Here is a 72089-nt window from a genome sequence, read left to right as displayed (position 1 = left end):
TTGGACCGATGCAGCTTCCGCTGCCAGTCGCAGCGACTGTAGCGGTGGGAGTATTGGAATCACACGACGGGGAGCCGGGATGGCTGGAAAATTCACCTCGTTGATTACAGGAACACGGTTCTTTTTCGGAAGGCTCCTGGTGGAAGCCTTCTTCCGGATTTCCAGGAACTCGGCTCGCTTTGGGCAGCCCTTTGTGGTGGCCCGATGTTTGTCGCCACAGTTGGCGCACTTGGGATCGGCCACCACCATTTTGTCGCACTCGTCAGTCGGATGGAGTTCGCCACACTTGTTGCAGTGCGGCTTCATGCGGCAGTTCCTGGTGCCGTGCCCGAAATTGAAGCAGTTGGTGCACTGCGTGACGTCGCGGTGCACTGACCAATATCGCTCCCAGTCAACGACGGTGTATTTTATAACGCCAACCAGCTTCAGATCCTTACAGGTAGTGGAGCCGTGCTTCAGATGGATCAGGTAATGCTGGTCGCGATATCTCCTCGCCTTGTCGTGACGAGCGATCTTGTGCACGGCTACTGGCTTCAGTCCGTAACTTTCAAGCTCTGCTTTGAGCTCTTCCTCTTTCATGTTATGGAGCCCTCGCTGCAAAGCCTTGAGCGGCTTCGTGCTGGGTCATGAGTGTAGTACTCATACTTGTGGACCTCGAGGAACTCCACGACGGATTAATGATGGTCCTTGTTTGCCGGCATCACTTTCAAACCTTCGCTGCTGAGCCGAAAAGTACATTTCAGCCCTTGAGCGATCAACTGGCGAATTTTTGGGCGATCTACCGGCGTCATTAAGCGGTAACGGCGAGAACACGTTGCTCTGCAAAAGCTGCTTGGAGGGGTTACCCGCGCCTCCAAGAGCAGTGCGCGTAGGCACTTTTCCCTATACGATTTTTGGAGCGTAAGCACGTTCCCGTTCCGATCCCGACTTTTTGGCACAATTCCTGGTATACCGAGTAGCTTCACGTATGTCTTGGGCGGTCACGTTGATAGCGGTCATGTCTCCAATTCCACCACAATATTGCTCTTCTTCTGCCATCCACACCCCATCGCCGTTATGTATGACGGGGTTCTCCCATAGATTGGACCAAAACTGCGTGACTTCTCCAATCTCCGGAAGGTCCTCGCCAAAGTCGGCTTTGTCGTTTCGGATGTGGTTGTAGAACTCCCTTTCGTTGATGTTGAACATTCGATTTTGCTCCTTCCTCTTCGAACATTCTCCATAACGTCGCAGTCGTTTAGCAAGAGCACCGCTGTACATGGGTGTCGAGGATCTCAGTTATGTTCGCCTCGGTGAGATCACGGAGTTCTGTGGGTTTCACAATTTCAGCAACATTCCGAACTAGCCTGGTTGATCGATTCCCCTGCTTGTACTGTGTTAATCGACCAACCTTTGACCGCAGTGTGGCGATGCGGTTCTCCAGACGTCGCATCCACGCGGGTTTTCGTGCTTTGGGGCGTGCGCGTCCATCACTCTCACCTTGTGGGCGCGTGCGCAATCCCAACGTTCTTACAACAGCCACTGCAGCCGAATACACGATAAATTGCAGCTCCTCAAGGTTCTCCACGGTTTCCAAGTACTGTGGCAAAATATCCTGGTTAAGGATGCTTACTGTACTCGTCAACCGATAGGAGTACTGCAACTTGGGTATCCGGTGTCAGGACATGGGGTCTGTCCCACGGAACTGTGTAACTGCTGTGCCCATATGATTAGCTAGTTCGTCCTTCAATTGCTGTCGTTGCAATTCCACTGTTGGTCCTGGAGCGGCGGGTGCAATCGAATCGCGACGGTTACTTGCGATTGATGCATCCAACCCAACTGAACTCCTTCTCGCCGTATCGCTCGATCTTGCCTCCTCCTCCTCTCCTAATTCCCTCTGCACTTCCCGCTTGATGTACTCTACGTCTTCTGGAGTCAGCATATTATGTGACATAATAGCTCTCTGGCGTGTGTACAACTTGTTCTGGTCAAGCTGGGGTGCAAACCGAGGGAACCTCTCATTGAACATCTCCAGCATCGCCGGTCTGCCGGACATATCCGTCTCCATCCTGGTGCAAACGTAGTAGCAACGGATCACGTACTGATTCATCTCCCTTGTCCACATGATCCGTTGCCGTCGGCGGCCCGCTAACGTGAGTGATTGACGTCGATCAACCACAGCAACATCAGCAGGTGTAGCATTGCCTTGGTGATTTCTTCTGCGGCCGTTTCTGTTTTGCCTTGTCGGCACGGGCTGAGCCCGATGACTAGAGGGTCGCTGTTGCACCTCTCCTTCCTCTAGCCGCTGGCCACTCGCTCTGTCCCCCGTTCCAGGACCAGCTCCAGTAGGGGCTCCCTCCTCGGGTAATCGCATGAGTGGTATTGTTCTTGAGCGTAACTCCATATTTGGGTGTGCTTTCATTCCCGGAAGCTACGGGTTCTGTAAAGTTATTTAATTCTTTACAGTGCTAAATAGCTAGGTTCAAGCGCCAGTGCCCGCCCGAGGGTGGTTTTTCATTGGTGCTTAGGAATTGGGCCTTCAGCTCCCACCTACTCGAAATGATGGTTTTTCATGGACGCCCAGGGTATTTCACCTGAGCTCCCACCTTATATTATTATTATATTATATTATATTATATTATTATATATTATAGAGTTTTGGCACTTCCTCAGCAAGCGTGCTGGGAATTTTCACCTACCCCGGGCAATCTGAATGCCAAAGGGGATTAGGCTCTGTGGATCTCATTCGCCGGTTGACTTAAAATCCTATAATAAACGTTTGCACCGGATGTATTAGTTATGGTGATTCAGGAATCTTCTTACGATGCTGCAAGTTCCAAGAACCACTGTCTTTTGGATGCTATGGAGGCTATGAGATAGTTCCAGCTCTCCTAAGGATCTCAGAAGAGATTTCGGGACGATTCTGGTTGCTGAGATAACAACCGGAATTATACGCACGTCCTCCAGGTGCCACATCTGCTTCAACTCCTCCGCCAAGTCGTGGTACTTCGTTATCTTGTTGGAGAATGTTGTTTGGACATTATGGTCTAGCGGTACAGCAATGTCGATGAGGGTTACCCGCTTCATCCTTTTGTCGTAGACCACAATATCGGGCCGATTGGCACGAATGAGGACATCCGTTATGATCTCGCGATCCCAGTACAGCTTCACGAAACTATTTTCCAGAACCGGGACAGGCACATATTTGTAGTAGGCGACAAACTGGTTAACCAAGTTGTGCTTTAAAGCAAGCTGTTGGTGCACAATTTTGGCTACTTCGTTATGACGACCGAGATAGGCTGAATCAGCTAAGGCTGAACACCCGGACACGATATGTTCGATCGTCTCTCCTACTGAATTGCACTTCCTGCAGCGGTCCTCCACGTTTTCGTGCAATATATAGTGCCGATAGTTCTTCGTCGCAATTACCCGGTCCTGGATGGCTACCATGAATCCTTCTGTTTCCGAGAAGAGTTCACCCTGCCCCAGCCACGTATTCGACGCCGCTTTGTCGATATATTCCAGCTCCAGTTGATGGGGGTGCGTCCCATGCAACTCCTTCTGCTTCCACGATACGATCATCTCGTCGACAGATTTGATGTCGCAATTCAGCTGATAGTCCTCCTGCGCCAGATGCAGGGCACTGAATCCGTGGTCAGCTTCACACACAGCGCGATAGATTTCGTGGCGGTTCTGGCTTTCCACGAAGTATCTTCGCAACTGCTGGATCTGGGAAACACATAGTGTTTGTATATCGGTGACGCCTCTTCCTCCTACTGTACGTGGCAGGGTGACTCTCTCAATGGACGATTTTGGATGGCGCATGCGATGCTTAGTGAACGCCACTCGTACTGCTCGTTCTAACGCCTCCAAGTCAGTCTTGGTCCACTTCACCACCCCGAAACTGTATGTCAACAAGGGCACAGCAAACGTGTTTATCGCCTTCACCTTGTTGCCGGCCGACAAGAGGCTCTTCAAAATACCGTTGACACGATGCAAGAACTTTTCCTGCAGCTCTTTCTTGATCGTCGTATGGCGAATTCCTTTCAGTTGCAGGAAACCTAGGAACTTGTACGTTTCGCCTTCAACCATGTTTCGAATCTCCTCCTGTTCGTTGACGCGGAATATTATTATTATTATTATTATTATTATAGAGTTTTGGCACTTCCTCAGCAAGCGTGCTGGGAATTTTCACCTACCCCGGGCAATCTGAATGCCAAAGGGGATTAGGCTCTGTGGATCTCATTCGCCGGTTGACTTAAAATCCTATAATAAACGTTTGCACCGGATGTATTAGTTATGGTGGTTCAGGAATCTTCTTACGATGCTGCAAGTTCCAAGAACCACTGTCTTTTGGATGCTATGGAGGTTATGAGATAGTTCCAGCTCTCCTAAGGATCTCAGAAGAGATTTCGGGACGATTCCGGTAGCTGAGATAACAACCGGAATTATACGCACGTCCTCCAGGTGCCACATCTGCTTCAACTCCTCCGCCAAGTCGTGGTACTTCGTTATCTTGTTGGAGAATGTTGTTTGGACATTATGGTCTAGCGGTACAGCAATGTCGATGAGGGTTACCCGCTTCATCCTTTTGTCGTAGACCACAATATCGGGCCGATTGGCACGAATGAGGACATCCGTTATGATCTCGCGATCCCAGTACAGCTTCACGAAACTATTTTCCAGAACCGGGACAGGCACATATTTGTAGTAGGCGACAAACTGGTTAACCAAGTTGTCTTTATTATTATTATTATTATTATTATTATTATTATTTTCCATCCTGGTGCAAACGTAGTAGCAACGGATCACGTACTGATTCATCTCCCTTGTCCACATGATCCGTTGCCGTCGGCGGCCCGCTAACGTGAGTGATTGACGTCGATCAACCACAGCAACATCAGCAGGTGCAGCATTGCCTTGGTGATTTCTTCTGCTGCCGTTTCTGTTTTGCCTTGTCGGCACGGGCTGAGCCCGATGACTAGAGGGTCGCTGTTGCACCTCTCCTTCCTCTAGCCGCTGGCCGCTCGCTCTGTCCCCCGTTCCAGGACCAGCTCCAGTAGGGGCTCCCTCCTCGGGCAATCGCATGGGTGGTATTATTATTATTATTATTATTATAGAGTTTTGGCACTTCCTCAGCAAGCGTGCTGGGAATTTTCACCTACCCCGGGCAATCTGAATGCCAAAGGGGATTAGGCTCTGTGGATCTCATTCGCCGGTTGACTTAAAATCCTATAATAAACGTTTGCACCGGATGTATTAGTTATGGTGGTTCAGGAATCTTCTTACGATGCTGCAAGTTCCAAGAACCACTGTCTTTTGGATGCTATGGAGGTTATGAGATAGTTCCAGCTCTCCTAAGGATCTCAGAAGAGATTTCGGGACGATTCCGGTTGCTGAGATAACAACCGGAATTATACGCACGTCCTCCAGGTGCCACATCTGCTTCAACTCCTCCGCCAAGTCATGGTACTTCGTTATCTTGTTAGAGAATGTTGTTTGGACATTATGGTCTAGCGGTACAGCAATGTCGATGAGGGTTACCCGCTTCATCCTTTTGTCGTAGACCACAATATCGGGCCGATTGGCACGAATGAGGACATCCGTTATGATCTCGCGATCCCAGTACAGCTTCACGAAACTATTTTCCAGAACCGGGACAGGCACATATTTGTAGTAGGCGACAAACTGGTTAACCAAGTTGTGCTTTAAAGCAAGCTGTTGGTGCACAATCTTGGCTACTTCGTTATGACGACCGAGATAGGCTGAATCAGCTAAGGCTGAACACCCGGACACGATATGTTCGATCGTCTCTCCTACTGAATTGCACTTCCTGCAGCGGTCCTCCACGTTTTCGTGCAATATATAGTGCCGATAGTTCTTCGTCGCAATTACCCGGTCCTGGATGGCTACCATGAATCCTTCTGTTTCCGAGAAGAGTTCACCCCGCACCAGCCACGTATTCGACGCCGCTTTGTCGATATATTCCAGCTCCAGTTGATGGGGTGCGTCCCATGCAACTCCTTCTGCTTCCACGATGCGATCATCTCGTCGACAGATTTGATGTCGCAATTCAGCTGATAGTCCTCCTGCGCCAGATGCAGGGCACTGAATCCGTGGTCAGCTTCACACACAGCGCGATAGATTTCGTGGCGGTTCTGGCTTTCCACGAAGTATCTTCGCAACTGCTGGATCTGGGAAACACATAGTGTTTGTATATCGGTGACGCCTCTTCCTCCTACTGTACGTGGCAGGGTGACTCTCTCAATGGACGATTTTGGATGGCGCATGCGATGCTTAGTGAACGCCACTCGTACTGCTCGTTCTAACGCCTCCAAGTCAGTCTTGGTCCACTTCACCACCCCGAAACTGTATGTCAACAAGGGCACAGCAAACGTGTTTATCGCCTTCACCTTGTTGCCGGCCGACAAGAGGCTCTTCAAAATACCGTTGACACGATGCAAGAACTTTTCCTGCAGCTCTTTCTTGATCGTCGTATGGCGAATTCCTTTCAGTTGCAGGAAACCTAGGAACTTGTACGTTTCGCCTTCAACCATGTTTCGAATCTCCTCCTGTTCGTTGACGCGGAAACTGTCGGCATCCACCAGGTGACCCCGGTGTAGATGTATGGATCGACATTTATCGATACCAAACTCCATCCGGATGTCGTTGCTGAATACCGTTACAAGCCGCAGAAATTGGTGCAGCTTCTCCACAGATTCCGCAAACAGCTTCAAGTCGTCCATAAAGAAGGTGTGGGTAATATTTGTACTCCTTTCCCCACTCTTCAAATGATAGCCATAGTTGTGTTGGTTGAGTGCTCTGCTAAGGCAAAGGCAAAACCATAGAGGACTAAAGGTATCGCCTTGGAATATGCCCCTCCTGATGCTGAGAGTCCTGGACCATAACACCTTTTCTCCGTCGGTAATGTGTAGGGATGTGCTCCACATCCCCATAGCGTCTTTCATTAGCCTGATGACGTTACCGTCTATCTTATACAACTGCAGTACCTTAAGAAGGTACGAGTGAGGTACTGAGTCGTATGCCTTTTTATAGTCGATATACGCCATGCTCAGGTTTCTTTGCTTGTGGGTGGCCTGCCCAACAACGACTGCATCAATGATGACCTGATCCTTGCAGCCTCGTGTGTTACGTCGACAACCTTTTGTTCCTCGGTCATCAGGTTGTTGACGTCGCAATGGTTCTGCACCCTCCTCGCTATTACCGATGACAGCACTTTGTACAGACTCGAAAGGCACGTTATTGGTCTGTACTTGGCTGGGTTCAAAGTGTTCCGATCCTTCGGCAGAAGATAAGTGACACCCCTAGTGATGAATTCCGGTAGCTGCCCGGGGTTATCTAGTACCGTGTTGAAGCATTCCGCCATCCGCCCGTGGACCGTTGTGAGTTTTTATACCAGAAATTATGCACAAAATCGGGTCCTGGTGCAGCCCAATTCCTGGTATACCGAGTAGCCTCACGTATGTCTTGGGCGGTCACGTTGATAGCGGTCATGTCTCCAATTCCACCACAATATTGCTCTTCTTCTGCCATCCACACACCGTCGCCGTTGTGTATGACGGGGTTCTCCCATAGATTGGACCAAAACTGCGTGACTTCTCCAATCTCCGGAAGGCCCTCGCCAAAGTCGGCTTTGTCGTTTCGGATGTGGTTGTAGAACTCCCTTTCGTTGATGTTGAACATTCGATTTTGCTCCTTCCTCTTCGAACATTCTCCATAACGTCGCAGTCGCTTAGCAAGAGCACTCAACCGCTGTACATGGGTGTCGAGGATCTCAGTTATGTTCGCCTCGGTGAGATCACGGAGTTCTGTGGGTTTCACAATTTCAGCAACATTCCGAACTAGCCTGGTTGATCGATTCCCCTGCTTGTACTGTGTTAATCGACCAACCTTTGACCGCAGTGTGGCGATGCGGGTTTCCAGACGTCGCATCCACGCGGGTTTTCGTGCTTTGGGGCGTGCGCGTCCATCACTCTCACCTTGTGGGCGCGTTCGCAATCCCAACGTTCTTACAGCAGCCACTGCAGCCGAATACACTATAAATTGCAGCTCCTCAAGGTTCTCCACGGTTTCCAAGTACTGTGGCAAAATATCCTGGTTAAGGATGCTTACTGTACTCGTCAACCGATAGGAGTACTGCAACTTGGGTATCCGGTGTCGGGACATGGGGTCTGTCCCACGGAACTGTGTAACTGCTGTGCCCATATGATTAGCTAGTTCGTCCTTCAATTGCTGTCGTTGCAATTCCACTGTTGGTCCTGGAGCGGCGGGTGCAATAGAATCGCGACGGTTACTTGCGATTGATGCATCCAACCCAACAGAACTCCTTCTCGACGTATCGCTCGATCTTGCCTCCTCCTCCTCTCCTAATTCCCTCTGCACTTCCCGCTTGATGTACTCTACGTCTTCTGGAGTCAGCATATTATGTGACATAATAGCTCTCTGGCGTGTGTACAACTTGTTCTGGTCAAGCTGGGGTGCAAACCGAGGAACCTCTCATTGAACATCTCCAGCATCGCCGGTCTGCCGGACATATCCGTCTCCATCCTGGTGCAAACGTAGTAGCAACGGATCACGTACTGATTCATCTCCCTTGTCCACATGATCCGTTGCCGTCGGCGGCCCGCTAACGTGAGTGATTGACGTCGATCAACCACAGCAACATCAGCAGGTGCAGCATTGCCTTGGTGATTTCTTCTGCTGCCGTTTCTGTTTTGCCTTGTCGGCACGGGCTGAGCCCGATGACTAGAGGGTCGCTGTTGCACCTCTCCTTCCTCTAGCCGCTGGCCGCTCGCTCTGTCCCCCGTTCCAGGACCAGCTCCAGTAGGGCCTCCCTCCTCGGGCAATCGAATGGGTGGTATTCTTCTTGAGCGTAACTCCATATTTGGGTGTGCTTTCATTCCCGGAAGCTACGGGTTCTGTAAAGTTATTTAATTCTTTACAGTGCTAAATAGCTAGGTTCAAGCGCCAGTGCTCGCCCGAGGGTGGTTTTTCATTGGTGCTTAGGAATTGGGCCTTCAGCTCCCACCTACTCGAAATGGTGGTTTTTCATGGACGCCCAGGGTATTTCACCTGAGCTCCCACCTATTTATTATTATTATTATAGAGTTTTGGCACTTCCTCAGCAAGCGTGCTGGGAATTTTCACCTACCCCGGGCAATCTGAATGCCAAAGGGGATTAGGCTCTGTGGATCTCATTCGCCGGTTGACTTAAAATCCTATAATAAACGTTTGCACCGGATGTATTAGTTATGGTGATTCAGGAATCTTCTTACGATGCTGCAAGTTCCAAGAACCACTGTCTTTTGGATGCTATGGAGGTTATGAGATAATTCAAGCTCTCCTAAGGATCTCAGAAGAGTTTCTGGACGATTCCGGTTGCTGAGATAACAACCGGAATTATACGCACGTCCTCCAGGTGCCACATCTGCTTCAACTCCTCCGCCAAGTCGTGGTACTTCGTTATCTTGTTGGAGAATGTTGTTTGGACATTATGGTCTAGCGGTACAGCAATGTCGATGAGGGTTACCCGCTTCATCCTTTTGTCGTAGACCACAATATCGGGCCGATTGGCACGAATGAGGACATCCGTTATGATCTCGCGATCCCAGTACAGCTTCACGAAACTATTTTCCAGAACCGGGACAGGCACATATTTGTAGTAGGCGACAAACTGGTTAACCAAGTTGTGCTTTAAAGCAAGCTGTTGGTGCACAATCTTGGCTACTTCGTTATGACGACCGAGATAGGCTGAATCAGCTAAGGCTGAACACCCGGACACGATATGTTCGATCGTCTCTCCTACTGAATTGCACTTCCTGCAGCGGTCCTCCACGTTTTCGTGCAATATATAGTGCCGATAGTTCTTCGTCGCAATTACCCGGTCCTGGATGGCTACCATGAATCCTTCTGTTTCCGAGAAGAGTTCACCCCGCACCAGCCACGTATTCGACGCCGCTTTGTCGATATATTCCAGCTCCAGTTGATGGGGGTGCGTCCCATGTAACTCCTTCTGCTTCCACGATGCGATCATCTCGTCGACAGATTTGATGTCGCAATTCAGCTGATAGTCCTCCTGCGCCAGATGCAGGGCACTGAATCCGTGGTCAGCTTCACACACAGCGCGATAGATTTCGTGGCGGTTCTGGCTTTCCACGAAGTATCTTCGCAACTGCTGGATCTGGGAAACACATAGTGTTTGTATATCGGTGACACCTCTTCCTCCTACTGTACGTGGCAGGGTGACTCTCTCAATGGACGATTTTGGATGGCGCATGCGATGCTTAGTGAACGCCACTCGTACTGCTCGTTCTAACGCCTCCAAGTCAGTCTTGGTCCACTTCACCACCCCGAAACTGTATGTCAACAAGGGCACAGCAAACGTGTTTATCGCCTTCACCTTGTTGCCGGCCGACAAGAGGCTCTTCAAAATACCGTTGACACGATGCAAGAACTTTTCCTGCAGCTCTTTCTTGATCGTTGTATGGCGAATTCCTTTCAGTTGCAGGAAACCTAGGAACTTGTACGTTTCGCCTTCAACCATGTTTCGAATCTCCTCCTGTTCGTTGACGCGGAAACTGTCGGCATCCACCAGGTGACCCCGGTGTAGATGTATGGATCGACATTTATCGATACCAAACTCCATCCGGATGTCGTTGCTGAATACCGTTACAAGTTATTATTATTATTATTATTATTATTATTATTATTATTATTATTATTGTTTATTTAGTTTACATCTAAACAGATAACACTGAATCAACAATTTGACGTCACAATACACGGTTCCTCCTCGAGCATTGTCCATGATTCATATCCGTAGAGGACAACCGGTCTTATTAGCGTCTTGTACATGACACATTTGGTGCGGTAGCGAATCTTTTTTGACCGCAGTTTCTTCAGGAGCCCGTAGTAGGCCCGACTTCCACAGATGATGCGCCTTCGTATTTCACGACTAACATTGTTGTCAGCCGTTAGCAATGATCCAAGATAGACGAATACCTCGACCACCTCGAAGGTATCCCCGTCTATCGTGATACTGCTTCCCAGGCGGGCCCTGTCGCACTCGGTTCAGCCCACAAGCATGTACTTTGTCTTTGACGCTTTCACCACCAGTCCAACTTTTGTTGCTTCGCGTTTCCGGCGGGTGTACAGTTCTGCCACCTTTGCAAATGTTCGGCCGACAATGTCCATGTCATCCACGAAACAAATAAATTGACTGAATCTGTTGAAAATCGTACCTCGGCTGTTACACCCGGCTCTCCGCATGACACCTTCTAGCACAATGTTGAACAACAGGCACGAAAGTCCATCACCTTGTCTTAATCCCCAGCGCGACCCGAACAAACTGCAGTGTTCGCCCGAAATCTTCTCACAGTTATGCACACCTTCCACCGTTGCTTTGATCAGTCTAGTAAGCTTCCCAAGGAAGCTGTTCTCGTCCATTATCATAGCTCTACGCGGTCTATACTGTCGTATGCCGCCTTGAAACTAACGAACAGATGGTGCGTTGGGACCTGGTATTCACGGCATTGTTGAAGGATTTGCCGTACAGTAAAGATCTGGTCCGTTGATAGCCGGCTTGTTAACTTCCCACGAACTCATTCACTAATGGTGACAGACGACGGAAGATGATCTGGGATATCAGTTTGCAGGCGGCATTAAGGATGGTGATCGCTCGAAAGTTCTCACACTTCAGCTTGTCGCCTTTCTTGTAGATGGGGCATAAAACCCCTTCCTTCCACTCCTCCAGTAGCTGTTCGGTTTCCTAGATTCTAACTATCAGTTTGTGCAGGTAAGTGGCTAGCTTCTCCGGGCCCATCTTGATGAGTTCAGCTCCGATGCCATCCTTATCAGCTGCTTTATTGTTCTTTAGCTGTTGGATAGCATCTTTAACTTCCCTCAAGGTGCGGGCTGGTTGGCTTCCTTCGTTCGCTGAACTGACGTAGTCATCTCCTCCGCTGCCTTGACTTTCACTGCCTGTACTCTCAGCACCATTCAGATGTTCCTCGTAGTGCTGCTTCCACCCTTCGATCACCACACGTTCGTCCGTCAAGATGCTCCCATCCTTATCCCGGCACATTTCGGCTCGCGGCACGAAGCTTGAGCTTCTGATAGAACTTGCGTGATTCTTGAGAACGGCACAGCTGTTCCATCTCCTCACACTCCGCTTCTTCCAGGCGGCGTTTCTTCTCCTGAAAAAGGCGGGTCTGCCGTCTCCGCTTCCGTCTATAACGTTCCACGTTCTGCTGGGTATCTTGCAGTAGCGCGACCACCCGCGATGCACCCTTCTCCTCCATAATCTGTCTGCACTCTTCGTCGAACCAATCGTTCCGTCGACTTCGTTCCACATACCCGATGTTGTTTCCGCTGCGTCGTTAATGGCTGCTTTAACCGTATTCCAGCAATCCTCAAGAGGGGACCCATCGAGCTCACCCTCTTCTGGCAACGCTGCCTCGAGATGCTGCGCATATGCAGTGGCGATTTCAGGTTGCTTCAGCCGCTCTAGGTCGTACTGCGGCGGTCATCGGTACCGAACATTGTTGATGACGGATAGTCTTGGGCGCAGTTTAACCATCACTAAATAGTTTTCAGAGTCGTTGTTAGCGCCACGACATGTCCTGACGTCGATAATGTCGGAAAAGTGCCGTCCATCAATCAGAACGTGGTCGATTTGTGATTCTGTCTGCAGTGGTGATCTCCAGGTGTACCGATACGGGAGGCTGTGTTGGAAGTAGGTGATGCGAATGGCCATATTTTTGGAGGCGGCGAAATCAATTAGTCGTAGGCCATTTTCGTTCGTCAGCCGGTGAGCGCTGAACTTTCCAATAGTCGGTCTAAACTCCTCCTCTTGGCCAACCTGAGCGTTCAAATCTCCTATGATGATTTTGACGTCGTGGCTTGCGCAGCTGTCGTACTGTCGTTCCAGCTGCGCGTAGAATGCGTCCTTATCATCATCAGTGCTTCCGGAGTGTGGGCTATGGACGTTGATTATGCTGAAGTTGAAGAACCGGCCTTTGATCCTCAACCTGCACAATGTGCAGTGCACATTCTTTTATTGATCGGCCTCCACCCGATCACGCGCCTTTGCATATCGCCCATCACTATGAAAGCTGTTCCCAGCTCGTGTGTGTTGCCGCAGCTCTGGTAGATGGTATGATTACCTCTAAACGTTCGCACCATTGATCCCTTCCAACAAACCTCCTGCAGTACTACGATGCCGAATCCATGGTCCTTGAGCACATCGGCGAGTATGCGTGTGCTCCCGATGAAGTTGAGAGACTTGCAGTTCCACTAACCGAGTTTCCAATCGCTAGTCCCTTTTCATCGCAATGGTCTTCGCCGATGGTTCCGGTCCGTACTCTCTTGTTGATTGTTCGTTGCTTATGTTTTTTTAAAGGCTGGCTTGCAGGACCTGACACCAAACCCCATAAATTTCCGGAGGACCATTCATCCTTATTCCCGGTGGACCATGGTGCACAGTTTCACTTAGAGTCCCTCGCTGGCACTCGGACGATGATCAGCCGCCCCTAACATGGAGAACAGACGCTGTTGTGAGCCGATCCTGACATGGAGAACAGACGCTCAGTAAGATTTGCACCTTCGGAGAGGAGCAAACCCCCGCCCCCCCCTTCCCTGTCAGTATACGACCATAGTTCCCACCGGGGTTGGTTACCCGATCTACCCTAAGGTTGCTCGTATCCCGGCCAACACCACGGGGAGGTAGGGATAGGAGTAGCTGGGTAACCCGAGCAGCACCAGTTAGACAAAAGTGGTTGCAGCAACTTGATTGGGACTGAATCTGGTCACATATAAGTTGCAGTGGCTCATGCGGAACATGTGTGCTGCAAGGGAAGAGACTAAGGACCGTGAGATGGGGTCTATTTTACTCCTTCAGGTTCGCGAAGTACCAATGGTACGCTTTACCCAGCATTTGCCGTGCCACACTTTTACGCGGTGTGATTACCAAATGATTCAAATGAAGACCAATTTATGGAATTTCGGATGAATTTTTCGCATTGGCTTAATTGAGTTTTAGTTATTTCTTTGTGGATTCCTTTTATTTTATTTTTCTGTTCATGAGTAATTTTATACCCTAGTTTAAGTGTAAGTTGTTTTCGTTCATTCACTTCTTTCAGTTCTCACATTTATTTCCAAGAATATCAGTCCGAAATGAAGTCAATAATTAATATTTAGATCTATTACAATGCTTCTTATTTCTTGTAAAAAAAACTTTCAATACAAGCTGAGAGAAACAAATAACAGAGACAAACCACCGCCTCCCCCCATAATTTATTAAAACTTCAATCAGCTGTCATAATAAATTTTTACGATAGATTTATCTTCTCATGCCAAAGAAAACTCGTTCTCCTCGACTTCTTTTCATCATAACTTTCCAACTAACTACACTTTGACACAAAAGATGATCCCAGAAGAAGCTCTGCCCGAGACGTGTCAGGAACACATTGTAACGGATGAACTTTAACCAGCGTTTGAAAGGGCAAAGATGATGTTCTTTTATTATTCGAAACTGCTACCGGTTGCTATAAGCCACGACGCGGCCCTAAGCAGTTCACCGAAATATAATCAGCGCGAAAAAAAGCGAATAAAATCTGGAATGAACTCTGCACAACATGACAACCTTTTGCAGTTCAGTAAATGTAGCCACCGCTCGTTCCACGAGACGAATAAGGTAATAGTCATTGCTGCCATCATACCAGTCATAATAGTGCGCACAGAAGAACAGGCCAATAAAAACCCCACGGAAAAGGCAACTGATCAGTGCAGTGCAACAACATTTGCCACTGACTGCGCATTTCACGGTTGCTACCGTTGTTGAAGAGATTATCTTCCTTTACTGTTATTGACAAAGTTACACGTACCTTCTTATGGGGAAAAATAAGACTTCCAGGCCCGGGTGCAATCATTCTCGCAACTGAATCGAAATTGCACACTCAGCTACCCAGCTTTCTGCGTTAGGATGGCACCATTTCGATATTTTCAGTATTTCACATTGTATCGTTATTTTTTTAATTTCCAGTGCAAGAAAATATTCCACACAAATTTCCAATGGAATTCGTTTCATGTTACAACCTAATAAGAAACTTTGTCTTTGCCTTAGAGTTCTGTATTTTACAAAACTAGCCATTTTCAGAATAATCAATTGTATCCTAACAGAATCCTGTTATTTTTATTATTTCATTTTTATAAAGTTGTGGCTCTTGCAACAAGTTTTTGATTTTTGGGCTCAATGAACATCAGTGCCGGTAGAACAACTTCATCTGCCAGATTACCAGACCAAATTCGAGTCAAACCAAATGGCATACAATCATAATCTCCTAACCAAATCGCCACACCCTAATCCAAAGTAAACCAATCTGTGGAATTCCGGGAGCTTGAGTTTAAAAAAAACTTTCTGCACTAAGCTGACAAGCTGATGGCTGTTATGATCGTAAATCACCGCACGGGCGGGAGTCATCTCCGTCGCCGCTCTTTTGTGCAACACTGTCCCTGCGTGTCGTAAGCGTTTCCATATTTTGAATAGAATTTCTTTCGCTGACTGCGAAACTAATTCTCCGAACTTCTGGGTGAAAGCCCTCGTTCATCATTCCTCGAACCAATTGGTATAGAGAGGAGACCAATCGACACGGTTTGGTGAACCCCGAATGAAGGCACGTAAATCAGCGGAATGAAAAAGTGTAGATCCTGACCCACCAGATAGCAAATGCTCCAAATTAGCTGACAATTTTTTAATAACCCTTTTTTGTCAATGGGCGAGCTTCGTCACAGTCAATTTCAATTTTAATTACCAGCATATGACGACCCAGTCGGTTTTAAAGTGAGCAATCTGCCAATGAGTAAGCACAAATTGTCCCGAATTGAGCCGAACGGGTAATTATCACATGATCGAACATGGGAGAAATTATGCGCATTTTCCATTTATTCAAATTAATCGAAGGAGTGTGCTCGAACAGTAGTTCGGTTCCGCAGGCCGGGAGGTAGTGTGGGGTGCATAAATTAAGATCGCTTTTTTGTGTGAGATCCAGATTGGATGATAAGATTTTTTTTATTCCGCTGTCAAGCAGTCGAACAGGCGAGGGTGAGTACCTGATATGTTTTTTTTTTGCGAACGATGAATTGTTTCAATCATGAATGCATATTTTTATGATGCATAACATAAACGCACTCGTAAGCGCACAAAAAAATAACACGCGGGCGGGTGTCAAGATGCGGGTTTGACGCATCGTAAAAAGGGAGTCGTTCACGTGCTAATGAGCAATGTTGTGCGGTACTCGAAGTGCATTGTAAAGAGTCATCTTCAGCGAGATCACACCATCATCAATGGGTTCGTAAACATAAGGGCCTAAAGTGGTGGGAGATTTTACACGCCATCAAACGCGAGTGGGTGATTGTGATTGTGAGAAGCTCTCTTGCGGGAATTGTGCGGTAGAGGTTTATCCACTCCGACAGTAAAGCATTCATATTGAATTGATGTTATTCGACATTTGGAGAAAAACAAAAGTAAATTACCGTGGATAATCAAATTTCGGACACACTCAAACTTCGGACGCTTCAATTCGTATGGGAAATTTTCTGAAATATTTCATCGAAATGTTTCGTCAAGCTGGATCGGAAGGACTAATAGTTTTAGCTTGTTTTAGTATAGTTACGTTCTATTAAGACATATTAAAACAATCCGACGAAATGAATGAAATACAGTCTGAGCTGTGCAGGGATAATTGTTTTAATTTTTTTTCCTGGTACTGTGTAATCAGATGTCCGAAGTTTGAATTTTTGTGTCCGAAATATGAATCTAACCCCGCCGGTGTCCGAGCTTTGAATCAAACCGAAGTCGGACATTTTCATAAATTTCAAACATTCTGCGCAATATCTTACACATATTAAATACGTAGTTCAAAGATGAATACTATACTTAGTGATAGCAATGGTGATTTAAACGGTGTGATTTAAAATGTGAGTAAACAGGATGATTGTATGTCAGAAAGTGCTTAAGCGTCCGAAGTTTGAGTTTGCACGGTATGTATGTTTTGTTATCTTAATATGATTGATAAACTAGAATGATGTAGTCAAAAAAACAAATAAGGAAACAGATATGGAATTGGGATTTTCATTGATTAACACTGTAAGTACCAACCCCTGCAAAAAGCGTGGAACGGCAACTTTGCCCCGATATATCTCAGGTGCTTTTAGTCCAATTGTTATGATTCTTTCCAGTTACAATCTGTAGGATATCAGGATTTCGTTAGCGACTACAGATTGTAAATCCGTACATTGGCCGCTAAAAACCAGCCGGAATATTCCGTTCCATGCTTTTTGCAGCACTTACAAGTCGCAATATGTTGTTTGCAAGTCGAACCTCACTGCTTGCATGAAAGACGTTCGAATTGAAATCATCAACAACATTTTATACCAAATGAAAATTAACATTATGTTTCATAAATACCATCATAAATAGTTAGTTTTCTCTGTGTTTTTGAAAATTATTTATTTTTCTTCCTTTTACACAAACTGGATTTTAACAGTTTGTGGGAAAACAAGAAAAATAAATAATTTTCTTATACCGAGAAAATGGGATTATTTTTTTTAATTCCTTTCTATTAGGCACACTGTGTTTGTTAACCGCTACTGTGCCGTGATCAACTGTGGTATTCTGCTGTACAGAATCCACACAGAATCTATTTTTAGATTTCCATTATTCATTATTATTCTCGTTGCCAGTCCATCTCATCGTGAGTCCATTGTGTCCGACTGTCCATGTCGTGTATCAAATGATCGTTGCATTTTTCGGTTGCCATTTATCCGGGTAACGTTGGAGGAATGCCTCCGAGAAGAACAAGTTGTCAGTCGTCATCAGGCAGCCATGACGGTAAGGCGCGTACCGCGTACCCCAAAACTCGACCGTATGGGCTGCGGATCCGGCGACTGACGAGAATTTGGTGGAGGGGCTGGGAATCGAACCCATGACCATCCGCTTGTAAGACGAACGCGTAGCCAACTACGTTACGGGACCCCCAGAAAACGGGATTAGAATTTGGATGATTCGCTCAATTTTTCGAAAGGACCTAAGTAACATTTTTTTTCATGATTTAATTTGAGTACTGCAATCAAAAGATTTCATATTGGTCTGTTGTTTGCGCTATTCAAACTAATTCATGAAAAAAAAATGATACTTAGGACCTTTTGAAAAGTTAAGCGAGATTTGTGCAGTTGACAAGATTATGATCACTGGGGGAAACGAAGTTGGATCGCAGCGCAAGTGCGCTGGCCAAGCTGAAAACTGCCATCTGAGCTGGTAAAGTAATGATGATTTATCAAATTTTGGAATTAAGGAATTTAAAATCGAATCGAATAACTTTTGTTTATAAGTTTTTATTTGGAAATCAGCAGATTGAAAGCCGTTCGCTAGGGTACGAACAAGTATGAAGCGACAGAATGTGAATGGGAGGTAGAGATACCATCTATTGAATAGCACACAATCGAGGCGTGAATCTTCTTGGCTAACGTCCTGGTTGTGGGCGGCGACAAATTTAGGAACTAAAAAACTTCGAGGTTTAAGAATTTGGAAATTTAGGAATCTAGAAACTTGAGAATTCACGATTTTAGAAATTTAGAAATTTAGCATTTTATGAAATTTTGAATTCGAGAAATTAGGAATTTATAGAATTAATAGAATATATAGATTTATAGAGAGGAATTCGGGAATTCACGAATTTGTTAGTTTAGGAGTTTGGTAATTGGGGAATTCAGGAATCCTCGTTGAATATTTTCTAAAGTTTTCCCAGAAACCCATCGTGGAGATCCTCCAGGATTACATTCAGGAGAATCCCACAGATAGTACTCCTGCAGCTCTTATATGAATTCTTCCTAGAGTTCAACCAGGAATTCCTGGATTTTTTGAAGGAGTTATACAAAGAGATCTCAAAGAGAGTTCCCAAGCAACCAAAAGTACAGATTAGACTTGAGGATTGAACTAAGAAGTTCACATTTAGTTCGATTATAGCTCCATTGTTCATAAACCGAACTTAACTCTCAAATAATACTATTAATGAACTTGAAAGCTCAAGAAAGTTGCTTATTCCTCTTCATCTGAACTTTAAAGTTCACGTTATGATACTTAAATTATTGTTCCGAACTTCTAACAAGAAGTTCGGTTCAAGTACTAACCGTACTTCTAATCAGCTTGAAAATCAATATTATTCCGAACTATAAAGTTCACACCACGCTACTTTGGAACTTGTTCCGAACTTCTCATATCAAGTTCCACGGTAGCACAAACCGAACTTGTTGTCAGCACAAAAGTGCACAAATTTTTTTTTTCACTTCACAAATACAAAAAAAGTTCTGAATAATACCTTGTAGGAACTTGAGCATAGGCACACTGCTACAAAAACAAAACAAAGTCAAACTGTTCAAAGCCGCCTATCAGGTCCACATGGACTTTTTATAAACTTTAAAGTTCAGAATCAAGCTCCATACGAACTTTTTGTGAACTTTCAAATTCAGAATCAGTTCGGTATGAACTTTTTGTGGCATAAAGTTCACATTTATTGCATTATACGAACTTTCTAGTTCACATTTTATCCTAATTGAACTTATGGTGAACTTTGAGACAAGTGTCATATATGAAATCAACTCATGAAGTAAAATTTTATCACTTTACATGTCGATCGTATGGAGCAGTGGTACCCATCTCGGATTATAAGAGGAGGACTGGAGTTCAATACTTGTGGTAGGCGCATCATCACATGGTGTCTCGCATCCTAAATAAGAACAGCATCTACATTCTTGTGAACAATCATTGAAAAAAAAATTAAAAAAGTTCTTCCAGTACATCGCCTTGTGGTTTTTATTTTATTTTGTAAAATACACTTTTAAGTTCATTGTCTAGCTGAATAGCATGCTATACAGGACTCTCACCGAACTTTTTGTGAACTTTGATGTCCACTTTAGAAGCTTGAAAATAACTCAATGTGAACTTGATAGTTCGGTTAACTACTTAAAAAGTGAGCTCAATAGAATTCTATTCAGGATCCCTCTTGGAGCTGATTAAGCCAGAATGTATTGTTATCCGAAATTTTGGTTTCTTGGGTTCTGAAATTCCGAAAACCTCAATTCCTTCTGAAGATCCTCCACGAATATCTCCTGAAGTTCAGCCAGAAACTCCACCTGAGGAGCCCATAGCAATTTCTCTTGCAGTTCCTGCACAATTCCACTCTGAATTTCATGACACAACTATAACTCCACCCAGATATTTTAGAGAGTTTCTTCAGAAAATCTTTCTGGAACTTCTCCATTGATTCCTATTTTGGTTCGATCAGAAATTTCTCCTAGAGACCCTTCAGGAGTGTGTCCTGATGCTCTTTTAGGAATCCGTCCTGAAGTTTCACAAGCATATCCTTTTTGATTTCCTCCTGAAATTCCTCCGAGAATTTACCGAATTTAAAATATCGCTGCCAAATGAATTTTTTTCTTACCTTTGTCACTAAGAGTTGTAAATGACGTAAGTTATTGGAAGAATTCCTGAAAGAAAACCAGGTAGAATCCCTGAAGGAACTCCAAGAAAAAAAATCCTGAAAGAACTTATCAAAGAAACCCTCGACAAGCTCCTGAAAAATCCCCCAGGAATTCATTCTGAATTCCCCCAGGAATTCATTCTGAATTCTCCCAGGAATTCATTCTGAATTCTCCCAGGAATTCATTCTGAATTCTCCCAGGAATTCATTCTGAATTCTCCCAGGAATTCATTCTGAATTCTTCCTGGAATTTATTCTGAACTAGTCGACCCGGCAGACGTTGTCCTGCATAGTAGGCGAGAATGTGCGTTCCGAATTACCCATGCAAAGTTCGCATAGAAATCACAATTTTAGTTTTTCACGATTTGCTCAACTTTACTCGTAATTTTTGCATTAGGAAATATCATATAAACCCGTCGGAAACTATAACGAATGTTTCTGCTGAAGAAATGAAACAAATCCATCCAGCCGTTTTCGAGTTATGCGGATACGAACACAGACCATTTCATTTTTATATATAAGATTCCCCCAGGAAATCATTCTGAATTTCCCCAGGAATTCATTCTGAATTCTTCCAGGAATTCATTCTGAATTCCCCCAGGAATTCATTCTGAATTTCCCCAGGAATTCATTCTGAATTTCCCCAGGAATTCATACTGAATTCACCCAGGAATTCATTCTGAGTTCCCCCAGGAATTCATTGTGAATTCCCTTAGGAATTCATTGTGAATTCCCCCAGGAATTCATTGTGAATTCCCCCAGGAATTCACTTTGAATTCCCCCAGGAATTCATTCTGAATTCCCTCAGGAAATCATTCTGAATTCCCTTAGGAAATCTTTCTGAATTCCCTCAGGAAATCATTCTGAATTCCCTCAGGAAATCATTCTGAATTCCCCTAGGAATTCATTCTGAGTTCCCCCAGAAATTCATTCTGAATTCCCCTAGGAATTCCCCCAGGAATTCATTTTGAATTCCACCAGGAATTAATTCTGAGTTCCATCAGGAATTCATTCTGAGTTCCCCCAGGAATTCATTCTGAATTCTCCCAGGAATTCATTCTGAATTCCCCCAGGAATTCATTCTGAATTCCACCAGGAATTCATTTTGAATTCCCCCAGAAATTCATTCTGAATTCCCCCAGGAATTCATTCAGAATTCGCCTAGGAATTCATTCTGAATTCCCTAGGAATTCATTCTGAGTTCCCCCAGGAAATCATTCTGAATTCCCCCAGGAGATTCTGAACTCCTCCAGGAAATCATTCTGAATTCCCCTTGGAATTTCGAATTCCCACAGGAATTCATTCCGAATTCCCACAGGAATTCATTCCGAATTCCCCCAGGAATTTATTCTGAATCACCCCAGGAATTCTTTCTGAATGGAATTCATTCTGAATTCCCCTAGGAATTCACTCTGAATTCTCCAAGGAATTCACTCTGAATTCCCCTAGGAATTCACTCTGAATTCCCCTGGAATTCATTCTGAATTCCCCTAGGAATTCAATGTGAATTCCCCCAGGAATTCATTCTGTACTTCTCAAGGAATTCATTCTGAATTCCCCAAGGAATTCATCCTGGGGTAATTCAGAATGAATTCCTTGGGGAATTCAGAATGAATTCCTTAGGGAATTCAGAATGAATTCCTTGAGAAGTACAGAATGAATTCCTGGGGTGATTCAGAATAAATTCCTGGGGGAATTCTGAATGAATTCCTGGGGGAATTCGGAATGAATTCCTGTGGGAATTCGAAATTCCAAGGGGAATTCAGAATGATTTCCTGGAGGAGTTCAGAATCTCCTGGGGGAATTCAGAATGATTTCCTGGGGGAACTCAGAATGATTTCCTGGGGGAACTCAGAATGAATTCCTAGGGAATTCAGAATGAATTCCTAGGCGAATTCTGAATAAATTCCTGGGGGAATTCAGAATGAATTTCTAGGGGAATTCAAAATGAATTCCTGGTGGAATTCAGAATGATTTCCTGCGGGAATTCAGAATTAATTCCTGGGGGAATTCAGAATGAATTCCTTGGGGAATTCAGAATGATTTCCTGGAGGAGTTCAGAATCTCCTGGGGGAATTCAGAACGAATTCCTGGGCGAATTTTGAATGAATTCCTGAGGGAATTCAGAATGAATTTCTGGGGGAATTCAGAATGATTTCCTGGGGGAATTCAGAATGAATTCCTAGGCGAATTCTGAATGATTTCCTGGGGGAATTCAGAATGAATTCCTGGGGGAATTCAGAATGAATTCCTGGGAGAATTCAGAATTAATTCCTGGGGGAACTCAGAATGAATTCCTGATGGAACTCAGAATGAATTCCTGGGGGAATTCAGAATGATTTCCTGGGGTAATTCAGAATGAATTCCTGGTGGAATTCAAAATGAATTCCTGGGCGAATTTTGAATGAATTCCTGAGGGAATTCAGAATGAATTTCTGGGGGAATTCAGAATGATTTCCTGGGGGAATTCAGAATGAATTCCTAGGCGAATTCTGAATGAATTCCTGGGAGAATTCAGAATTAATTCCTGGGGGAACTCAGAATGAATTCCTGATGGAACTCAGAATGAATTCCTGGGGGAATTCAGAATGATTTCCTGAGGGAATTCAGAATGATTTCCTGAGGGAATTCAGAATGAATTCCTGGGGGAATTCAAAGTGAGTTCCTGGGGGAATTCAAAGTGAATTCCTGAGGGAATTCACAATGAATTCCTGGGGGAACTCAGAATGAATTCCTGGGGGAATTCACAATGAATTCCTGGGGGAATTCACAATGAATTCCTAAGGGAATTCACAATGAATTCCTTGGGGAACTCAGAATGAATTCCTGGGTGAATTCAGTATGAATTCCCCTAGGAATTCACTCTGAATTCCCCTGGAATTCATTCAGAATTCCCCAGGAATTCATTCCGAATTCCCCCAGGAATTTATTCTGAATCACCCCAGGAATTTATTCTGAATCACCCCAGGAATTCATTCTGAATGGAATTCATTCTGAATGGAATTCATTCTGAATGGAATTCATTCTGAATTCCCCTAGGAATTCACTCTGAATTCCCCTGGAATTCATTCTAAATTCCCCTAGGAATTCAATGTGAATTCCCCCAGGAATTCATTCTGTACTTCTCAAGGAATTCATTCTGAATTCCTCAAGGAATTCATCCTGGGATAATTCAGAATGAATTCATTCTGAATTCCACAGGAATTCATTCTAAATTCTTGTAGGAATTCATTCTGAATTCTTGCAGGAATTCATTCTGAATTCTTGCAGCAATTCATTCTGAATTCTTTCAGGAATTCATTCTGAATTCTTTCAGGAATTTATTCTGAATTCTTCCAGGAATTCATTCTGAATTCTTCCAGGAATTCATTCTGAATTCTTCCATGAATTCAGTCTGCATTCTTCCAGGAATTCATTATAAAATCTTCCAGGAATTCATTCTGAATTCCTCCAGGAATTCATTCTAAATTCTTCCATTCAAAACTCCCCCAGGAATTCATTCTGATTTCCCCCAGGAATTCATTCTAAATTCCCCCAGGAATTCATTCTGAATTTCTCCACGAATTCATTCTGAATTTTCACACGAATTCATTCTGAATTCCCAAAGGAAGTCATTCTGAATTCTCCCAGGAATTCGTTCTGAATTCTCCCAGGAATTCGTTTTGAATTCTCCCAGGAATTCGTTCTGAATTCCCCCAGGAATTCGTTCTGAGTTCCCCCAGGAATTCATTTTCAATTCACCAAGGAAATAATTCAGAAGTCCCCCAGGAATACATTTTGAATTCCTTCTCAGTTAAATACTGAAGAAGACATTCGCGATCCTCTGAGGATCCCGGCAGTCATCCTTCCTGGTAATCTGAAGTGAAACCTTGATTCCCTGAAGGTTATTCAAAATCTCATTGCTAAAACAGATATCACAGATACCATAATTGGCGGAATCCTTTGCTTTTTCGCATGAATCAAATCTCCTGGGCTGGAGGTAGATTTAACTACCTGCCCTGAAGTCTCCAGCTCCCTTCTATTTTTCCGCACTTTGGTAGGACGGACTTGAAACTTGGTTGGCAATGAGCATGATTGCTGGGGAGCATGGAGACGTGACCAATTAAAAAGGTTTTTTCCCAGAACGGTGTCCTTGCAGGTCGAACGTAAAACGAAGGCACGGGTCCAAGCAAAGATCGTAACGGGATCAGCAGGTTCAAATAGCGTTGAGAAGCACTGTTCGAATTAAAATAGCTTCGGGTAGTATTGAAAACTTCCTTCAGCAAAGAGATAAGACAACCGCACAGTACAAGAGCACTCGCAGAAAAATATAGCTTAAAAGAAATTAAAATTACAATGAGTAGAAACAGCAAACTGTTTGTGCATAAAAATAATAAAAATATTTCTTCTCATTTATTTACTAAATTTGTTGAATCTACAATTTCACTCAGTCTCTGAGTGATTTGAAACGGGCGTGTACGTCTTATTCATAACAAACATTAACAAGAAAAAATAATAGTAAAACAAAGGTGTTTAAATTTTCAAGGCAAGATGACTTTTTTTTTATTTTCAACTTCCTACCGTTCCATAATCTTCCAAATTTTATTCTAATATTTTTATCAGATTTTTGCTCAGGTGAAACGTACAAAAAATCATCGAATGGATGAAGATAATGAGGGTAATTTTTTTTTCGTGTGGCAAAATATTGTTCTCTTTTTCTAAAATCAGATTGCTTGAGAATGAAGGATGTAGGCAAAAATACTGTAATAGAAGTGTGACATAAAAATCATATCATTGATTCAGGCCAAAATAAAAAATATAGTAGAACAATCCACGTATTTTAATACCAAAACAATAACAATTAAAGTAAGCAAGAAAAAATCCAAGGTTTTTAATAAAAAATTCAATATTTTTGAAACAACAATTGGAATTTTTGTGCCGACAAAAAAAATTGTTTCTATAAAATTTAATTTTTATTACTGGCGTGTAGCTGAGTTAAATAATGTTTAGATCATTTTTTTTTCAAATCAGTTAAAATTACTGTGATATGGAAATGCTAATATCATCTTCCAAACTTTTTTCCCCTGTTGGGTATTTTAATCACTGCGACCATTTGTTAGATCTATTGTGATATATGCCCCATTTCATATAGCTTTGTCAAGTTGACGCATCATTGCTATGTAGAGCAATTGCATCACCTTGACTACCAGCGTCTTCCCAATACGGTATTATGGTTCTGATGAATCGCACTACCAAATTGGGACTTGTTCTCCAAACTTCAGAGGGTTCTATTAGCCCCCTGTTGAAGAACTGTAATCTTTTTCTAAAAATTGCCGGACAATGGCATAACAGATGTTCCGAGTCTTCCACATGTATACCGCAGAAGCGACATACATCATCTTGAAGTTTTCCTAGCAGCTTCAAGTGATAACGGCTCGGGCAATGGCCTGTTACAAGACCTGTATATGTGTTAAGATCTTTTTTTGAAAGATCTAAGATTTTGCGAGTGATAAATACGTTTGGTGTGATGAAACGTTTAGACTGCCTCGCAATCAAGGTGTTCTTCCAAATGTCCTCTATTTTTGAATGTTCCCAAGATTTCAGTTCCATTCTAAGAGAACACGCAGATACACCACAAAAAGGTTCTGGACCTATGAATTGTCGAGATGAACCAAGTCTTGCCAGCATATCAGCTTGTTCATTGCCTTCAATGCCACAATGACCAGGAACCCAATATAGGTTCACTTTGTTACGACTACCCAAGGTTTGGAGTGACTGAACACATTCCCAAACGAGTTTAGAAGTGCATCTTGCTGATTTCAGAGCATTCAATGCTGCTTGACTATCAGACATTATGCAAATATTTGAATGCCTGTAATTTCGACGTATGCATAAATTAGAGCATTCAAGAATAGCCTGAACTTCAGCTTGGAAAACAGATGGCCACTTTCCCATGGGAATCGAAATATTCGTCCCTGGGCCAGTCACGCCTGCTCCAACTTGATTGTTCAGTTTTGAACCATCGGTGTAAAACACAATCGATCCTGAACGAAGATTTGGTCCACCATTTGTCCATGTGCTTCGCTCAAGATTAATTACATCAAAACATCGATAAAAGTTGTATCTTCTTCTCATCCAATCATCGTTGTTTGTGATCAGTGAGTTGATACTTATTTTGTTTAGAATACTAAGATGTCCTGTTAGGTCACCTTCGAAGAGGTTTGAATCTCTTTTGATCTTCAAAGCACTTTTCTCTGCTTCTAATTGAATAAATTGATCCAATGGTAGCACGTGGAGCAAAGCGTCTAGTGCTGTGTTCGGCGTGCTTCTTATCGCACCAGTTATTGAAAGAGTAGCTAATCTTTGAAGTTTTCCCAACTTCTTCTGTACCACCCTTTCTTTTGTTTTTGGCCACCATACTAATGCGGCATATGATATTCTGGGTTTCACAATCGCCGTATAAATCCATTGAATCATTTTTGGCTTAAGTCCCCACTTTTTACCGAACGTCGCCTTACTTATCCATAAAGCATTTGTAGCTTTGCTTAATGCTTCTTCAAGATGTAAGTTCCAATTCAGCTTACTGTCAAGTCGAACGCCAAGATGCTTGACTGAGTTTGAAAGTTTCAAATCTGCTCCTTTCAGTTTTAATGTAGGTAAAGAATAATTTGTTCTCCTTGTAAACGCCACTAGTGTGGCCTTTGAAGGGTTTATGTTTAATCCTTCGTTTTCACACCATAATGTGATGAAATTTAGGGCAATTTGCATTCTATTAGAAATAACACAGTCATATTTTCCTCTCACCAATATAATTATATCATCTGCGAAGCCAATTATCTCGAAGCCTCGAGCCTCCAGTTGTTTGAGAAGATCTTCCAAACTTAGACGTACATGTTCATGATAGAATTAGAGGCGAAGGTATAGAATTGATAGTTCCGTTAGGATACGGCAGGCATGAAGAATGTTTTTTATAGAAGTCGATTTGAAAGCGAGCGGAGGGCAATAAATATTTGTGATGGCACATATCACACGACCTCCTTCTGCCAAGCTCCCGTATGAAGGGGGAGAGAAGAATATCAGTGTGGAAGCTGATATATCTGATAGCCAGTGGAGACATACAGACATACTCACGCTCCTCTAATGTAAATGTGTTCGATACACATGGGGAAGTGTTGTCTTCACAAATGCACTGCGAGTTATTTGACTATGCGTCCAATTTGGGAATCTCGAGCTCATTCAGTAGCCTCTAGGTTGCGAAGGCCCACGGAGGTCCTTCGTAGCTTAGTTGGTTAAAGCACCAGTTTAGCGTACTGAGGGTCATGGGTTCGAGTCCCATCGAAGAGAAGGTGATTACCTCCATTTTTCAAATCAATATCTTCCACACAATGTACACTGACCCCACAATCATGGGTCACGTAACTTCAGCCGTTGTTTTCCCAGTTATGATAGATTTCCAAAAGAATGTTCTCTGTCCGTTCATAAAACATTATTTCTTCAACGTAACGCTACAAAATGTATTTTTTTGACAATTTACAAATTGACTGACAAAAAAATTAAGATAAATAATTTCTCCCTCGATTAATTTTCAAACCTAATATGACTACAAAAAATAAGTCATCACCAGTGCATAACAAACAACAATCATAATTTAGTATCATTTTTCGACCTCCTTCTCACTCAGCACGGGAATTCCGCTTTGTTAGCATAATTTATTCGGTGTCATTTGTTTATATTCCTACTGCAACCGAATGGGCACCGCAGCGCGCGCTGCACTGGGGTACCATTGGGTGTGCATTTTTAATCGCTTTCACTTATTATTTAAAAAGCCTCGGGCTTAGAAACGTGACGAGCGATGGAAAAACCATTAGGATTTGCTGTGCCTCTCCGCCGAGGGAACGAACATTTGACATTACCCTCGGCTGCCGGCTTCCTAACTAATGATGATGATGTCCCTCATTTCCACATTGGGCACATATGGATCACCGAAGCCGCAATCGATCATAATCAGTCGGGGGGAAATTAAAATTAAACGAATGTGTACGGTCCTGTGGAACAATTAAAATCCTCCCGAAAGGCAGTCGGTCGCCATTCGCATACGAAAAGGGACAACAAACGCAATTAAAAACGCATATTTTCGACTAAACGGACGAAACAATCGTCCGTCTATGAGTCGCGCCGTTGTCCAGCCCGCGAATACCGATGTGTGATATTGGAGATTATTATCGGTCATCCGTGGCATTCTTTCAGGTCCATTATATCCTTTCAGCGGAAAATAGCGGCGGCCGCCTCGGGGGCATCCACGGCTGCTGCCGTGTCCCGACGACGAAGTGGAAGGTCTGTTTGCGGTCAGCGATGTGTGAAATTATGAAATTTTATTGCCATTCCTCCGACTGGAGCAGCTTACAGTGGTGGGTGAGTTGCGTAGCGAACGAGCATGATGGTATTTACTAGAAGCAGTGATGGGAAATGTACCATAAATCAACATTATTTTGCGACATTTTACATTTTTCCCGAATAACCATGAAGAAAAAAAAAATTAAGAATGTTAAAAAAAAATGTCGTCTACATTTTTTAAAAACTTTTTTTGTGCTTGCAAAACAGTCAGCTTCCACAAACTTAATGTTTTTTAAGCTTCCTGACAGCAACGAAACGTGAGTCAGTTATTTTCCTTCCTTTCCTTGACCATTCTCAAACTTCAATCTTAAGCTTTTTAGACAATTATGAAGTATCATCATTGGATACGACATGCAACAGAAAGCTTTCATTCATTCTAGTACAGCAAACAAACTTTTCCTCTTTGGCGCACGTTTCCATTTCATTCAACTTTTTTCATCCTTACGATCTTGAAGATAGAAGACGTGTGCGTTGTTGTTGTGAAAATTCAAAGTGAAAATTTGGAATATGTCCGACTTTGTTGTGAAAATGGAAGTGAGTGCAGTGGAGATGACTACTATGGAAGTGTGTTCCTCGGAGTTGCCAAAAACTCAGTCATCATCGCCAACGACACCGCCAAACGTCGCAGCTATATCGGAATCATTTTCATTGGCATCAACCAGTGCATCAGCATCGGAATCAGGTACGGTTTTCAAAACAAATTTTAAAAAAAATTTGAATCAGATTCGCCTTCAACAGTTACACCAAACGTCACTGATATACCGGAATCACCATCAATCGCGGCATCAGAGTCATCGGGTCTTATGGTATCTACCATTTCAGTGATGGAACCGACTACAACGGCAGTTGAAAAATTGGCTTCTGAAGCTGCTGCGGTAATATCTGCGGCAATAGAGGTAGCGATAGCAACACCAACGCCGGCACCGGCACCGATGCCTTCACTCTCTTCTACGGAAACAGTTCCATCCGGATCTACGTCAGTCTCAGTAGTGGGTTCAAAGCGTAAATTTTTCCGCGATATCGCCAAGGACCACATGATCGCTGAAAACGAGTTTCTAATGTGCAGCATTGACAACAAGAAGAAATGCAGCTACAAACAAATGAAGTCTAAATACGATGCTGGGAATTTTATTCGCCACTACCGAGTTGAACATGGTGAACTGGCAAAAAAACTTGGTCTTTTCAAAGAAGGCCAAGACTCGGGCCAAGTAGACAACATCGAAGCGTGCAAGAGAAAAAAAATCGTTAAAATATCTGTGCCGATCAATAAATACATTGTATGGTTGGCTCTTACAAAATTGTTAACCACTCATAACCTTCCCATTCAAGCTGTGGAGTGGGAAGGGATCAAGCTGATATTTGATCCTATTTGCACAGCATTAGGTATCACGCTCAATCGCAAAACGACGAAGGAGCATATCAACAAAATCATTGCTACACTTAAAGCGAAACTGGCCAAGGAAATGGAGGGAAAACTAGTGTCGGTGCAGATAGATTCTGCATCACGACATGGCCGACACATTCTGGGCATAGGCGTCAATTTTTACGATGGTAAAAAAATCGTTATTCGAGCTCTTGGTGAGTAAATAACTAAATATTATAATTATACCACAAACAATCTCATTTATCATATCAAAGTATTTGTAATGCTTCAATAGAATTAACGTAAAAATCACAATGGCAAACGTTATCTCTCTGTCGCATCTATCTGTTTGATAGTGAACACACGCACACATTTAAAGCATCGCTTCTACTCTAGCACAAAAAATGCCAATCTTTATTGCACGTTAAACCAACCAACTTAAAATTCACAGGGGACGCCTTTTACGCGGATAGATTTCATCAATTTATACGTCAACATCAATTTCCACAACTTGTTAAATACCATATATTTTCTTCGATTTTTGTGAGATTAACTCAATGTTTTATTGAATTCGATGACCCAAATCAATTAAAAACATACCGCGTAAAAATCAACCTAAGTATATAACCCACTGTTGAATATTTCTTTTTTTATACTCATTGAAATTTGAATTGTAAGTATGCTAAGTTTAGAAAAGGCAAGTGAATTGAACAAGTCGCTTGAATTGAACGTGTAAACACATTCATTCAATTCACTTGAATGTAAAACTTTTGGTAGTCAATTGAATTCAACTGAGTTGTTCAATGTTCAACTCACTTGCCCGAACAACCGAACAACCGTTGCATGAAGAAGAAGAAGCATAAAAGTGATATTCGAAAAAAAATGCACGGGGAAGCACACGAAGAAATTTTTGAAACTCTTTTTAAATATTCTAGAAGCAATCTAATTAAAAACGAAATTTCTGAACCCGTACTGCTAACCGTTTTTAATTAAATTGCTTGTAGAATTTTTAAAAAGAGTTTCAAAATTTTCAACGAATCATCCCCGTGCAATTTTTTTCGAATATCAACTTTTCTGTTTCTTCTTCTTCATGCAACACTAGACTGCCAATATCTTCATATTTAGATCATTTGGCTACTTACTTGCAATAAGAACAAATGTTAAACACTGAAAATATATATTTATAAAATACAGTTACAAAATTAGCTCTGATACAGTTTGTTTTAACAATAATTTGTTATTTACAATTACAATTAAAACTATTTAACTTGCACTTGACTGACCTCGCTTAAAACATGAGCAAAATAGAAACAAAACAAAAAAGCCTTTTCGCGTTGATGGAGTAGGGCCCGTTTAAATATTACGGAACGCAGTAGGGGTGTAGGCAAAAGATATTTTAGTTACTAGATAAAGATTGTCGCTGTCTTCGCTGTCCAGAACATCTTTTGCTGACGAGGATAGGGCGCTAAATGTAAATGAAGGAAAAATCCATACGATTTGAACCCAACATGTTTCGGACAGCAGAACAAAGGGAACCGAAGCGACAATCATTATCTAGTAACTAAAATATCTTTTGTGTAGGCAGTAAAATTGAGATTATCATTAAAACATCGTATTTGTAGCGCTACACACGTTTTTCTGCGTTACGTAATATTTGAACAGTCCCAAGGTGTCCGTATACGTATATGTGTATAATCGAAAAACGAAACGGGCTCATTCACAAATTACATAACGCATCAAGGGGTGGGTGGGTACTCAATATTGCGTTACAAAATGTTACGGTTTGTCTAGGGGGTGGGTGGGTTTGTTCAGTTCTATTACGGGTAACGTTTATAATAATAAAATAATATAAAAAACAAAATTACTAATTAAATTCAAATTTGAAAGCATTGTTATGTACTATGTAGAAAATTAAGGCAGAGTTCACTAAAAATACTAATTTATATTTTTTGTGAAATTTAAGTAAGACGTTATGCGTCACAGATGGGGATGGGTGGGTATAAAGTAAATATTACAAACAAGTCACAGAAGGGTGGGTGGGGGTTCAAATTTGTGCTTTTTGCGTTATGTAATTTGCGAATGAGCCCTACCGGAAAAATTGGTGTTTGATAATATCTAATTCTAATAATTCTTTGCGGGTCATTTATGGTTTATGTTCAATTACGAAATTGATTGGTGGGGTGAATAGGTAGGGGAGAATGGTCTTTAACGCACTTAACGCACACAATGGCTCAATACTTGATATGTGTCATAAAATCGTGTTTTTCAATTTTTGACAAGAATTACATTTGAAATTCATAATTATTATCGAAGCTGTAACGAAAAGATTGAAACATTTCTGGATTTTCACATAATTTACCCATTGGCCATTCTTAAAGCTTGGTCGCAAGATGATGGTTCACAATGTTAGGAAAATTATCAAATGGCTACTCATGTAAAGTTTGAAATTTTAATATATTATAAAACCACAAAAGGGTTGTTGTTTTAAGTAGAACATAAATATGATATGTAACCAGTCTTAAAATTTTAGTTGTTAAGAACAGCTTTAGAAGTGACGGGTCCAATTTATCTACGGAAAGTTGAGCTTAAATAAATTAAAGAATCAATTTAGTGAATTAACGGAAAAGGTCAATTATGGTTTATTCTCATGATTGAAAAAAGATGTAAAAACAAAAATGTTGACAAACATAAATAAATAGATATAATACATCCACTAGTAGTATTTAATCGTTTCTTCTGTTTATTTCTAAAAAAAATCATGCAGGAATGGTGGAGGTAAGGCAACGTCAAACCGCGAAATTTATAAAGGATGAAATTTTAAAGCTACTGCGTAGTTATGATGTCACAATTGACCAGGTTCTTGCGGTTACGTGTGACAATGGTGCCAATATGGTGGCAGCCGTCAGACATTTGCAGAAAGACTATGTCACCGAGCATCCGGCTTTAGATTTATATGATGACCTCGAAGATGACGACGACGAACTAGGTGGAGAAATGATCGAGGAGCTAATGGAAGAGCTTCGGGAGTCTGTTAGTCTTGTGAGGTGTGCTGTTCACACCATGCAGCTAGCGGTAACAGACGTAGTGAAAGCCACGGATGCAGATATCGCAGGAATAACTGCTGTAGCCAAACACACAAGGAAAATAGCTTACAAAGCTGTTTTTGATTACAACAATATCACACTTCCTCCTCTCTACGCAAGAACCAGATGGGGTGGTGTTTTTGTTATGCTTGATCATTTTAAGCAAAACGAGAGATTCTACAAAGAAACGGGAAGACAGTACCCAGAGCTTGGTAAGATTTTGGATATTTTTATAAAAAATTATACTATGTAGTTAGTACCAAGGTGGGGGGTCATATATATTTATATTAGAATTAGAATTATCAAATCCTACAAGCAAAGCCACCACTTTAGAAACTTCTTTGAATTGATTAGGGCTCCTGCTATTATCCTACAATGATATATACATCAATAATCTTTAAAATTTCTCAATATATAGACCTATCAAACTACTGGAAGTACATTAACGAGTATGTGGCCGCATTTGAACCTGTTTACCAGTGTACAAAAAACATGCAAGCAAAACATGTTTCATTGTCGGACTTCTATGTACAATGGCTGCATACTGTGATGAAAGTCGGAAAGCTCCAAACGAATAACATGGCAAGATCTTTAGTCGGGTCATTGATACAGCGGTTGGAGCCGTTAAAAAACAATATGGCCTTTAAAGCGTGCCTACTGGTGGATCCTCGTTTCAACTACCTGAATTCTAAAACTCTTACTGCTGAAGAGAAGGAGCAAACACGGGTAAGATATAAAGCTTTCATAGATTTTCGATACATTAATTGAATAACAACATATTACAGCGTTTTATAATTAATACCTGGCAACGAATGAAGAAACTCGACACGAGTTCTCCAGGGGAAGTTGAACGGACTGTTGAAGTAGGCAATCGAGCCAGTGAATTTGACGCTTTTTTGACAAACATGTTTGGCGGACTTTTACCTGGAAACGAACCACAATCCAAGCCATTCATACAACAACTCAATGCTCTGGACCTGGAGGAGCATCAATCGTCAGCATTCGACGTCTGGAAGTACTGGCTTGATCGCCGGACGACTCATCCCGAACTATCCAAATTAGCACTGGTGTTGCTGTCGGTGCCATCCAATCAAGTTGATGTGGAGCGGTCTTTTAGTGGGATGGCTCTGACATTAACAGACCGAAGATTCAATTTATCCGAAGAAAACTTAGAAAGTATACTCTTAATCAAGCTAAACGGCAGTTTGATTAATGAAATCGTCCCCGAGGATGATTAAAACATTTAAAAACAGATGTGCTGATAGAAACAGATTTAATTTTTTAGTTTTACCTGACGTTCAACTTTTTGATTTTTTTTTGCTTATTGTTTTAACCTTCAATTATTTTGCTTTCAACTTGTTTTAATATCTTTTCTCAATGTTTGTAAATATTTTTGCTTTTTCTTATATCTTATAATTTTTTTATCTTTTGAATATTTCATATTTTGTGTTTTTCTATATTAAAAAAAATAAAATTTTGTTAGTATCAATAATATTGATTACTTTAATATTTCAAATAAAAAAATTGGTTATGGAAGCAAAATGCTTTGTTTGAATTCTTTAAATTCAACGTAACGCAATATAGGATGGGGGGTTGTTCAACTTTTGTTACCAAAAGTAAAGAGGGTGGGTTTTACGTAATATTTGAACAGACCCTAATTACATACACTCTGTTATACGACCCGCTCAAACGTCAGAATTTCTGCGGGGAGTTAATTTTACATTGGCCTATAAAGCTTTTTTTACAGGTGGACGCTTGGGTGGACGTATAACACAAGAGACAAGACCCTTCAAGACATAGTGTCGCACATGAGGGTCAAAATGTTATATCTATTTATCGTTACGCGATTTACGAGTGAACCTAAATGGGTGCGTGCAGCGATGATGGACTGAAAAAATAAGGATCGTTCACACTTCTACGAGTTGCCGTTAAACGGACTTCTTGCACGATAGACGATTGCACGGGCCAAAAACGCCATATAAAAAAAGTGTAAACATTGCCCTCATGAAACTTCACTCGCCATTTGAATGCGGGTAAAAAATCGCCCTCACATGGTGTCATATGACGTCATGATGCAATGGTGCATACACAATTTAATCAGTAATATCAAACGTCAGTATTCTCAGGTTAGCATCAGTACTATCCGTTTATTTTTTCATAAAATCTACGAATAATTACTATAGAATTATTCTGTTTCATACAAAGGAATGGAATTAGGTGGAAAATGTACATGGTATGTAATCGATAGGTTCTGATTATTATTGAGAATAGTTTCGCATGATTCTTCTCACATTAAAGCGACTATTTTATATTACGTTGCATCTATACTGTCGTTTTACGCATGACTGTTCTACATGAGTAGGAGTCCAAGCCAATATGGGACAAATGTGCGAATAATCTCGGTATATTATAGCTCAGTAAATATTGTGACTAATTAGAGTGATTTGCTTCAAAAGGAACGGCAAAATTAACCGATTTTAGTTACCAGGTAGGTGTGAAATGCATTTTGTACTTGTCATAAGACGAGTTTGTACTATCCCAGTTAATTCCACCACTTAATTGTACCTGTGACAGATACGCGTATTTCGACCTCAACAGTAAGATTGTATCGTACTTGTCGAGTCAAGTACGAGACACTGAAGACGATCTTAATGTTGAGGTCGTATCTGTCCCAGGTACAATCAAGTGGTGGAATTAGACGGAATAGTACGAACTCGTCTTATGCCAAGTTAAGACATTCCACTAAAAGCTCAAAATAATTTTCTTATGCATTTTGTATACCGAACCAATTGGCAAAAATTTTTATCGCTCATCTCACTGAAACTTCATAAGGTACAAGTAAAACGTAATTCAGGGTTACTGCTTCGCAATTCATCTCATAGCTCCTATGTCCATCTTATCAACTACGGAGCAAAGGAAAATAATTCGGTTTGTTTTTTACTTTTGTGATTTTTATTTTCAAGAGGGCACATATGTTAAAGATAAGCGACGATATTGGTGCTGAACTTCCTTATTTCGCAATGAGATAAATATTCAGTGAGATGGAAATGGGAGCAGTTCCCCTACTAGTAGATTACGATGGAGTTTTAAGAATAAAAATTGCTGTGTTTAACTGTTTTTGAGATTATGCCAGAAATGCCTGTCCTTAACCTATGTTTATAACAAGTGAAAAAGAAAGACCACGAAGACGGTGTCAATAATTTTTCTCGCTAAAAATCCTTTTTTTGTAATTGTTATTGTAATTTATTAACCGTGGACCTGTTAGTTACCTTTATATTTGGTCAAGAAAGAATACTTGAACTTTACTGTTCTCAACAACTGCATTTTGAAAAATTAAGATGGTAAAGAAGGTAAAAACTGGGGTCAAGGCGATAATGGGTGTCTTCTCCTATCATTGATTGAAATAATAATGATAAATTTGATTAGCTTCTGAGTTTTCTTTAAAAAAATTACGTACTGTCAACACCTGGAAGCTATTCGAATGTACTTAATGACTTAATCCATTAACGCCCAGAGTAAAGGCAAAGCTCATTGAGCGTGCTAAAGAGCTGTCCTGTTCACTAGACGTTGGGATAACAATGGGTTAATAAATACTGTGACAACCAAATGGCTTGATTTTCTGTGCACCACACTATGTACTACAAACCGAGTAGTTCTCCTGTCACTTAAGTGACTTAAGTCGAGTCAAGTACGAGACACTGAAGACGGCCTTACTGTTGAGGTCGAAATACGTATCTGTCAAGATACAATTAAGTGGTGGAATTCAATGGGATTGTTTAAACTCGTCTTATGACAGGTGAAAACATTCCACTAAAAAGCTCAAAATAATTTTCTTATCGAGTAGTTCTGTTTCAATGTGCCCTAGCCGAGAGTTCAACGTTACGGACGGGAATAGGAAGTGCTGCCCAAATGGTTAGGGATGAATGACCGCCTGAGTTAATATCCCTCAAAAACAAACCATCATCATGCCCAAATGGTCCTTCTCCCACCATAATGTTCCCGAATCCATTTTCACTTGATTTATTGTGTAAACAGATTCATACAGAAAAAGAAACAGAAACATACAGAAACAATCAAAGCTTAATTCATACTGTCTAACGCTATACTAAATTCAGTCTTGTATCGTGTTATTGGGCTATATAAGACATTTGTTTTCTCATAACGAGATTTCGATGAATATGTTAATCTGTCCGAATTAAACCATATAGAATCATCTGATTTGCATACGATTTGTTTAAAGCGAAAACATTTTGGTAAATTCTTAGCTATGAAGAAAATCAACACAATCCCATGGAAAGAGTGTTGTTCTGTACTCATTTCATTATGTCTGTATACTGTGCCGCGAAATTAAACGGACTACTCCAAGGAAAGCCAGATTATTTTCGATAGTATAGCATATAAACACTTTTATACAGTAGAAACATGACCAGAAGTACAAACTCATGTTTGCGTTGGAAGTCTGCCTCCATAACCAGAACAGTCAAAAACTATTATTTTCTGAGATAGTCACAACTATAAAATGTCACGACATTTTTATTTTATTTTTTTGTAAGCTTATGACTGTTTGTCTCTCTCAACTTTTCCTATTATGCAAACATCAGTAAAAAATGATAAAGAGAGAACAAAGAAACTTTTTTGTTCCCATACGACACAAACACAAACAGTATCGTCGCATTATGCATAGAATGCATACTGTTGAATAAATGTTTTGTTGCACGTCAGATTTTTTTGTTTCGCAGCATTCATGTACCTGAAAAACTGTGTAGTACTAGATGACAATCAAGTGGAAGCTTTTTATGAACTTTTTCTCAACTTGAATGTTGTCAAAAAATGTCAACCATTCCCGACACTGACTAGAAGTGAAGAATCCCTCTGCGACGTTGGATATGGGAAGAGCGCTAATCCCGCCATGAATCATCGTCCTAGTGAGGCTCCCCATCTGCATCCAGTGATTTGGCTATGAAGAATATCGTTCACAGCCCATATTCGATCAGAAAGATTAAAAGAAATTGTTGTCTGCCGGTGTCGATGTTGTCGTTCACACACCTTTGGAACCGACCTGAATCGACAGTTCTGTTGACAGATGCGGCACCGGCTTCTGTAGATCTAATCGAAACGGCATTTACAGCTTCGTAGTCAAGTTGCAAGTTGACTGAAGTTTCGAGCCAATCGCTCCATCGTATAGAGAGGGCAGGGGAATCTTTTTGGAGACAGTGGTTGCAGCGGCCATTCGCGATAGACCAGATGCTGCTCGGCTAGTGACCTGGGGAGAGGCCAAGCCAAAAGTTAGTCACTGGGCATAGTTTCCCTTGGGGAGAGCCCTGACAAATGATATGTTTCTGATTTTGTGAAACATTGCGCGCTTCGGACAGGTTGCATGTCATCAGTGAATCGACACTAATAATATTTGAATACTAATATTATTTGCTGCCGTTTGTCCCGAATTTCGCTTTGAAACGATGTGTCGTTGGTGGAAACCAACAAATCATTCATACTAGAAGAATGAGTTTACTACAAATGTAATGGCGAGTACTTTTGAATAAATCAAATTTGATCGTGTTCTAATTTGAACTTAACACTAAGCCGACAATATGCGAATCATTCTTTTTTGTTCAGACCTTTAAACTCTCTAGTGCAATGTTATTGCGATGAAAGAAAATTTGTCCCTTTTACTTCGGTCCTCCCTTTTCTAGCCCGTACAGCCCTTGCAAGATATTGTGGATGATTTTTATTATTCTCAACATGGCTCGCTATCTTCAAAAAATTTAATGAACATGAATAAAACTGTAACGTTCGGTAGTTGCAAAATATGCATAATGTACCTGAATTAGTTGTCCACATTACGAACAGAAAAGCTTAAACCCAATCTACCAAATTCATCGCCTCGTGTCGACAGTCATCACACAATAATTACTCATCGTGTCTCTCCCCCTACGATAACTCACCACGTTAATCTTAGAACAGCATTATCGAAATTAATTAGAATTCAAATTATTTTCCAGAGTCAGAGTTTGTTGTGTTTCCAATGTGTGCACTTGATTTCACGGCACACAACGGCGCACCAGAGACTGACTGTATAGCTACCTACGTGCGAGATGAATTCCATAGTTTGTCACTTCGGATGTCTCCGGCAGATCAAACAATCACCCACCCCAGCAAACAGTTTCCACCAAGAGCAGGCAGGGTCTTATCGCTGGCTTCCTTTCGGTCGGTAATAAGCCTGTTCCATTAATTTTCCGGGTGTCTGGATGCTCGCGTGCCTTCCTGGAAGACGTGCCGCGCTCCACACCACTGTACCTCTACCGATTGGGATTTGTTTCGGTGGGTTTTAAAATTAACAACTAATCACAGCGTGTAAGATACCTTTTCCGTTGTGTTCCGCTTGGAAATTAGGGGAAAATGATTTATTTTCGTAGAAATTCTGCGCTCGCCGCCGGTGACGATGAGGATCACGAGCAAGGTCAGACCTCTTGTTGGAATCTAGATCGGGAAAGGAGATTAGAAACATGGAGGAACACGCTTTCCTACGGGTATGGATAATAGATCGTTTGATGAATGATTAACTTAGAACTATTTCTGGCTCGTGTCTGCTGTCAGTGAAGAATTTCTTTTTCTTGTCACATCGACTGGAAATAGAAACGAGCATGTTAACAGAGGACAAACTAATCGTTAAATGAAAGTTAATACTAGTAGTACTAACAGAGATCCAGTAAGATAGAGAACGACCCGGCTTCGGAAAAGCATTTTCTCATTTTAAAAGTCTGGGCAATCGATACTCGAATCGATTTTATTCGAATACTAATTAGACCGTTACAAATATTTAATTGACTTTTTGCCCTACTGGTCTCCGAAAGGTCAAGGGGGAAGATGATAAAAAACTAATATTAAAATGAAAAAAATCAAAAAAACCCCTCGGATTTGTTAAAGAATGTTTTGAAAATCCTCAAAATTGTCCGAATTCAATTTTGTTGCCCCCCTCAAAATATTATTTCTGGCAAAAAAAATCCGAGGGGGAGGGAGACAAAATAGATTTCAAATATTTGTATCGGCCTTAATAAGGCCGATAAAAATATTAAATTTATTTTATGTCAACCCCCCCTCTGTAGGCAATGAATAGTAAATGAAGGGACACTTCCAACTTGTTGACCTGCTCCAGAATAATGCGCAGCAGGACAAAATATTACGTAATAGTAGCTACAATATTCGCACAGATAGCATAGGGTCAGCATTGAACACCTCATTTAGTGATTGAGGTAATAATCTTCGGATGCTGCAGCCATCCTTTCTTCATCGATCAGGAAATCCACCCATGCCCGCCTGTCCCGTCTGCAGCAGCACCTGACTCCCACTTACAGATACACATACCGTTGACGGTACTTTAATACTCTGATTCTTCCCGTTCCTCTACGCAGCACACCCAAGTTGTTGTCGCCGGTAGCGATAAAAGCATTCTTCGCCGCCGGCTTCTCTTCTACGCTACCACCTTCCAGAATATCCACTGCCTGAGTTCCAAGTCAACGATTGCTCCCTTCACAGCTGGATCTTTCTAGTCGGTCTATATTGATTCGTCGCCCGTGCCGTCGCAATGCATAGTCCGATCTCGCGAATATGAAGATGACTGTCAAACGCGATGTCAGCGCTGCGATTATTACGGACTCAAGAAGGCTCCGTCTCCATTTTCAGCTGATCCCTTTCCCGAGCAGCCAAATACTAGTCTTGCCAACTAAATTCGGCTCTAGAGAAATAAGCCAAACGCAGTTGGCTACAGATGGAAGAAGCGGCGAAGATGGTGGACTTCCCACCCGACGATGAGAGAAAAGCCGAAACAACCGGCGATAATCGCCTCCTCTACGATATTTCACGACGCCTGATTGGGGCAACGACAAATCCGTGGATGCCAGAGAAAGACGTGACATGTCAGTCATCGATCAAACTGATCAGCTGAAACGTTGGGTAGACTACTTAGAACAACTTTTTCAAGTTTTGACGACTTATCCTAATTCGGATATAGGGAAAGGTTGACAACGGAAGCAGGCTGGATTCCGACGCGGACGATCATGTAAGGACCATTCTGTCACGCTTTGCATCATCCTGGAGTAGGTTGAGAGTCCCTCTATTTGGTACTGATTGACCACGGAATTGCTTTCGATCGTCTGAATCACGAAAAACTATGGGACGTCCCTAGAAACAAGGGAGGTCTAGACAAAATCCAGAGTCCTGTACAATGGAATCGCTTGAGCGAGGCAAGGATGGATGTATTATATATCTGTTGGTGTTGCCCATCGTAATCAATGAAATCATTAATCGCTAAAGCAGCACACCACCGTAGAACAATCAAATGACCTCAACCCAGATGATGATACTACTTCTCAGTGTTGGAAGAATCATACTCAAACCTCAATTAGCGAGGCTTCATGCACGAGCCAACTCGCTTGCGATGCGATTCTGTAGGGAAAGCATCGCGTTTGAGTTTCTCGGACAGAATCGCATCGCTTCGCTCATTCGCCGAAAAATGATTTCGCTCCAAAAAGCGTCAAAACGCATTCGATGCGCATATATTGTTTACATATGGATTTATTAGCCATTGTTTTAAGTGAAAAAAAGTTGATTCAATGCATTCAACACTGAAGAACATGTAAAAATCATGCAATGATGCAGATCGCGAGATTCGAATCATGAGCGATTCTCTGGACCATGATTCTGATTTGACTCACTCATGATTTCGCCGATGAGTTTTGAGAATTTGAGATTTTACTAACACCAGTGTTGGTAAAATCATGCTCAAATCTCACTCACCGTAGCCCCATGCGCGAGATGCCTCGCTTGCAATTCTGCATAGAGTGCATCGCGCATGAGTTTTTCAAGCAGAATCGCATCGTTTCGCTCATTCGTTGAAAAAACATTTCGCAAAATCCAATCGAAGCATATTTTATGTTTACGTATGGATTTGTTATCCGAGAGGATCCTAGTAGTCATTGCTCGTGAAAAGACGCGTTTTTTTTATGTCAGATGATTTTTAACTGCATTTTTTTTTTAATCGAGCACAAAATTTTACAGTACTTTAATTCCCAAAATGTTCTTTGGAGTCCTTCTGTTGGCCTCTCTATTGGTGTCCCAAGTGAGATAAAAAAATGGCATCCAGCTGCACAACTCTACTCCAGCGGCTTCCGTAATATCCAGCAGCTTTGCGGACTAAACGAAAGTGGTCAGACAGTTTCTCATGAAAACCAACCAGAAGGCAATGGAAAGAAGTATAAGACTCTTGGATAAAATTTTCCGCAAACGGATGACGCAGGAAAGTCGCAAACCGATGCAGTCTATCGAATCCTGTTGGTCGATTTGAGTTATATTACTTAACTTGCGATGCATCAGTCACTATAGGATTTCAGGCGGTCATTAATCGAAAATGTCATGTCTCCCAAATCATTTTTAAATATTTTTTATAGATTACCAATATTCTGATTAGGAAAAATCCAAAATTTGAAGTCTCTACGTACTTTAGTTCCAGAGATACAAGGTGCCAAAGTCAAAAATTGGTGAAAAATTAGACAAATTTACTGAAAAAATGTTCGCTTTTCAACTATTTTTTTAAATTTTTATTTCATATTTTTTCCATGATGTTAATACATCGTTACAAAGGTTGTTGTCTAAGCTTTCAAATGGTGTGCAAAAAGTAATGTATACACGCGAATTTTTTTTTTTAAAAATGCAGATACACAAAAATTTCTTTAAAAAAACGCGAATTTCAACTTCGATAGTGAAGAACTTTTTTTTCCTCAATTTTCCCAGGTCTAATCATGATACACATAAAGAGTAAAGCTTCGACTGCAATATCCCGAAGAAATTTTTCACCAGTATTTGCAATTAGCAGAGATAATTCAATTTTATTTTATTTTTCAATTTGATTTTTCACCGTGTCATATTGATTAAAAATTTACCCTTATTATTATCCCCCATTTTTTAAGGTGAATGAAAATGCAGTTTTAGGCATGATTAACAAGCAAAAATAGTCTATTTTCAAGGTAAATCAATTTGAAAGGAATATCTAAGAAATCTTCAACCCTTTCACTATCGACACATTTGCGGGTACTCTCTTCAAGAAATATCAAAGGTAAGTGTCTTGAGCTGTAGTGAATACCTACCGCTAGTAATTAGGTACCCAAGTAGACTACATAAGCGGCAGTTGAGTGCAGAGTTATATTTTTATTGAGATAGAAGTGAAAGACAAGTACGCCTAATGGATAACAAAACACGGTATTCTCAAATTTCGATGCAAAGCTGCAATGCAAGGATAAAATTAAAATGCTTTCGAATAAATTTGTACTAGTTTTCAAATAAAAGAAGAAATGAAGTGTCATTTGCAAGAGAAACTATACAAATTAGAAAGCAGATTCATTTGTAGATGGAAGGAAGCATCTCGATGTACGCAAGGGTTTGAGTATGTCAACCGAGAATGGTTGCAAACCAAGTTTGATACATATCGACGAGTTCATCGAAGAAGAAGAAAAAAATGTGCTACATGTTCTACAACGTATTTAAAACGCGGACGACCGGGTAAGCCTTTTATGGAATTGAGTGATAGAAGTAAGCGTCGTACAATTGACAAGGAATGTTTAAATCCCGATGTAGATACCGTGGAAAAGGCATTATTGCTTACCAGGAGGACAGCGTACAAGAGACGTGATGTCAATATAGTCAAAGTTATCGGTCAACTTTTGAAAGACAAGCATCACTTTTCTAGAATACATTCAACAGATTCATATAAGCTTAAGACGCCAGAAGAAGCATTTGGGTTTTTAATCGAAACTGGTTTAAGTAAATATCAGTATGAATCGATTCATTATGACACTCCTTCGCGATATCCGCCTTACGATGTCATTAAAGATGCAAAGAAACTATGCGCTCCTCCTGAAGATTCAATAGAACAAACAGGATCAACAATGGATGTCGTTGATGAAATTGAAGAAAATTTTGTTGAAGACATAGACCTTGATAGAAAAGAAGAATGATGATGTTGAAAATAATGGAAATAAACCAAAAGTTTTGAGAAAAAATTATGTTGTTTTTTAAATTAGGAAATCTAATATTCGGAACAAATATAAGGAATATAAGCTTATATATTTTTTCAAAACTATACACGTAAATGTCATAGAACATTGGCCTTTCGCAACCACGATATGGTTTATGTATGTTTTTGTTGTTTTTTCCCTTTTATGAAGCGTTTTGTTACTTTTTTCCACAAAAGAAAGACAAAAATATGTATTTAGAAATGACGGCTTTGGCAGGTTTTGTTCTATTATTGTCAGGGGGGTTTTCTATAACCAATTATGCTCAAATTCAGCCTAAACATTCTTTGCATATCAAAGAATATTGTGGCCGAATTTCATAAAATTTGGTCGACAAAACCCCCCGGCAATAATAGAACAAAACCTGCCAAAGCCGTCATTTCTATATATTTATTATACAAAAGTCTTCAAAAGGATAGAGGGAGGGGCACGCTGGCCCCTTAGTTTGTGGACAACAACCTTTCTTCTCCTTAGAAAAAAAAAATAAAATAATTCTTCCTTATTTGGTTAATGTGACAATTAATCGAATTATCATTAAAAAAAATATAACGTATTTGATGGATGCTCCCTAAAAGAGAGGAAGGGGTACTAGAAATGATATTTTCTAGCTATTTTGATCAAATCCAGCTAAAACTATGTTAAAATTTGCTTTAAAAGCCACATTTTATTTTTGACCGCTCGCTTGTATGGGGATCCCCCATAGTGCAGTGGTGCAACGGAATCGGAATAACCTACCACTGGTGTCATCTGGATTTCTCGGAAATTATGTAACTAATTCGTGCACGTTGGTGGAAACCGTCTAGTTATTTCCCGGAAACTATCAAGAAGAAAGAGAAGTCAAGAAGTCTTGTCACGGTTTCGCCGAATTGGATGTTCCCCGGATATTTCGTGAGCTAATTCCATTATATCTAGTTGAAAATTTATTATTACTACATATGATTTATTTATGTATTTCTAACAATGAAATTTATCGTTACTTTCCCATGGTAGATTCTCAATACTTAGTACAGTATATAAGAGTCAAAGTATATAAATTGACACGGGTTTTACACAGATTACCTGTGAAACATGCAATCATGAATTCGTTTCAACACTTAGTACATCCAATTGGGAAGTTGTAAAGCACCTGTCTAGCGTACTAGTTTCGTGGGATCAAACACCAAAATCTATTACATGTTGTACATATTCCAAATCAATTTTCAGACATAGTAACCAGCACTTAGTAAATCTCTAAAATCATGCCATGTTGCTGATATTACTTTGTTTCATTTTAATATTCATTGTACATAACCGTTCCTGCGGGTTTTACAAAACTATAACAGCTAACATTTAATAATAAACAGGATTTAGTTTTTTCATTTTTTTTTAAAGTATAAATTCTAATTAATCTTTCCTTAGACTTACCAAAAGTATAAATCTAGATAAATCTGTATGAAGACAGTTATTGTCTCTAATGAAAAATTATAGCTAGGTTTCCATGCACTGAATTTATTTCATAATTTACGAAATTTTGCTTTTGAATAGTACGACAAAAATGTATTACATCCACTGATAAGCTTGATCCCTCATTTACTTTTAGAAAGCGTTGTTCAGGACAATAATTTTTACCAAAGAGTTACTTGATGTGAACGCAATGGAAGTATTGCTGCGGCAGCGACAGCAGCAACATTGGCACTAGCAGCTACGAACCCTATAGAAACATTGACAGCCTCCAAATTCACCGCAGTTGGGTGTTGTGATTACCGTTCCAATGGAAGCCAAGAAGGATGGGAAGTGCAAAATTACTGGAAATGTTGTGGTCTTCTGGATATCCATGATTCATCTAGTTCAAAATTGGAGCTCTTTTGATAATGGACGAACTACATATATCGGTGAGCACGTTCCAGTTTTTTTGTAATTATAACTTTGATTACTGCAACAATTTATAAATTCAAAAATCTATCACTAAATACGTACAGGGCATCGTTTGCTACTATTGCCGCGGATATTGTGGGAGTCCCAGATATCCGGTTCACGCTTTAGTTAGTAACGGTGGCTCTTCTAGACCTTCTACTCCCTGAGTAGTTAGTACGAATAAGGGCGTCCTTGTGAAGTTTTGCTGTACCTGTTATGAACGATTAGTACATCCCATTCCCTGCACTTTCTGAAGAAACCTTTTTTGCTTCAGATGTGAATCCTTTTTGTGGTACTAGTCTTCGTAACAAAAAGGGCACCATTATGGAGCATGAGATCTGATCAAATTATTCGTAGTACTACTTGACCAACACCCCCAGCTGGGTGAGGGATAGAGGATGACACACACACACACACACGTATGGATTTGTTATCCATTGTTTTAAGCAAAGAAAGTTATTCCGATGAATTTAACGCAAAATCACGCAATGATGCAAATCGCGAGTCGAATCATGGACGATTCTCTGGGCCTTGAGTCGGGTGAGGTTTGCCTCGCGCTTGATTTGAATCGTGGATGAGATTTGAGAATTTGAGTTTTTTCCAACACTGACCAACACTTTTTCTATCACGGAAATAGTATATATAAAAAAACATTCTTTCTTCTACTTTTGTATCTTTCCATATATTTCTCATGTTCTAGCAATTGCTAGAACTAGAAATGGGCTTTCATTCCGTTTCCATATTTTATCCTCTACCTACATCTTGATTAGTTCTGGCGGTTATATTTGACTAGCTTCGGCGGTTATATTCGGTTCGATATAAGCGAAAAAGCTCGTTTCTGGCGTCAAATTTAGATACACTTTTTCATTACTACCACATTGGTAACCCGTTATCCAAGACGAACCTTTGCCATGAAAACCCCCAAATTCCAATAAAATTCCGCATGAACTCGTGGCGAGTGCAGAGGCGTTCTCGGCTTATACTGGGTGAGAGACTGCATCATCAATTCCTTCCCATCCCCGATAGGCCGTGAGCGTGGTCAGCGCCGTTAGAGAGCAAATCCCATGCTTCCGTCCATTGCTTCCCTGTGCAATTGCGATTGTTCTTGTCAATCACGGAGTAGCAACCACAAAATGCACGGTCATCATGCCCATGATCAGCGAAATCAAATGTGAATCTGGTATTATTATTTATTCAGACTAAGGCCGAAGTGGCCTGTGCGGTATATAAGAGTCTTCTCCATTCGGCTCGGTCCATGGCTACACGTCGCCAACCACGCAGTCTACGGAGAGTCCGCAAGTCATCTTCCAACTGATCGATCCACCTTGCCCGCTGCGCACCTCGCCTTCTTGTGCCCGTTGGATCGTTGTCAAGAACCATTCTCACCGGGTTAATGTCCGACATTCTGGCTACGTGCCCGGCCCACCGCAGTCGTCCGATTTTCGCGGTGTGAACGATGGATGGTTCTCCCAACAGCTGATGCAACTCGTGGTTCATTCGCCTCCTCCATGTACCGTCCGCCATCCGCACCCCACCATAGATGGTACGCAGCACTTTCCTTTCGAAAACACCAAGTGCGCGTTGGTCCTCCACGAGCATCGTCCAGGTCTCGTGTCCGTAGAGGACTACCGGTCTAATGAGCGTTTTGTAGATTGTCAGTTTGGTACGGCGGCGAACTCTACTCGATCGGAGAGTCTTGCGGAGTCCAAAGTATGTACGATTTCCAGCCACTATGCGTCTTCGAATTTCTCTGCTGGTATCATTTTCGGCAGTCACCAGTGAGCCCAAGTACACAAAATCTTCTACCACCTCGATTTCGTCACCACCGATGCAAGCTCGCGGTGGGTGGCTCACATAGTCTTCTCTTGAACCTCTTCCTATCATGTACTTCGTCTTCGATGTGTTGATGACTAGTCCGATCCGCTTGGCTTCCCTCTTCAGTCTGATGTAGGCTTCCTCCATCTTCTCAAAGTTACGTGCCATAATATCTATGTCGTCGGCGAAGCCAAATAGCTGGACGGACTTATTGAAAGTTGTACCACTCGTGTTGATCCCTGCTCTTCGTATTACCCCTTCCAAAGCGATGTTGAATAGCAGACACGAAAGACCATCACCTTGCCGTAACCCTCTGCGGGTTTCTAAGGGACTCGAGAATGCCCCTGAAACTCGAACTACGCACATCACCCGATCCATCGTCGCTTTGATCAACCGTATCAGTTTATCCGGAAATCCGTGTTCGTGCATTAGCTGCCATAGCTGGTCCCGATCGATTGTATCATATGCGGCTTTGAAGTCGACGAATAGATGATGTGTGAGCACGTTGTATTCGCGGCATTTCTGTACTTGGCGAATGGCGAACACCTGGTCCGTGGTGGAGCGTTCGCCCATAAAACCCGCCTGGTACTGCCCCACGAACTCCCTTGCAATTGGTGCTAGTCGACGGCATAAAATTTGGGAGAGTACCTTGCAGGCGGCGTTCAGCAATGTGATTGCGCGGTATCCAGCTTATCGCCCTTTTTGTAGATGGGACACACGACACCTTCCATCCACTCCTGCGGCAAAACTTCCTCCTCCCAAATCTTGGTAATGACCCAGTGCAGCGCTCTAGCCAGTGCCTCACCACCGTGTTTAAATAGCTCTCCTGGTAGTTGGTCAACTCCAGGGGCTTTGTTGTTCTTCAGGCGGCCAATCTCCTCCTGGATTTCCTGAAGATCCGGAGCCGGTAGAATTATATCCTGCGCGCGTTCCCCCAGGTCCATCACCATACCGCCATCTTCGTCTGCTACATCGCCATTCAGGTGCTCTTCGTAGTGCTGCCGCCACTTTTGGATCACCTCACGCTCGTTCGTAAGAAGGTTCCCGTTTATGTCCTTACACATATCGGGCTGTGGCACGTGGCCCTTACGTGTACGGTTCAACTTCTCATAGAACTTTCGTGTGTTATTAGCGCGGTACAGTTCTTCCGTCTCTTCACGGTCTCGATCTTCCTGCTGACGCTTTTTCCTCCGGAAAATCGAGTTTTGTCTGTTCCGCGCCTGTTTTTATCGTGCCTCGTTCGCCCTCGTGCGCCCTCACATTTGCCAGCATACCAGTCGTTTCTCTGATCCGGGGGCACCGTGCCAAGTGCAGCGGTTGCGGTGCTACCAATGGCGGATCGAATATCTCTCCCGCCATCTTCAAGAGACGCTGCGCCTAGCTGCTCTTCCGTTGGGGGTGAAACTTTCAGCTGCTGCTCGTATTCTTGAGCTTGTCTGCCGTCTTGTAGCCGTCCAATGTTAAGCCGCGGCGTCCGACTTCGACGCGTGTTGTACACCGTCGAGAGTTTTGAGCGCAGGCATACTGCGACGAGGTAGTGGTCGGATTCAATATTCGCACTGCGGTAAGTGCGGACGTTCGTGATGTCTGAGAAGAATTTACCGTCGATCGGGTTTGGTCGATTTGGTTTTCCGTTTCTTGGTTAGGTGATCTCCATGTGGCCTTGTGGATATTTTTGTGGGGAAAGAAGGTGCTTCGGACTACCATTCCGCGGGAGGCTGCGAAGTTTATGCATCGTTGGTCGTTGTCATTCGATACGGTGTGCAGACTATCCGGTCCGATGACCGGTCTATACATTTCCTCCCTTCCTACCTGAGCGTTCATGTCACCGATGACGATTTTGACGTCCCGCAGTGGGCATCCATCGTATGTCTGCTCTAGCTGTGCGTAGAACGCTTCTTTCTCGTCGTCGGGTCTCCCTTCGTGTGGGCAGTGCACGTTGATGATGCTATAGTTGAAGAAACGGCCTTTAATCCTCAGCTTGCACATCCTTGCGTTGATTGGCTGCCACCCAATCACGCGTTGGCGCATCTTACCCAGCACTATGAAGCCGGTTCCCAGCTCGTTGGTGGTGCCACAGCTTTGATAGAGGGTAGCCGCTCGATGCCCGCTTTCCACACTTTCTGTCCTGTCCAGCAAATCTCCTGCAGCGCCACGACGTCGAAATTGCGGGGATGTAATTCATCGTAGATCATCCTGTCGCAACCTGCAAAGCCTAGCGACTTGCAGTTCCATGTTCCAAGTTTCCAATCGTGATCCTTTATTCGTCGCCTAGGTCTTTGCCGATTATATCGAGTCGCATTATCTCTTATATTGTTCGTAATGATTGGTTTTCCAGGCGGCTTATTGGGCCTGCGCAAACCTCCTGTCTCGTCGGAGGGCCGTCGTGTCAGGGCTGTTTAGCGTCCCTCCTAACACCAGGACTTGGGCTTGTGCGCTTTGAGCGGCACACGGTCGCTTTGGTGGGGCCTACTTGCGGATACATGCAGCTTTTTATAGAGGTTTAACAGGGCCCACTGTCAAACCCCACTACATCCTAGGCAAGCCCCACAACTCGCAGATGGCCTGGGGAGGGATCGTCAAGCTCTTGGACATAGTCGGGTACAAAGAGAAGCTTTTCCGGATGAATTGAAGGCGCTATCTGCAAGAAAATGTAGCTGTGAAAAATATATTAGCTCTTTTAGTGGAATGTATTCAACCGTCTAAGACGAAGTAAGTACTCTCCATTTAATTCCACCAAAAGTCGAGTCAAGTACGAGACACTGAAGACGACCACACAGTTGTGGTCGAAATTCGTATCTGCAAAAATAACGAAAATTAACTGGTGGAATTAAATGGAGAGTACTTAATTCGTCTTAGACGGTTGTAGCTGTGAAATCACCATTGCGTTGGTTCAACCCACTTTTAGACAGAGATTATATACTTCGTGTAGGTGGACGGCTGAGGCACTCGAATGAATCAGAAGATACAAAACACCCCGCAGTATTACCGGCTCTCCATTACTTCACACGGTTGGTTTTACAAAACTACCACTTACGATTGCTGCACGCTGAACCACAACTGCTCTTGAGTGTAGTTAGACTTCATTTCTGGCCTTTGGGAGGAAGAAATGTAGCGCGGCACATAGTTCATCAGTGTCAGAGGTGCTTCAGGATGAAGCCAAAGCCGATACGACAATTTATGGGTGAATAACCATCAGCACGAGTAACAGTCGCTCGCCCCTTCTCGAGAACCGGGATTGATTATTTTGGTCTTATTTATGTAAGACCAGGACCACGACGTACAGCTGTTCAAGGCAGTTCACTTGGAACTCGTGTCTGACCTCTCTACGGGACGATTTATCCAGGCACTAAGCCGATTCATATCACGCAGGGGACCAGTCAGCGAGATCTGGTCCGACAATGGGACCAATTTTGTCGGTGCTCGAAACAAGCTGCAAGAGCTATTCACGATGCTACGGGATAAGCGACACCAGGAGAAGGTGATCAAAGAATGCGCCAACCATGAAATACGATGGAAGTTTAGCCCGCCAAGTGGACCACATTTTAGCGGACTATGGGAAGCACCAGTCCGTTCCGTCAAACATCACATCTTGCGCGTGATAGGGGATGAACCTATTTCGATAGAGGATATGAGTACGCTGCTAGTTCAAGTGGAAGGATGCTTGAATTCGCGACCCATAACTCCAATGTCAGATGACCCAAACGATCTTGAAGCCCTTACACCAGCACACTTCCTGGTAGGATCGTCACTTAATGCTTTACCAGAGCAGGACTTCACGGATGTTCCCCATCATTACCAGCAGCTCCAACAGAAACAACAACTTTTTTGGAAACGGTAGAGACGGGAGTATCTGCTACAGCTGCAAGGGCGTGCGAAACGTTGGCGTTCACCTGTTAATGTAGAGGTTGGTGTTGGGTTCGTGATACGAGGGCAAAGGAAACACGTACTCACTCTTACACAGTATAATCAAGAATGACCAGCTTTATTTGACACATGACACATGTACTCCCTGCAGCCTATCATGGTATGTATTGTCCTGCGCCCTGTGACTGAAGCTATCTAAAAACTGTGGAGGTAATACTCCACAACTCCTCCCTTTCTCAGAAATAGTTTACATTATTTATCTCATAATCCTTCAAATGACTTGGCTGCCTGATGTCCCTGCGTGGACGATTTGCCACTGACTTATTACGTTCTGCTGGACTAGCAATATGACCTGACGCATGTGATTCAGTATTGGAATACCCACTTTCCATCTCTTGCCCGGTTATTAACAACTTTACATGTGCAATATTCCTATGAATAATACGATCAGTCTCTTTGGATAATAATGTTACATCTGAGCCATTTCTTGCTACAATAGTATATTCTTCTGGGCTGAAATTCGACGCTAGTTTATTTTCCCTAAAGGGTCGTTTCACCACAACAGTATCCCCAACATTTAGTTCACGTACCTTTGCCCGCCGTCGACAGTCTGTATATTCACTACTCTTAAGTTTCTGCACTTTATCTCTGTCCCTCACTTCTTCCCACCCATGATTGTGATTCGTAGTGAAGGCGGGAAGTTTATCTTTCATGTGGCGACCAAACATCAAGATTGACGGCGCAATTCCAGTAGTACTATGAGGAGTAGAATTGTACATTAAAACGCACATCCTTAGGTCCCATTTCCAGTCCGTTTCCTCAACATGACTAATTTTGAGATGTTTTTCGATCATGCCGTTTACGCGCTCGACCTCCCCGTTGGCTTGAGGCCAATACGGGGTTGTTTTTCGTTGCTGGATACCAAACTGTTCACAGAAGCTCCGTAATTCTTCGCTGATGAACTCCCAGCCAACACAAAGTCGCATATGCTAGCGAATAAGTGTACAAGGTGGAGGCGATATAGGCGCATTCCTCCATTTGACTGCATGCAAAGTGCACGTATATGGCCTCCACTTTGTACACTTATTCGCTATGATATACGATCTTGTGTTTGCTGGGCTGCGGCCCGTTGTCGGTTTTCAAAGTAACCGGAAACCCAAATCGGCAGAAGGTTTCATGGAACGCTTTTACCGTCAGTGCGGCTGTAGTTTGTTTCATAACAACCACTTCTATAAAACGACTGAAATAGTCAACGATCACAAGTAGGTTGTGTTGCGAAGGTAGTGGTCCAATGAAATCCGCTGCTAAATCCGCCCACGGCTTCTCCGGCATCTTAGTGGACTTGATTGGTTCCGGAGCGTCCAATGCTGAGACTATTGTGCATGATTTGCACCGTTTCACCAGCTTTTCAGCTGCTTTGTCCATCCCAGGCCACCAAACTTTCTGGCGCAGTCTTCGCTTCATCGTAACAATGCCAGGATGAGATTCGTGGGCTAACTCCAAGATTTTCACCTGCATTTCAGAGGGAATTACTAAACGTTCTCCTCTCAGAATCAGGTTGCCAGTCCGATACAGTTCTGATATAAATGGTTTGAAAGGTTTTGTACTTTCCGTCCAGTTACCGTTTTCTAATGCAATCATTAAGTCTTTAAGGGTATTGTCTTTCATAGTTGCGTCCTCCACGTCACGAACGTCTAATGCTTTTGGAGTTGAAGCTGCAACCACGCTTCTGATAAAAGCATCGCCATCGTTATCGAAAGGCTCAGGCCTAGAAACCGAGAGCCGAGAAAGTGCATCTGCCAGATTTGTGGTACCCGGTTGATAAACAACCTCGAAACGGTATGCCTGAACTCGCAAAACCCACCTTTCAATACGAGGGCACGGTTTTGAACGACAACTGAATAGAAAATCCAGTGGTTTGCAGTCAGTTATCAACTTAAAGTCAGTTCCAAGCAGATAGAGTTGAAATTTTTCAATACCCCACACTAATGCTAGCGCTTCTCTTTCAGTTTGAAAATATTTTCTTTCCAAATCTGTCAGAGCCTTGCTAGCAAAACCAATGATACGCTTCTCATGTTTCTCGTTCTCCTGTAATAGGACAGCTCCAAGTCCTGTTGGACTAGCATCCGTAACAAGAAAACTAGTATCTTTTGGGTTGAAAAACCCCAGAAAACCAACTGAAGATATTTCCGATTTGATTTCCTCGAAAGATGTTTGATGTTCCTCTTTCCAGAGGAATGTCACCCCCTTTCGTAGAAGATTCCTCATGGCGTCCGTTTTGCTGGCAAGATTAGGGACAAACTTCCCAACATAAGTAACAAGCCCTAAGAAACTGCGTAACTCTGCAACGTTTGCCGGAGCGCGAAATTGCTGGATTGCCTTCACTCTGTTTTCTGTTGGACGTATACCATTCACTGACAACTCATGCCCTAGAAATTCCAGTTCTTTCACGCCGAATTTACACTTCTGGAGATTCAGTAGTATGTCATAACTATTTAGTCTATCCAATAAAGCTTGCAATCGCCTATCATGCTCTTCAACAGTGCTCCCGAAAACTATTGCATCGTCCAGATAAACAACAATTCCTTCAAGGCCTGCCACTACTGTTTCCATTACCTTTTGGAATAATTCAGGTGCCGAGCTTACTCCAAACATCAATCTTTTATATCTAATAATAAAAAACGGAAAAAATAGTGGTAATGTGTCATTTATTTCTTATCAAAAATATCAAGCAAAACAATCAAATCGAGTGTACAGATCCTACCTGAACATTCCAAATTTTGTGATGAACGTAGTTATTTCTCGTGATTTTTCCGAGATCTCAATCTGGTGATATGCTTCCTTTATATCAACCTTGGAGAAAAGAACTGCAACATGAATACTACCAAGAAGCTCGTCAACCACAGGGAGTGGATGCTTTTCCCGTAATACAGCTCGATTTGCCCGACGCATATCAACGCACAAGCGGATTTCTCCAGAATCTTTCAGCACCGGTACTAATGGAGATACCCATGGAGATGGTTGAGTAACTTTCTCAATCACATCTTGGTCCAGTAAACACTGTAACTTTTGTTCGATCAGACTCTCAATAGCGAAAGGTGGACGCCGATACGGTTGCTGAACTGGCTGAATCGTGTTGTCGATAGGAATTTCGAGCAAAATCCCTTTCATCTTCGGAAATGTACCTGAAGTCTCAACTGTTGCCACATCAAAACCGATCTTCAGGACACGCAACTTGGAAGCCGTCGTCTCCCCAAGTAAAGATTGCGAGCCATCTTCGACCACATAGAATTTTGCGTCTGCCTTATTCGGACCGGCCTGTATCTCCGCTGTGAACATCGCTATTGTCTTCAAGGCCTCTTTGCTAGCATACGCTTTTAATACCCTGTCGACGTGCTCTGTATAATTGCGTACCAGTGCATGTGCTCTCTTCAGTTGCTTCCATGTCTCTGACGAAATTATGTTTGCGTCGGCTCCAGAGTCGATGGTCATTGGCACCTCCACGCCTCCAATCTTGAAGTAGAACACATTTCGACCTATCGCAAAGAAAATATTTCCATCCTCACGAGTTTCACTTGGATCTGCTGTGACCGTTCTTATGCGCTTTGCTGGTTGAACCACGAAGTTTGTCGAACTGTTCCTGTCCGAGAATGGACGCTTCCTGTTCTCAGAGAACCGAGCTCCTTTATTATCATTGAAACGGAAACAACATATCGCAAAATGCCCGGTCATACGACACCTGTTACATTTGAGTTCTTTTGCAGGACACAACTTCTTCTTCTTCTTCTTATTGGCATTACATCCCCACACTGGGACAGAGCCGCCTCGCAGCTTAGTGTTCATTAAGCACTTCCACAGTTATTAACTGCGAGGTTTCTAAGCCAAGTTACCATTTTTGCATTCGTATATCATGAGGCTAACACGATGATACTTTTATGCCCAGGGAAGTCGAGACAATTTCCAATCCGAAAATTGCCTAGACCGGCACCGGGAATCGAACCCAGCCACCCTCAGCATGGTCTTGCTTTGTAGCCGTGCGTCTTACCGCAAGGCTAAGGAGGGCACACAACTTACTAGATTTCAAATGTCCAGCCTGCTCATCCATCTGATTTAATTACGCTTTATAAAACAACCATTCGCTCAGTCCTTGAATATGGATGTTTTTCTTTTGGAAGTGCTTTTCCAACACATTTTGCTAAGCTTGAAAAAATTCAATTTCGGTGCTTACGTATTTGTTTGAAATTGATGAATTCTACTCATACCAAATCTATTGAGATATTGGCTGGGATTGAACCTCTTAATATTCGTTTTTGTGAACTAAATTGTAAATATTTATTAAATTGTGTTTCCAAAAATCATAATATAATAAATATTTTAAAATTATTATCTGAAATAAACCCAACTTGTAGAATATTGGATTCATTTCATTACAGTATTTCTCAAAATTTAAGTTCAAACCTCTCAGGATTTTATAATTATAGCATGGAAGTACATTCATTTCATCCTTTGATTGATTTGACGTTATATGAAGAGATGAAGCAATTAACTTATCATGAGTATTCACGCTTTGCAAACATTTTCTTTCAGCGTAAATTTATTGGACTAGATTTCAATAAATTTTACTTTTCGGATGGATCTTTAACTCAAGATGTTGCAGGTTTTGGTGTTTATAATCATTTTTCAGCTCATTATTACAAACTTCAAGCTCCTTGTTCTATATTTATTGCGGAATTAACTGCTATATTTTTTACATGTATTTTAATTCAGAAATGTTCTCCAGATTTTTTGTAATATGTTCTGATAGTTTAAGTTGTCTTAAAGCAATTGAGTCTAATAGTTTTAAATCTAAAACTCACCATATAGTTTTAATGATAAAAGAATTGTTGTTTAAATTACATTTACAAGGTTTCATTATTAAACTGGTTTTGGTTCCTGCTCATTGTAAAATTTACGGCAATGAACAGGCAGATAGTTTAGCTAAATTGGGTGTGCGTTGTGGTGTTGTTTTTAATCGCAATATATCATCCTCTGAATATTTTGTTAAACTAAAACAATATTCTAAAAATACTTGGCAATTGTCTTGGGACTCTAGTGATAAAGGTCGTTGGTGTCATTCTATTTTACCAATAGTTGATAAAAATCCATGGTTTTCTAAATTAACAATTAGTAGAAATTTTATTTGTACTTTTTCTAGGTTAATATCGAATCATTATATTTGTAATAGCCATTTATATAGAATAAATATCAAAGACTCTAATTTATGTGAGTGTGGTCAATCTTATGAGGATATCGATCATATAGTTTTCCATTGTTCTAATTACGTTTCTCCTAGAAATAATTTTTTTGTAGATATTTTAAAATTAGATAACCAGTTACCATCATCAGTTCGTGATATTTTAGGAAGAAAATATCTTCCTATGTTGAAATTATTGTTTCGTTTTCTAAATGATATTTCTTATTTCGTTTGATTCTGCTCTTTTTTTGTTTTCTTTCCCTTTCGTTTCAGTTTGTAAGTGAAGAATGATCATCATCGTGATATTTTCGCTTGAAGTACCTGGCTCCTCAATGGATTTACGCCGCATGAGCCTTTAATTTTAAATTTTATTTTGTAACGTTATTTGAAAAGATGAAGAGGTTTTGTGCCTTTTTGAGAAGTAATTCTTTAAGAATTCACTCAAAGGGGTTTTTCCCTCTTCCAAATTTTTTGTTAAAAATAAATAAATAAATAAATAAATAAATGTCCAGCCTTTCCACACGCAAAACAAGACATGACTACTCCGCGGTTCATGGCCGGAGCCCGCCACGAATACTTGCTATTACCCTTATATGTTGGTCCTTTCACATTGTTGATATTTAAATCGACACGGCTGCTGCTACAAGGAGCATGTTTAGCCATTTGCATTGATTTCTCTTTTGAATCAGCCATTGTTGTTCCCATTGATATTATCTCACTCAATGATCTAGTGTCGCGTTTAAGAATTTCGGTTACACTTTTCAGTAATTTGATCAATGATCATTTCTTCAAAATTGTCGAAGGAAAAGTTGCATCGCTTTGCTTGAACTCGAAGTCGCAATACAAAATCGGAAATCCGTTCGGAAGGTTTTTGTGCCATTTGTCGAAAAACATAGCGTTCGTAAGCCACCATTCGTTTTGGCTCGAAATGCGCATCGAACGCAGCAATAGCCACCTCGTAATATGGTGGAGCACTCAGAACCATCGGTACACGTTTTGCATCAGGCAAGTTTTCGTAGAGATCCTGAAGATCAGGGCCGCCTAGAAATAATAACTTTGCACACTTGTCGGATTCGTCATCTATGGCACATGCTCTAAAATAGCATTCGAGTTGCCTTTTCCATCTGGCCCACTCCGTTGCAAGATGAACATCCTCTACGTTCATGTCGAACGGCTGTACAGCTCGGTACGATTCCATTAATCTGTTACCCCAAGCACGCAGAAATAAAAAAAAATAAAATTTATATTGTAATAACCTTTTTAGAAATATATACCATGGAGTATGTGGAAATTGTCGTCCATACGATGTGCCTTAAATATTTTATTTTCTTTTATGGATATAGAACCCCAGATAACTATCACTATTGATTGAGATATTATAAAACCACACCACTAGTAATTCACCTTCAGTGACATAATATGATCGATTTCTTTCAAGTCAAATTTCTTAAATTTAATTTCTCAACAATAATACTAAGTAGTCTAGTTAAAAGCTAGGAAATATTCCACTGAAAGCCAGCAGCTTCGTTCATGCCGAAAAAGCATAATTTTCCTTTACTCCGTTCATCATCATTCACTTAACGCAAACACTAAGTTCAATTTAATTATACTACAAACAGTTCGAGCAAGCAACTCGTAGTATTTCTCCTGCAAGCCAACAGCTTTGCTCAAAACGACCAGCAGTCATTTTATTTACTCTCAACCACCAAATGATCAAAGCCAGCAGCTTGTACATCATGACCATCAGTCGCCTCCAAACACATAAGTATTGTATTGTTCTCAATGACCAGCAGTCATTCTATTCGCATCCACAAAACTCAGAACCAACAGCTTAACAAAATAAATTCGACCACCAGCCAAATGTTTCAAATATAACAGCCAACACATATTTTATCTTTTTCATACCTTTCTCCAATTGTAAAAAGTAGCTCGATTGTATGCATTTTTCTTTTTATTCTCATGTTATAGCTATACAATACTTTATTATACATACCAATATTCCGATGATAATTGGTTCTTTTTCCAGGCATCCAACACTTCTCTTCTCCTAAGTACACATCTTCGAAACTGGTTAAGCATATATCCCAATCGCTAAATTTACATTTCTCGAAGTCGCGAAACTTATTTTATGAACAGCACCACAATCGCGATTAATCGATACGACTGAAAAATTGACAGCGAAACCGAAAAACATGGCGTCCATTTTTGTATCAATTTGTTTACGACATTTTAATTTTCCTCATACTCCATGTGCACACATTTAGTAATATTACATAACCTCAACATAACTCCCAGAACTCGATCTATTTTCTTTCGTACTGACCTGATAACCTCAAAACTACTGCAGGATTCCACTATGTTGAATTCACGCGACTCGTAATTAGGCCTACGCCTCGGCCTCCGCCACCCGATGGAGGAAAACAATTTCTCCTCGTCGCAAATTGTTGGGTTCGTGATACGAGGGCAAAGGAAACACGTACTCACTCTTACACAGTATAATCAAGAATGACCAGCTTTATTTGACACATGACACATGTACTCCCTGCAGCCTATCATGGTATGTATTGTCCTGCGCCCTGTGACTGAAGCTATCTAAAAACTGTGGAGGTAATACTCCACAGTTGGTAAGTTGGTGGTGATTGTAGATGATAATCTTCCACCTACGAAGCGAAGTACATCCGGGCATCGATGGAGTGGTACGCGTAGTAACACTCAAGACTGCATCGAAATATGTCAAACGACCAGTAGAGAAAATATGGTTACTTCCAATCGATGATCAGGAACAACAATAGAGCGATTCCAAGCAACAGCATCAAAATTTAAGAAAATTTTTAATCCATGATTTTCTATTGAGTTGAAACTTTGCACAGTTTTTCAATTTCATCTAAATCGTCATTTTTCGATATCAAATCTTCATATTGAGTCACGACTAACTTTTCAAAAGGGTGTATGTGAAAATGGTTCAAAAATATTTAAAAAGCTGCACAGCAAAAACGGAATGTTCGATTGTTATGATTTTTTCAGCAAAGTTAGACAACTAAATGGTGATTCTTAAGAAAATGTGCACAGTAAAAAAAAATTTTTTGCCTTTAAAAATATCATTTTTGTCACAAAAACTCAAATATCTCAAAACCCTATCTTTTTCGAACGTAATTTTTTAGGGAAAACGGTCCATTATATTAGCTATCTACCATAAAAATTGGTGATGGTAAACTAATAAACAAAAAGTTATGACATTTCAAACATTTCACAATTTTCACATATAGTAAACAAAAAAATTTCCGTGTATTTTTTTTTCAAGAATCGCAGTTTGATGCTGATTTTATTGTTAAGGGCCTTGCGTGAGTTAAACAAGTTGTTTGTATGATATTCCATATTTATGTATTCATCGATATTATGTATATTATATGTATAAATATTATATGTATAAATAAATAAAAATGAATTAATATTATCCTAAGTATTAAATTAAATGTGGCAGTTACACAATGTTGTTATAGAAACTCTAAGAGTTTTGGGTTTGAATTTTGGTATGGGTTATGATATCATGAAAACAGTTTATTAATACTTATTTTTATTTATTTTTATTCAAATTTTTAAAATATCGAACACTTTTGAATTATTATCAGCACAGTTTGAGTATAGTTTTGCTTTAATTTTATTTTCCGACAATGGAATGAAACAGTGAAATTTTTGGGTTCCTTGGATCGTTTTCGCGTTATTAAATTGCTCGCTGAGCTCTGAAGCCTTTATTTCGTACTCTTCAGTAGTAGTAAAACAAAATGATAATTTGGTTGAATCTTTTTCTTTTCTACGATTTGCCCATTAAAAAGTTTCTTTCGCAGTTTTAATTGGATGCTCCCGTTCTCTGGCTAAACTTGCTCTTTTGGCCATGCGCTTTATTGTTCCACCTATATCACGCCAAGGACCTTTGCCATGTGATGTAGCAAAAATGCCATTCTGCATCAATTCCGTACATTGATTTAAATTGACATAGGCTCGAAAAATTCTTACGATTTTTGTACTGCGACGCTGCTCCATCAGACATGAAATATATCTTTTTGACTTCTTTATGCTTATCAACGCGTAAAAAGTTAATCATTTTTTCAATGAACAAGTTTACGGATACTGAATCGTGTCTTAAATCTTCGGAAATTATAATAAAACTTAAGTGTTCAATTTGCGTACTTCCATTAAAATAATTAACGAATGGATGAATTGTAACTTGTTGTACGTTCCAGTGATGGGACTGCACTTCATCTTGCAATACAAAGCTGTAATTTTCAGAAAAATCACAAATGACTAAAAATTCACCATTTTGTAATGTATTTTTCGTATTTTTTAAAAAGCTGGATTGTTCTGTTTTAATGAAATCGTGAGGGATTAAACTTTCTAATTTCAAGCAAAAATATGACACAAACTCATCTACAGGTTTTACAATAGTTTCTATGTCACACCTATCCGTGGTCACCCATTGCTCAAATGATAACTGATCAATATATTTTTCTTCAAACTCAGCGAATAAAGTATTTTCCAATGATGAAGAATCTGGACAATCCGAACAAGATCGTAGATAGCAATTTGATGTTGTATTTTCACACAAAAGACTACCAGTTAACATTTTAATATCCTTTGTTAAATTGATTCTTTTCAAACTATGTAAAATAAGATTAATATTCTCTTGTGTTGTGCAAACACAAACATTATTTGTTCCTGAAGAGGAAAGAAGTTTACCTTGCCTTGGCCGATGGCTTGCAAATGAGGAAAACCTATTTTAATATTATCGTGAATTTCCTTGAAGCGTGTGTACGCTTCTTTCAAAGTCGTCATCATTAATCGTTTTTGGATTGCTTGACGCTTTCCATCTTTTTACTGATACATAATCTTTTGACCAGGCATAGCTCGACTTACTTCATCATCTTCAAAATATTGAACTACTATTTCTTTTGTCTCATCTGTTAATGCAGTACTAGACCTAGTATTTTTGGTTGAAAGACAGTTATTCTTCAATTGTTTTGCCTCTTTTACTGTATTTCTATTGGTTTTGAACTCATCAATGGCATCCTGAATAGACCACGAACTTGGCAGCATCGACAAAATCAATAATTTTTCTTTCCTTGTCGTGGCTGCATTCGAGAACCTTTCCTTCATATTTATAATTACCTCATCGTAGTCTGTATTTTCCACATCATCAGGTCCTAATTTGAAGAGGTTTCTTCGTACAGCTTCGTTTATTTCACGGTATTTTTTCTCCGGGTAATAAACGTAGTCCATCTTACTCCATTTAATCGGAGTCACTTTTATCCCAGCTATGCCCTCGTTAAAGCGTTCGATGTTGACCTTTTGGATACACTCATCTTCCGATTGATTTGTTGAAACAGATTTCGCTGATGGTACGGTGGCAAGGCTCTCAGCACTTAATACTTCTGGTAATTTCTCAGTTGTTGTCGATACATCTGGCAATTCCTCAGTTGCTGTCGTTTTCGAATTTCCTGCGCTCTGCTCAACCGATGATATACAGATTGCTCTTTTGTCAACGTTTAGACGGCAGGACGTGCAAATGCGTAAATTTGTATTCAATGTGGACATTGGAGCATAACCAGTCGCTTTCAGTTTATCTATGGTGCTTTCGGTGAGATTTCGTAACTCTTTTGAACACTTTTTTCCATCAAACGGCCTACAACAGTTGAGAAAGCGGCTACTCATGTTGTTCGTAATATTTCAATAAACAAAATCACTTTTAAGTTTTTACTGACTAGTTTGGTGTCATTTGCTTGACTGAAGAAAAAATTACTATAAGATCTTTAACAACCTTAGTAGTAGTAATTTTTTGCTTTTTCGTGAGCATTGTCATGGTATGTACCTATCATGCATTTGTTGTTGTTGAAGATACCCGTTTCCTCCCGATCATAAAGTCTATTCTCTAAGAGGTATATTTTTTGCAGGTAAACTATAGACGTACACGTGTATATAAATCTTTGATTTTGCAGCTTTTGTCTTAAAAATAACATTTCTGATATGTTTCTATCAACGTTATTATCAACAGGTTTCAACACCATTAAAAGAATTTTTCGCCAGTCACGTGCAATGAAAATTATGACACTATCAATACTTTTGATCACAACACTGGATCGTGTCTAAGTTTCTTATAGATGCTATGAATAATTAAATCAAAATATCATGAAAACAACTTGTTTAAATCACGTCCCTTAACAATAAAATCTGCATCAAACTGCAATTCTCGAAATAACCTACACAGAAAAAAAATTTTTTTTACTAAATGTGAAAATTGTGAAATGTTTGAAATGTCATAACTTTTTTGTTTATTAGTTTACCATCACCAAATTTTTATGGTAGATAGCTAATATAATGGACCGTTTAAAAAAATTACGTTCAAAAAAAGATAGGGTTTTGAGATATTTGAGTTTTTGTGACAAAAATGATATTTTTAAAGGCAAAAAAAAAGTTTTTTTACTGTGCACATTTTCTTAAGAATCACTATTTAGTTGTCTAACTTTGCTGAAAAAATCATAACAATCGAACATTCCGTTTTTGCTGTGCAGCTTTTTAAATATTTTTGAACCATTTTCACATACACCCTTTTGAAAAGTTAGTCGTGACTCAATATGAAGATTTGATATCGAAAAATGACGATTTAGATGAAATTGAAAAACTGTGCAGAGTTTCAAATATTTTTTAAATGGTCGCTCAGAATCGACTGACATGCCCCCGTGGAATGCCTCAATAGTCATCAACGCTGCAATAGTTACCCCATCAAACTTTCCTTTCCATTCCTGTCGAAGAGGACCGTTCTTTCTATTTCAGAAATGCAGCTATTTCTGGGTGGGTGAGGATGTCTGAGGATGACTACATCCATGGAATCACTGTCGCTTTCGTTTACTGATCATCAAAACAACGTACACTTCTACCTAGCTCATGAAATGAAATCACGCAGAGTGATCTGCACTGGTGCAACTTCGTCGCCGACGCCTCGTCAGTTATCAGTCTTCGATAAGGAGAGCTGGGAGAATGTCTGTCGGAGTTGAGCCATACGGATTATATTGGAGAGTGGATACGATCGCCGTGAGGTTCTTTAATATCTACCTATACAAATATCAGGCAGTGCTAGAAGGTCGTGAGCCAGAAAAGGTCGTGTTCCGTGTGTGGCAACATTTTTAACTTGTATAGTATTAAGTAAAACCCAATGTAATTTAAGAATAAATATTAATTGTCCGTCGTAAATAAATTAGTTTGTACGCGAATAAAATTGTTTTAAGTGCAATGTGTGTTTAGTGCCATCAATTCATAAGAAAGGATCTCGTCAAGCATGCTGAAGGAGAATTAACTTGCGTGCTGAAGCCAATTTTCCACTCTACGCAAGCAATGGACGGCTGGCTGCCCCTCAACTAGCGGGAGCTATCGAAGGAACAAGGTTAAAGGGATATAACCGTTCACCCAGTGTAGACCGTCCTCTCCGAAAGTAGAATTACTTGCTCGCTTTTGAATCCACTTCTATAAAAATCTTCTATAAAATCTCATGCCTGCCGTATCCTAACGAAACTATCAAATTTGTACTTACGCCTCCAATACTATCATGAACATATTCACCGAAGTTAAGAGGATGATTTTAGCATATCCACGTATCATGGTGAAAAACATTTATTTGTCAGAACTCCTCCGTAAGCGTATGTGCTTACTTAAAAATTTACAATGCACATAGTGGAAATTAAACCTACATATAGTTGCAATTGCGAACTAAGCGCAATAGCTTTTGGCCTGCCGATACCTCTTTTTGTTTTTTTTTTACTACATGCAACACACACGCCAATAAATCAATCCCCATGTGCTTATAAATCAAGCAAATGCCAAAAACAGCACCCGCCAAACCTCCTCAACCCTTCTACGGAGAAAAACCTCTCGATTAGCTACATACAAGGGTTAAGTACTTCTCCCACCACAAAGTAAAGTATCTGATCACTTCTGTTTGGCTTCACCATGACAATCAATGAAACGCGAAATTATTCCCCTCCTTGCTCCTGGCCATCGCGCGTCAACGTCGTTGTTTGGAGACCGCTAATGACCATGGTGTTACCATCTGTTGTGATTTTAATAACTCTTTTGGATAGAAAATTTTAATTAGTTTTTAGCACCGCCGCATTTGTTGTTCCCGCTGGAAGGCTTCCGCAATCCGCGGAGGTGTTCACCTATCCTGACTGACTGGGATTAACTCCACGGGGGTATGCATTGAGACGGCTTCGGTTGGTTCGTTCCAACGGATCTGCTCCGCTCGCACTAATACCGTAATAATTAATTTGAATATTAAAGGATTAGCCTACCATCAACGCTTCGCATCGGAACATGGCGCCGCCGATAGGGTTTCCCTGGGCTGTGTCTCCGAAAATGAGCCTTGCTTATCTCCAGCCCCTTCCCATGGGAGTAAATCAGGGGTGAAAAATTTTCACCGACTGACTGACTACTTATCGTGTGGCTGCTCGTTTGCCAGGATTTTAATCTCAATCCATTGTAATGAATTTGTCAGCACCTATTCCGGTTGTCTCCAGAAATCCGTAAAGTATTCTACCGTGAAAATTTATGAGCAAACTTGTAAGAAACGCCCGTGTCGGTTTCTTGTAGGAACTGAACTTCTTCAGAGGAAGAGGAAACGCCGGCGCCAGCGAACTTAATTTATTCCCTGCCTCTCGCCAACCCCTGAGAGCAGCCCAGGTCACTTCCGGACTCGTCCTGCCGGGCGTGAAACACTCTCTTCCGAAAGTAATTTCCAACAATGTGCTCCTCCGAGAAGAAACACAAGCATCGAAAGCATAAGTCTTTCCCGTTTCTCCGATCATCTTCCCCTGGGTGCGAATGCTTCTCTAATCGCAGTCTCAAAGCGAAACCCAGGACTGCGAGCAGAATCGGTGTGTCAAGTCGGTCGTACCTTCCCAATCGGCATGAATAAGGGAGGTGTGGTGAGTGAAGTAAAAGTTGTTCCTTTCGAGAGCAATCGAACATCTTGTTACCGACCATAAGGAGGCAAATAACCCTCTCCAAGGTGGGATTCCTTCTGTCTACTTTCTTAGAGAATTAGGATGTGTCATCAACATATGTTGTTATAAAGATTTTGAACCTCGACGATAATTTGCAGGTATCTTGTTGTTTGTTAAATTCATGATATGTTTTGATTTTCATAATGTGAGATTTTTCAACTAGTTTTTATATCTCTTATTCCTTGTATTGAATGAAGTCTTTCAAAGTTTTAAATATGAATAAACATTTACGTTAAAAAACGAACATAAAATTGTGGCACCCTCTTAGAAATTTATCCAAGATCCAGCTTATCTCGAAAATACATCCTCTTCCTCTGCTTCAACGAAATGAGGCAGCAACTCGTTCCCAGCAAAACTGTTGACAGTCTACATCTATCCTCGTTCAGTCTGGAGTGAGTGAATTTCACGATTCATTCCACAAGGACTCATAATTAACCGTTTCGAATGGGATGCCGCCCGTTTTAGGTTGCCTCTTTTCTTTGTTGCATCGAAACTTGTTCCTCCTTTAAGCCAGACGAAACTTCATCCCGATGGCAAGAAGCTAATGATGTCGATTTTGTCTGTTCTCACCAGGATATCTCAAACGAACCATTTCCCCGCAGTGGGTGGCCCCTCCGATTTCCTATCGATGGCCGCCGTTGTGTTTCGATGGGAGACGAGGTCCACTCAACCCACCTGAGTGTGCAGTCCTACGATGACGATGAGGACGACGGTGTCGAAACAATGTAACCATAATTTAATACAATTTCCCCCATAGGGATCGGCAAACAAGCATTCAGTGGCGGGTGGGCTCCATTGCGAGTTGGTCCATTTGGAGAAAGGTGTTTGCGTTGGGGTTTCTTCGTGTTATTGTTCAAGCAGTTTCTGTGGTTTAGACACCGGTCTGCTGCATAGTTAGGATCTCGGACGAACCTATGTCCATATTTGCTTTGCTTGTTCGTTGCAATTTTCGGCAACTAATGGCACTCGAGGCTATTGCGGTCGTATGCCGTGGCTGGAAACGTTAATGAATTAATTATGTTGCCTTTGGTAAATATTGAATGGATGTGGGTATATTTGGAATGCGAAAGGAGGTCACCAATAGATTTCCAGATGGTATTTAGATTGTGATAATTAGTATGACGTTCAAATTAGTCTGGGCCTGAAATGCCAGTCTATTAATTCGAAAGTATATCTTCTTGTACTCACCCAATGCTTATCTTCAACTTTCTAAGAGTCCACAATTTAATGAATTTCAACTTGCTGGACATACATTACAAACGAGTGCTAAATTATTATTTGGCGTATAAGGGTTTGACATTTTCGACCCAGAGTCATTTAAAACATTAAATTTGTAATGCAATATAACGCAATCCCTTAGGCCATTGACTAGTAGAGACGCTAGAATAGAGACAAATTATGCATTGAGATGCAGAATGATCCAAAGTTTTTGTCTAATTTGGAAGAAAATATAAGTTCAACCGATTTTCAATCTTTCTGTTCATACTTAAAGTGAGTAAGTACCTGAGACAAAAGGAAGGGTCGTTTGATCGAAACCCGAGCAGGAGCGACGACCTCGATAACAGAAATTGGTATGATTTAGCCTTGCATAAGAGGTAAAATACCAAAAAATAATACCAAAAACTTATATGCAGAATACTTGATGCATACCATGCTTAGGTATTTCAATACCAAACGAATAATAATTGGTTATAAGCATATGCGGTATTTCGAAAAATTTCGTTTCAGGTGGTTCGAAACGAAATTCCGCGGAATTTCGCGGAATTTGAGCAAGGCGAAATCTGATTTCTTCATTTCGTTTCGTTTTGTAAAATTACAAAAATTTCGCTACAAAAAAACAGCTTCTAACGAAATTTAACGGAGTTCCGCGGAATTTCGAAACAAATTGAAACTTAAACCATGCTTTATAATATCAAAAACTTTGGCTGCGCCGCTGACCTAAATCATAAAACTATTTTCAAAGCTTTATGTTATACAACTTTTGCCTTTCTCGTATTTTTTTCTATTAACGCTTACTTCTTCTTCAATGGTTATACATTCCAAATAGAACTTGATCTGCTTTCCAACTTCCTATTAGCACTTCCTCAGTTATTAATTGAAAACTTTTCTATGTCCGCCATTGCATGAGTATGTATCTTGCGTAGCAAGACAATGGAGTCGATAAATACGTATTTATTTTGACGTAAACTACGTCTAAGGGGAAGCCTCGGATACAGGGTGCAAAATGAAAATTTCCAAATTGGGGACCGTCACGAAATCATGTAAGATTTCAAACGGTAATAGCGTCTTTATCTTTCGATGGATTTTCGACATTTGCTTATCAATCGATTCGGAAACTCTCCAGCAATTTGCCAATTTTATTGATACTATTGATTATCAACGTTAAACTATTGAAAATGTTATTTCTTTCCAAACCGGGGGAAAAATTCAATCCCGTTCATAAATCCCCAACACGGACATCAGATTGCAGTAACGTACGGGCCTTTAGATCCACTGCTTCGTTTTCCCTGTGTATAAAAAGCCCCGTGTTTCGCGTGCGCGCGTCAGTTCGAGACAGCAACACGTACGGACGTGTTTTTTGCTCGCGCATTTTTTCGAAGTGTTTTTTCTCGTTCTTTCGCTGTTTACGTTTTCGCTTGTCGCGTTGGCGTTATTTTCTCCCGGACCCGTCATGGGAGACTCGGTGGCCGATTCGGTCGCTGGAAAAGTGCCTAAGCGCACTGCTCTTGGAGGCGCGGGTAACCCCTCCAAGCAGCTTTTGCAGAGCAACGTGTTCTCGCCGTTGCCGCTTGATGACGCCGGCAATCCGCCGAAAAAGAGGAAGAAGCAGCAATCGCAGCTGCCGTAGGTGCAACCGGAGCGGAAGGAGAAGTGCCCGCCCGTGTTTGTGAAGGGCGATCCGCCGGATTAACGCCCAAAAATTCGCCAGCTGATCGCTAAGGGGCTGAAATGTACTTTTCGGCTCTGCAGCGAGGGCGTGAAAGTGATGCCGGCGAACAGGGACCATCATCAATCCGTCGTGGAGTTCCTCGAGGTCCACAAGTATGAGTACTACACTCATGACCACCCCGGCACGAAGCCGCTCAAGGCTTTGCTGCGAGGACTTCACGAAGGAGGAAGAGCTCCAAGCAGAGCTTGAAAGTTGCGGACTGAAGCCAGTAGCCGTCCACAAGATCGCTCGTCACGACAAGGCGAGGAAATATCGCGACCAGCTTTACCTGATCCATCTGGAGCACGGCTCCACTACCTGGAAGGACCTGAAGCTGGTTGGCGTTATAAATTACACCGTCGTTGACTGGGAGAGATATCGGCCAGTGCACCGCGATGTCACGCAATGCACCAACTGCTTCAATTTCGGGCACGGCACCAGAAACTGCCGCATGAAGCCGCGCTGCAACAAGTGTGGCGAACCCCATCCGACTGACGAGTGCGACAAAATGGAGGTGGCCGATCCCAAGTGCGCCAACTGTGGCGACAAACATCGGGCCACCACAAAGGGCTGCCCAAAGCGAGCCGAGTTCCTGGAAATCCGGAAGAAGGCTTCCACCAGGACCATTCCGAAGAAGAACCGTGTTCCTGTAATCAACGAGGTGAACTTTCCAGCTATCCCGGCTCCCCGTCGTGTGATTCCAATACTCCCACCGCTACAGCCGCACAAGCGACTGGCAGCGGCAGCTGCATCGGTCCAAGCTCCAGCATCGTCGGCACCATCCACCAGCGAATGGCCCCGCTTCCTCCTCCTGGGTTCCGTCGGCAGTCGGAGAACGAAGCCGTCCTGGAAGAATCTGCCCCGCTGTACACTCCGGAGCAACTGATGCCGATCTTCGCGCAGCTCGCCACTCGACTGCGCGGCTGCAAAACCGATTCGACCAGGTCTTCACACTTGGCATGTTCATCATTGAAAATGGCTGCTAGCCTGGGCCTGGTCAACTGGAACGCTTGCTCGCTAAAGAGCAAAACAATCGAGCTGAAGGATTTCCTTGAGGAGAAGGAAATAGACGTGGCGTTCATCACCGAAACGCACCTAAAACCGGAGGTGAACATCAACATCCCGGACTTCCGCATCGTGCGACTCGACCGGCCGACCAGGGGAGGTGGTGTGGCCATCGCTCTTCGCTACAACATCAACTGTCGTCTGCTTCCAAGCTTCCAGCTCAGTGTCATCGAGGCCATCGGTGTCGAAATCACCACTTCGGTCGGCACAATCGCGCTCATCGCGGCGTACTGTCCAACGCAAGCCAAAGCCGGCGATGGATCATCGGCTGCCCTTCGGAGGACATCGTCAAGCTGACGCGGAGGCAAGGCCAGTATATCATTGCCGGCGACTTGAATGCCAAACATCAAGCCTGGGGCAACAGTCGCGGCAATCGAAACGGCACCATCTGGAGCAACGACATGGAGGAAGGCCACTACACGATCCTGAGCCCGGATTCCCCACTCGGCTGAGTCGGTCCGGTGCCCACGCAACGCTCGACCTCTACGTAACAAACCTGAGTGACCACGTCTCGCAGCCGGTTGTATACCAGGAGCTCAGTTCGGATCACTATCCGGTGGTGGCGGAACTGGGCTCCTCGGTCAATCGGCACCAGCAGTTACGGCGGAACTACCACCGAGTGAACTGGCAGCGTTTCCAGCAGTGCGTCGATAACACCGTCGACTACGAGGTGCGTACGGAGACGCCGGAAAGTATCGACCGCCAGCTGTGCGCTATCGAGGAGGCGATCACGGCGGCCCGAGAGCAACACGTACCGACGGCTCGGCAGGTAAGCAACTCCTTAAACATCGATACACTCACCAAAGATTTGATTCGATTGCGGAATGTCACTCGCAGGCAGTTTCAGCGTACTGGACTGCCTGAGCTTAAGGCACGCTGCAATCGAATCACAAAATTATCAAGGCCAGAATGGTGGACCTCAAAATAACGACTTCTCGAATAAGATCCGCACTCTCCCAGATTATGCTAAGCCGTTCTGGAAAATGACCAAAATTCTAAAATCCAAGCCTCGGCCCATTCCACCTTTGATCCCACTAGACAATAATGGCTCTAAGGATCGCTTGATAACTCCTGCAGAGAAGGTCGCTGAAATAGGTCGTCACTTCGTCAGCTCACACAATCTTGGACAGAACATCGTCAGTCCACACGAAGCAGCCGTCAACGAGCATGCTAACAACATCCATTTGATTCCCAACGACTTCTCGGAGGAGTTGGAGATCTCAGCTGACGAATTGACGGCCTATATCAAATCGTCGAAGAACATGAAGGCCCCAGGCTTCGACAGCATCCTGAATCTCGAGCTCAAACACATGAGTGCTCCGTTCTTTGAGCACCTCTCGCTGATCTTTAATCATTGTCTCCGGCTTAGCTACTTCCCATCGTCCTGGAAGTCAGCGAAAGTCATCCCCATCCGGAAGCCTGGGAAGGATCCTTCCTCCCCGAAACGTTATCGACCCATCAGCCTTCTCTCAGGGTTATCCAAGCTATTCGAAAAAGCTATTCATCATCGGTTACTTGAGTCTGCCGAAAATCTCAACATCTTGCTCGAGGAACAGTTTGGTTTCCGACGCGGTCGGTCAACTGTACACCAACTGACCCGAGTTACCAACGTCCTCAGACGGAACAAGTTTGTCTCGAAAACATCCGCCATGGCCTTACTCGATGTCGAGAAGGCATTTGACAATGTATGGCATGATGGCCTGGTGTACAAACTACAACGCTACAATCTTCCCAGCTACCTGGTGAAAATCATCAACAATTACCTGTCGGCAAGGACATTCCGGGTCTCAATCAGCGGAGCGAGTTCCAATGCGCACAACA

At 41.9% G+C, this 72089-nt stretch overlaps 3 protein-coding genes across 3 annotated transcripts; 2 read left to right on the top strand and 1 right to left on the bottom strand.

Moving 5' to 3' along the window:
- Positions 1-33880: 33880 nt before the first annotated feature.
- Positions 33881-34637, top strand: LOC134214777 (uncharacterized). Its single transcript, XM_062694093.1, has 2 exons — positions 33881-34079; positions 34139-34637. Exons 1-2 carry the CDS (start codon positions 33903-33905, stop codon positions 34589-34591), a joined length of 630 nt encoding a protein of 209 aa, XP_062550077.1. The 5' UTR covers positions 33881-33902; the 3' UTR covers positions 34592-34637.
- Positions 34638-51578: 16941 nt separating this feature from the next.
- LOC134207358 (uncharacterized) lies at positions 51579-51968 on the top strand. The gene has a single exon (XM_062683076.1). The coding sequence runs from the start codon at positions 51579-51581 to the stop codon at positions 51966-51968; it is 390 nt and encodes a 129-aa protein (XP_062539060.1).
- A 48-nt stretch (positions 51969-52016) lies between these two features.
- Positions 52017-53512, bottom strand: LOC134207357 (uncharacterized protein K02A2.6-like). Its single transcript, XM_062683075.1, has 3 exons — positions 53096-53512; positions 52585-52956; positions 52017-52082 (listed from the first exon to the last, which is right to left on the bottom strand). The coding sequence occupies exons 1-3, from the start codon at positions 53510-53512 to the stop codon at positions 52017-52019; spliced, it is 855 nt and encodes a 284-aa protein (XP_062539059.1).
- Between the last annotated feature and the right edge of the window lie 18577 nt (positions 53513-72089).

Source organism: Armigeres subalbatus, chromosome 1 (genome assembly GCF_024139115.2).
Source record: "Armigeres subalbatus isolate Guangzhou_Male chromosome 1, GZ_Asu_2, whole genome shotgun sequence".
NCBI lineage: Eukaryota > Metazoa > Arthropoda > Insecta > Diptera > Culicidae > Armigeres > Armigeres subalbatus.
This window is presented reverse-complemented; position numbering and strand designations above follow the sequence as displayed.

Coding starts and splice junctions, on each gene's coding strand:
- LOC134207358 (XM_062683076.1), top strand. CDS start 51,579: ATGCTACGGGATAAGCGACACCAGGAGAAGGTGATCAAAGAATGCGCC.
- LOC134207357 (XM_062683075.1), bottom strand. CDS start 53,512: ATGCAGGTGAAAATCTTGGAGTTAGCCCACGAATCTCATCCTGGCATT. Junction 52,957..53,095: donor AGCCCAGCAAACACAAGATC/GTATATCATAGC, acceptor GTTGGCTGGGAG/TTCATCAGCGAAGAATTACG. Junction 52,083..52,584: donor ACTGTCGACGGCGGGCAAAG/GTACGTGAACTA, acceptor ATACTGTGTAAG/AGTGAGTACGTGTTTCCTTT.
- LOC134214777 (XM_062694093.1), top strand. CDS start 33,903: ATGAAAGTCGGAAAGCTCCAAACGAATAACATGGCAAGATCTTTAGTC. Junction 34,080..34,138: donor AAGAGAAGGAGCAAACACGG/GTAAGATATAAA, acceptor AACATATTACAG/CGTTTTATAATTAATACCTG.